Source organism: Vanessa atalanta, chromosome 6, assembly GCF_905147765.1.
Source record: "Vanessa atalanta chromosome 6, ilVanAtal1.2, whole genome shotgun sequence".
Lineage (NCBI taxonomy): Eukaryota > Metazoa > Arthropoda > Insecta > Lepidoptera > Nymphalidae > Vanessa > Vanessa atalanta.
In genome coordinates, this window is record NC_061876.1 from 13,696,805 (window position 1) to 13,768,438 (window position 71,634).

At 42.9% G+C, this 71,634-nt stretch overlaps 5 protein-coding genes across 8 annotated transcripts; 2 read left to right on the forward strand and 3 right to left on the reverse strand.

Moving 5' to 3' along the window:
• Positions 1 to 28,428: 28,428 nt before the first annotated feature.
• Positions 28,429 to 31,902, reverse strand: LOC125064730 (probable G-protein coupled receptor Mth-like 1). The gene is made up of 4 exons (XM_047671918.1): positions 30,613 to 31,902; positions 30,427 to 30,505; positions 29,159 to 29,482; positions 28,429 to 29,067 (listed from the first exon to the last, which is right to left on the reverse strand). The coding sequence occupies exons 1-4, from the start codon at positions 31,610 to 31,612 to the stop codon at positions 28,710 to 28,712; spliced, it is 1,761 nt and encodes a 586-aa protein (XP_047527874.1). The 5' UTR covers positions 31,613 to 31,902; the 3' UTR covers positions 28,429 to 28,709.
• A 1,406-nt stretch (positions 31,903 to 33,308) lies between these two features.
• Positions 33,309 to 36,101, reverse strand: LOC125064731 (protein-tyrosine sulfotransferase). Of its 4 annotated transcripts, XM_047671920.1 has the most exons (6): positions 35,792 to 36,101; positions 35,517 to 35,587; positions 35,289 to 35,343; positions 34,493 to 35,048; positions 34,158 to 34,411; positions 33,309 to 33,610 (listed from the first exon to the last, which is right to left on the reverse strand). In XM_047671920.1, exons 4-6 carry the CDS (start codon positions 35,021 to 35,023, stop codon positions 33,331 to 33,333), a joined length of 1,065 nt encoding a protein of 354 aa, XP_047527876.1. In that variant the 5' UTR covers positions 35,024 to 35,048; positions 35,289 to 35,343; positions 35,517 to 35,587; positions 35,792 to 36,101; the 3' UTR covers positions 33,309 to 33,330. The 4 variants fall into 4 exon arrangements, with proteins under 4 accessions (XP_047527876.1, XP_047527877.1, XP_047527878.1 ...); XM_047671921.1 differs by lacking the exon at positions 35,517 to 35,587; XM_047671922.1 differs by lacking the exon at positions 35,289 to 35,343.
• A 1,076-nt stretch (positions 36,102 to 37,177) lies between these two features.
• LOC125064729 (helicase domino) lies at positions 37,178 to 47,310 on the forward strand. Its single transcript, XM_047671917.1, has 12 exons — positions 37,178 to 37,766; positions 39,679 to 39,881; positions 39,953 to 40,433; positions 40,617 to 40,757; positions 41,693 to 42,981; positions 43,111 to 43,294; positions 43,542 to 43,678; positions 43,780 to 44,469; positions 44,889 to 45,112; positions 45,202 to 45,683; positions 45,788 to 46,072; positions 46,440 to 47,310. The coding sequence occupies exons 1-12, from the start codon at positions 37,707 to 37,709 to the stop codon at positions 46,962 to 46,964; spliced, it is 4,701 nt and encodes a 1,566-aa protein (XP_047527873.1). The 5' UTR covers positions 37,178 to 37,706; the 3' UTR covers positions 46,965 to 47,310.
• Positions 47,311 to 53,301: 5,991 nt separating this feature from the next.
• Positions 53,302 to 55,594, reverse strand: LOC125064870. Its single transcript, XM_047672164.1, has 8 exons — positions 55,514 to 55,594; positions 55,308 to 55,441; positions 55,140 to 55,226; positions 54,780 to 54,856; positions 54,580 to 54,697; positions 54,406 to 54,478; positions 54,131 to 54,332; positions 53,302 to 53,618 (listed from the first exon to the last, which is right to left on the reverse strand). Exons 5-8 carry the CDS (start codon positions 54,631 to 54,633, stop codon positions 53,351 to 53,353), a joined length of 597 nt encoding a protein of 198 aa, XP_047528120.1. The 5' UTR covers positions 54,634 to 54,697; positions 54,780 to 54,856; positions 55,140 to 55,226; positions 55,308 to 55,441; positions 55,514 to 55,594; the 3' UTR covers positions 53,302 to 53,350.
• Positions 55,595 to 61,068: 5,474 nt separating this feature from the next.
• LOC125064719 (translation initiation factor IF-2-like) lies at positions 61,069 to 63,172 on the forward strand. The gene is made up of 2 exons (XM_047671902.1): positions 61,069 to 62,559; positions 63,164 to 63,172. The coding sequence occupies exons 1-2, from the start codon at positions 61,069 to 61,071 to the stop codon at positions 63,170 to 63,172; spliced, it is 1,500 nt and encodes a 499-aa protein (XP_047527858.1).
• The last annotated feature ends 8,462 nt before the right edge of the window (positions 63,173 to 71,634 follow it).

Sequence of the window (71,634 nt, forward strand, 5' to 3'; positions counted from 1 at the left end):
TCGTCGCTTTCCTTTTAACGGAGCCCACCGCCGTCTCACAAGGATGTCGTTTTTACGTGACCGCAGCATCATTAGGCCGCTGTTGATTAATTATACTGTATCATTGCTGATACAAGTTCGCTTTCATTACAATTATGAAGTGAAGCTTGACAATTAATCACAGTCATTGTTACACACTCGAGTTCCCATACAGACTGATGGCAGAATGGGAGATTGGGGGATATAAAAGTAATACTTACCCATACTCACTCACTGCTATAATCTCAAAGCGAAGCATCAATAACATTTGTAACATTACATAAATAAATCTGGCGTGTATTTAATATATCTAAATACATATATACTTTTGCGTTTAAAAGTGAAAGAATATATTCTTTTATAAATATATTCTTTTACTATTAAATGCAAAAGTATTTTCTTCTGCCTGGCATGTATTAATCCCGGCTATTACCAGAGTCTATCTTCCGGCTAAACCTACTCCACTTGGCTCGGTGTTTAGAGTATTCTAAACGCAAAAGTATTATTTTAAAATAGTCTTACGAACAAGAGCCATAAATAAACATTACCAGTTAAACCTGCACCTCGTTCCGCTGGATCATATGAGCAACCGGAACGGCGTTCCTAAAATTGTGTTAGTTCTAGAGAACAGCCAGACGCTAAACTAGTTTTATTCTAATTAGTTAGAACGAGCTCCGAGCCTCTGCGCTATAAATACGCTCGCTGCTAAGCAAGGTTGCACCGTGAAACTCTCAACTGGATGTTGTTAACGCTTGCAGAACTCGAAACTGTAGTATTAGTACGAGGTAAGTGTATTTCAACTCGAAACTCAATCATTGTACAACTCAATTATACAATCAATGTCTTGCTGTTAGCAGGTAGCATCAAGATATTATTGTTTGTTGATTATTAATTTATTTTTGAAATCTAAGCATTAATAAATACAAGTTTCCTTTTTTACAAACATATAACTCAACTTCTGATAGAAGAAGACATCAGGCATGAAGTTTTTTATTTTAACAGTTCTTTCCAGCGACTCGCGCGTCGTCGGGCGATACGGATTGCAGATTTGCAGAGGCAGGAGTGAAGCGGACTAATAGCAAACTGCAACCTCAAACGACTTATCTCCGGGCAATTTGCTCCGTTTCACCCTGCGCGCTTATGTTGTCCTGGTACTTTCACTCGCGTTTGACTTAAGTGTATCATTTTACACAATTTACATCCGTGTTTACCAATCACTTTTATTTCCAAGAAAAATATATTTATGTAAAAATATATTTGATCAAAAAATTGTGTAAACTTTCTTATCGGCTAATAAATTACCGACGTCTTGTCGTTAAGAAATCATTATTTTATAAACTTGTTTAATTAGCGACTCGAAGTGAGCTATCGACGAACTGTTTTCACAGAAAATATGAGCCTGACTTTAATTCAACGTTTAGGAGGTATTTAAATAAATTAGCGAAAGTGAGAGTTCTACCGATACATTTTAAATGAATGTCAAAAATTCATTTAAACTTTTACGACAACACACATCACCACAACACATTAATGTAACGAATTGACGATATACTTTGTGGTCATTTACGAATTGACGAGACCTGCGCGCAGCACCACGCAGAGATATGACTTGCACCAGTGGGATGAATATAATGCGAACAAAAGTTTTAGTTTATATGATAAGAATGATAAGAAATCAACCCCATTTTGGGGTTGATTTCTTATCATTCTTATCAGAGCGTAAATTTTAAATTATTAATTAAAATCTCTTACTTCAAAAACATAGGACTTTCATACAAACTTCCAAGCCCCGTTTTACCCCTCTAGGGGTTTAATTTCGTTAAATCCGTCCTTAGCGGATGTCTACACCTTATAGGGAACCTACCTTTCAAGTTTGTAGGTGTTACCGTTTCAGAGATTTCGTGATTAATGTGGGTGGTATTTCGCTTCTATATATATACCTATTAATATTATATAAATAGCATATATTCAAGTGTTTCGCCTTTTTAAAAAATCTAACAACGCATTATGTAATTTATTTCGATTATATTAAAAATCACTTAAATTGAATCATATTAAAATAATTATCGAATAAATAGAGTCTGAGTTGCTGTTGTATCAAAATAGACGTAGAATTAATTGGTCATTGTTGGCCATTGTTAGTCTTCAAGCAACGCTGTGACATCATATGTAGACATTTAGGGTAAAATGATCTATTAGCGAGTGACGTCAGCGGTCTTTGTTTCAAATGGACAAACATTTGATATATTGGGGAAGGAATCGGCTCGAAAAAGGTTAATCAGGAATACCTACGCCTGGATATTTTATAGGGAAGATTATATGTATACTATACGCTGGAATATCTTAATTCCAATCTTTCGAATCTTTCAAGTAATAAACTATTGTGATGTGATTGTATTTTATCCTTTAGAAAATACAGCAGAACTAATTCCTTAGCGATTTGTCGCAGAAACTGTTAATTTAAAATATTTACGACTAATTAAAAATTTGTTTAATTCGGCTTAACAATAAACTTTGTCGTTGTATCCGTCCGGTGCCGGGAGCGAAGCAATTTACTATTCATGTTTTGAAAAGCGTTCTGTCTGATCTTTATGCATTATTGCGAGTGTTGCGAAGAGTAATTTTGTGTTTGGAACGTTGCATCTAATAAGAGGTGATTCGTTGTTCATTTTCAAAAATTTTTGTAGGGAGGTGTCAAAATAATACAAGCCTGATTAAGGTTTTTTAAATATCGGTGCGGTAAATTTAATAATATATTTTTTTTAATCTGCGGTTTTAAAGCTACTGCACCCTTCACTGACCCTAACCAAGTATTTATTCGTTTCAGCCCGTAAGCACTGGATTTCAAACAAATATAAGAAAGACAAATTTCCATGTAATTATTTAAAGTGTTCGCTAAAATTTTAAATTATTAAAGAAACATCACACGTACTACTACTATCTCAGCTCTCTGGACTCCGTGCGACGCGCGTGATCAATTGAACAAATGCGCTAACGCCGCACGCAACATTCCAGTTTATTGGAACTTCGAAATAAACCTCGAGATACTCTTGTTTACGACGGTAATATACCTACACTACTTTAATTTAATTAGTCGCACGAATTAAAGAATTTATACAAATTTCTTTAATAATAATAATTAGTACCTACAGCAAGTTCAATAGAATTCCTTGGAAGTTGTCACAACGCTATCGCCGTTGTTTGAACCAATGTAAAGTATATAGAAGCTAATGACTCTGAACATAATGCAGCGATAACGAGTATGATAATTATGTCATTGTTTGCGCGCGTCTATTTATATCAGCGAGACAATCGTTATCGCGCCATTAAGCCGCTTCCAAACTTGGCCGGCGACCGGCGACCGGCCGCTGCGAGCGCAGAGCACTAATGTTAACAGTATCCCTAAAATCTTCTCGTAACCGAATTGTACTTTCTCTCTTATTTAAAAACTTTAACACTTCTTCAAATCGACTATAATATTATTCTCACAAAACGTTTCACGCTGCCGATATATTCATTACTTAGCATAAAACAAAGTCACTTACCGCTGTCCCTGTGTATGTTCGATTGTTTAAAATTACACAACGGATTTTGATGTGATTTTTTTAATAGATAGATTGATTCAAAAGGAATTTTTATGTGTATAATACATGCATAATATGTTAGAGAAACACTGACTATTCTAGAGGTTTCTAAAGTGATGTCGTAAAAATAAACACATTTTTTTGTACAATACAGTGCCAGCGTTTGCAATGTAAGCCACATTGCAAAAAAATTTTTTTTATTTACGAGTAATAATGCTTTATTTTCGAAACGATTTTCAGCAATACAGCATTAATCCTTATCCAATTAAGTACCTCAAATACATTGTGCATTTAATGTATATCAATATGGCCCTTTACAGCATGAAATTTAAATTAATATTTTCGAAGATATAACAGATTCAAAACGCAGGGACATAGCGGATTGTATTGTCTAACGACAAAAAGCTGTGAACGTTGTAAGACATCCTGTAGTATATTTAGTATCAGCATTGCACCCGTGCGAAAACGGGGCGGGTCACCAGTATGTAATAAAAAATATTGAATATCTATTAATTAACATTTTGTCACAAATTATTAATCCAAATATGTTTTAATGTTATTAAACAGATCACCTTCCTCGGAAAGTTATAAAATGTGTAACAATGCTACATCGTTTTCATCTGTGTGCGCGCGTTCAAAACGTTTAACGAATTATAACAAAGTTTTATATATATTTGTAAAAATCTTCAATCAGTGTCAGTTATTATTCAATAATGTGTTTAAACATTTTATAACTGCAGTGTGGCAACACCATTATAAAGAAAGGTTGTGGAACAAAAAATGTACAATATCTTGTATATTGTAAAATATAATTATTTAAAGACGCAAGGATATTCGTTGCGTGTATATTCATTAATGCCACATCCGACCACATGACATCTGGCGATGGCTCCTCTTCCCTTGCAAGATATACTAGTATGCATCTTAATTTATTGTACATGTGTTGTACCGTTATAGATAACACGCCAATAAGTTAAACCGATGACTCCATACCATAAGTGGTCGAAGTACACCTAACTTCGTAGACTAGGTATATCTATAATGTTATGAAAATTCGCAAGAATATTGATCGCTTTGATACTCACTAATAACCATTGCATGAACACGAGGAGTAAGGGTAAGCTTATAACGACAAGTTCTTGGGGTAATATATTTTTATAACAAAACTCCACCGATATTTTTAACTTTGCCGATTCATAAAGTACAGTTCTGGTTCAAATCAAAGCCTTTTTTAAATAGTGAAGCAATACACTTACCTATGGATTGTCAAATTAATAACTACCACCTGTTGTTGTCAGGTCACATCTACTCGCGTACCTAGTTGTGAGATGTTTGCTCATCGTTTTGTTTTAATTTATAAGTTTGATACTGTCATAGATTTTTGAACGAAAAAAAATACAAGAAAAACTGGTGGTACTATTTATCCTGTACTTAGAGAGCCTCGCCGTGGCAGAAATCGACTACTAATAATACAAACATACTCATAATATACAGTAACACAGTACAGCTATGACACTGAAGTACTTGTGAAGAAAAAAAAAAGGGTCTGAGACAGTGTTAAAGTATTGTATCGTAACACTATACTTCGAGTAACTTACACTTCATTTTGTAATATGTTGATAAAAAACATAAGCGTTGATCTGTTATTCAATTAGACGTATCAAAAATGCTTCCGCTCAAAATACCTACTTGTAAAATTTTTCTTGAGAATCCTGAGTTACTTATAATCCGAACTATATACAATATTAGTTCTAGGACATAATTACGTGAAAAATTTCAAGAAATAGATGTATCGACGGCTGCTCGTCAATTTACCATTTAAAAAAAAATAAATGTTTATTACGACCAAATTAATAAATAATTCCTATTATTCATTAAAAGCATAATTTTTAGAAAAAAACGCCTAAATTTGTCCTCGAATTCCACCATAGGACTGATTGAACAGCAATTGTGAATCTGTTTATTTAAAAAGAGCAACTATGCGAGTTTTTTGCCGTATCTTTTCGCTGGAGGCTGCTTTCTGTAACGGTGGTAGTGTTTAAATATTGACGATTCAAATACGGCTTCATTGTGATGTTTACTTGAATAAAATACATTTGATTTGATTTGAATCACGCCGCTTGGCGTTAATAATAAAAGCGGGGACGTGCAACACATTTAAAATTGCAAATAAAGTTTTTATTATTGAACATTAACAAGAAGTAAACAGCGCAGCGCCTTCCTCGTTTCCATTTAAATCTGAGACAGGGGTTAAGGACTTATGTATTTCTGGAACGCAGTCCGGCGCGTCCGTCACTTCCGCATAACGCGAGCCTAAATAAGGACGAGCATCGCATAACCTCCCCGCGATACTCACCTGAGGCCGAGCACCTGCCTCGCAAATACGTAGCGGGAAAAAATTGTACATAGACTTCCATATTTGCATTGGAACGGCGGTGCAATCACGGACGATTAGCTGCCGATATAGGGATCGGTTCCTTTTTGTTTCCCCGCAATTTCTATTCATCCGATTTTGTACAGAACTCAGGGTTCATTCATCTTCTCAGCTCTTAAATGTGAGATATAATGGTATTTACTTTACTCAGAATATACTCGGATGATAAATGAGTCGAATGACTCGCGAAGCGCAGCGCGACCGACGAAGCGGTGGCGTTTAGACAGACGACCTACCTAACGTTTTATAAACCTACATTCGTGCATCCCTTTATATTTCAATAAAAATTCATATTTTTATCTTGGATTAAAAAAAGAGCAATAAATAAGTAAGTCTTAGAGCTCAGAATAACGATCATGTATATGGAATTAAATGACAAGCCGAATGAGACCTTAAACAAAACAAATAACAACGTAAGGCAACTACAGAATATGTATCCAATTACAAGTGACAACACTGACTTGTTAGCAAGGGAGATAAACACGAATTGGTCTGTAAGTGTCGAAGAGCACATGGCGCCAAGCCGCTCTGCGCCTGCGTCGCTGCTCGTGTGCGTGACGCGCGTGATAGCGGCGCACATGCGCTCTTGTCGAACCCTATACTTGAGAGAATCGCTTTGTTGACTGCACACTGCACGGTGACATTTCACTTACGGACGTAACACGGTTAAGTAGAGATAAAGGAACGTTCGCAAATTTTCTATGACAAATATAATAACACATCAGTATATTATAATGATACGTCGATTAGGTAAAATGTTTCACTTCTGGGCCCGTTTCCTGCCAACTGGAAGGTTCTACTGTTTTGGTTTGTACGTAAATAGATTGAGTGAGCTAATAATTTAGTCTCGTCTTACGTCAACAGTTTCGCTATCTAGCGCGATCGTCGACCCCGTCTTAGATATAGTCGGGCAGTTCTAGGACGTCCATCTGTGCGACCTGACTTCCGCTCGTAGATCTGCGACTTCAAAAGGCGCAAGGAAACGAGTTTACTTTCAGAGGCATGATTGTTAATTTTATGATTTAGATATTAAAGTTGACAAACACCAAACTCCTATTTTATTTCAACATTTTTATTTATTTGCAACACTTAATATACTTTCCATTCTATAAGTCTACATCAAGCTCGGGGACATTCCCTAAGGGAAACGGCTAACCCTAAGTGAGTATTGAGAAGGGTGTGTTAGCATGAACTCCCCGCATATGGTCACCCCTTCACACCACACTACTCCTGTTCAAGTACTTGCTTGCACTTCATACAGCCACTGCGTTCCAAGCGGCACAAAGACTTAATACGCTAGAATAGCTATTTAATTTTGTCCTTAGCAAAACAAAAACGAATTATTACTATCAAATAAATGATAAACGAATTGCAATATGTATTGAATATATATAGAACATTAAATTCACTTTCTTCTGATGAAATCCGCGCAAACTAACATTCTCGATGTCCCTTCGTACTAATTATTATTAAATAAATAAAGAGTATATGATAACGTTATTTAAGTATAAATACGAAGTACGGTTTGATCGCAACACACATTCAATACATTCCAAGTAGTGAACTAAAGTAATGGATAGCGATTTCGCCCCTAGCGTATGGAGGCCGGTTGCTGTCAATCATTGGCGCCATCCATCACCCATCACTACAAAGCAGCAGCGGGCCAGCGCAACGTTTTAAGTATAGCGTGAGAAGAATCCCAACACTGCTACATAAGGGGCTCGTCGCGCTGACAACACCCAAACCCATTCGTAAACCATGATAACACAAACAATAAAACAAAATAAATGTCAGGAAATAATATATTTTCATACTAGAGATACTTTAAATCTTTTCAATAATCTTACCAGCTTAAAATATGACTTCGAAATGTAAGCTACTTGTAATAACTACATTATAATTCTCCTGGAAAATAGATATTCGAGTATATATTGTTATCTTCGCGCGTTTGTGATGTGAGTGTGAGCGTGTGTGTGTGTGTGTGTGTGTGTGTGTGTGTTTGTGTGTATACAGTAGTATTACTTTATGATTGATTATGATTTCTTACTTAACATTTAGTTTTCAGTTATGAACTTGTTATTGATATCGTAAGAAATTGAAATAATGAAATGAAGAGCGAGGCGCGAGGACCAGCGTATAGGATACGTCATTCAACAGCGATTTGTTCGTAATCGCATGAATGAAAGTCCAGCGCCCACTCGTGTCAGCTAATTACCGGCGAGATGTCGGCCATTCGCTTTCGACGCCGCGGCGACGTCACGAACTGTCTGAAAGCTTACTTTGCAATAGAATCACGAGTGAAAGCTTAATGGGCAAAGCTTTAAAAGGTTTTAAATTGTATTATTCATTAAGGTATTTAGTAAGTTCGATTTTACTGAGGTTGGCTCATTCTCATACATTTTATCAACAATACTTATACTTTATCTATAAAATATGTATACGTCCATGATAACCGTAAATAATAAAAATGGTAAAAAAAATTTGCACCTGCATTAAATAGATACTTAGTTACTTACTACTTATGTACTTACAAATATCGTTCGTTGACTAAACTTTATAATCGAAGAGCAGAGTAATTCACTTTCACTCTGAGCGTACGTGCGTTGGAGAGTCTTGCATAAGTCATAAGTGACTCGGCGGGAACGAACCTCCTCTCTGAGAAACTAAACTACAATATACAATTTTATTACATCATAATATAAATTAATGAAATCCAACAGAGCAAGACCAACCATCACGTGTAAGAAATATTGCCATTCCTCACATACCAATACGTCACCAACCATGGGAACTAAGATGTTATGTCCCTTGTGCGACACCTGCTCACTCTAGGTTGGTACCCACCCACCCACTCATCAGATATTCTACCGCCAAACTGCAACACTCGGTATTGTTCTGTGCCGGTTTGGGTGAGTGCGTCTCTACGGATGGTTACTATTTTTACAACGCCATTGTGTAGGGGTACCACACATACCAATTACCATCAGTTGGCCCATTTGTCAGTACGCCTACCTATATTGTAAAATGTAAAACTATACCCTCCACAAAGTATAAGTATATTACCTTACGCAAAACCACAGCGAGACTACAATAATTTTAAAGTCTAAAATATAGGGCACGTATATATTTTATGACGATCCTTCGTGTGTTCTAGAAAACATGCGCATCGCATTTGCTTAGCAACGACTTATAAGACGATTATTCAACAAAAAAACACAACTCAACTTTGAGTAGACACTGTGGAGACAAACATCCCACTGCATGCATTTGACCTGATGATGCAAGCTTGAAGCCGCGGGTTCACCTACTCCTTCATGCAAGAACAAAAAAAGGGTCCTGAATGTGCGAAACATTGACTACGATCTACGATTTCCGACGAATATCTTTACTGAAGTTATACATAATTTAATTCGACGATGGTATTTTTTTAAACTTTATGCTACAGAAGAGATACGTAATACATATGTACATCTACGAAAATAATTCAAAACCGTACATCACTAAAGTGTTGGCAGAGCCTTCAAAGCAGAATAGCGTCGGAGCTCTCATCCATTCCGTGATTAATTGCAACAATCAAGCGAATCAGAATCAATTGCGGTCGACTGCCAGTCAAGGTGCAGCTTAGTAAAGTGCTTTCTGACCTCACTTCGTTAGCGTCGCTTAGCGATCGCTTAGCGCTGCCACGGAGAGCGCGCTATTGATTCTTTTAAACCGATATCGTTGTACAGCCATTCGAAAAGTTCTCTTTCATTCGCTTTGTCCGAGCAGTAATTGTCTTAAATTTTGTATATAATTACGGTGAATGAGATGATTCACCGATAAATACTAACTGACGTTGTCTTATTTTTTGTAAAAGAATACGAAAAAAATAAAATATAATATATATATATAGCAGGTACGGGTAGGTAGGTAGGTAGGTACCCACCCACCCACTCATCAGATATTCTACCGCCAAACTGCAACACTCGGTATTGTTCTGTGCCGGTTTGTAGGGTGAGTGCGCCTCTACGGATGGTTTTTACAACGCCATTGTGTACGGGTACCACACATACCACTTACCATAAGGTGGCCCATTTGCCAGTCCGCCTACCTATTTTGTAAAATATATATATATATATGTGTGTATGTACGCGAAGAAATCATGCAATAGTATATTTTTATTGCCACATATATTTTTAATAAAACAGACAACTGACTAAATTAATTATAAAAATATATAATTAAAAGACGATCGCGGGGCGAGCCCCCTCGCTTGTGACAGCCGACAACCTAAAAAGTTGGAAGTGAAGTTATATCCGGTACAACACGGACCCCTCGCGTCTGCCGACGAGTCAAGGAGCCAAACATCTGCCCAAAGAGAACATTTCGACTGTGTCATTCTTAATGAGCTGTACAATATAACCAAAGTACCTGTATATAAAGAAATAACATTTGATTATATCCAGGTAAAACGATTACTTTCGTGATTTAAGAACACATTTCACGACATTATTGTTCAAGCTGCTTCCATGGGTATTCAATAAAATAGCTGTCTTGGTCATCCAAGACGTTAGTTAGAGTTCTCACATCACGAGGCATGTATTTTATTAATGTTTGGGATTGGTAGCATACTTAGGTAAGGAGATGCACTTGGTTACGTTGTAATGCGTGTAACCGACCAGTGTAACTAAACCACGCCACGACTCATATTCAAATAAGATGTTGGTCTTTTTGTTTCCTTTACTTTCAATCAGTGAAAACCTTTGGGAAAGTACCCGGGCCCAAAGAGGGCGGACCGAGTAATGATTAATTCTTACTGACTAAATCCAGATATATCTGCGATAGCCGTGTTCCGCACGCACGATGCCGAATGGAGTCAGCCATTTCCTGTTCCCGCTCCGCCGTCTCCAGGATGATGTTCTCACAGAAGGAGGCTAGGGCCTTCCATACAGACTTCGCTTGGAGCGTCATCGACATTATTCTCAAGCATTGCATGTGGTTACCATCTGTCGGTAAGTGATCACCACCGTCCATTGACATTGCCACTGTAAGAAATATTAACCATTCTTTAAAACCCCAATGCGCCGTCAACCTTGGGAACTAAGATGTTATATATTGAGCCTGTAGTTACTCTGGCTCACTCACCCTTAAAACCGAAACATAACTATACTCAGAATTGCAGTTAGGTGAGAGAATATCTGATGAGTGGGTGGAACGTACCCAGACGGCCTTACTGTACCTCGCGAAGACAACTGCGCCTCATCGCTAGAGCTCTCTAGTGTTTCCGCCGCTTTAACGCTAAGATGTTATTCTAGACGAATGGTTCTTATGAACTGTGGTACTGTACTGGTATTGTGCTGTCGTTTAAATCATGTTCTTCATAAATATTATCTAATTTAACATTTAGTGTTCTGATTCAGAGGTAACATATTTAATATATTCATAGGACATTTTTATAGCATTTGCAATGGTGAAATATTTTATTGTATAGGATAGTAATGAATGCTGATCAATCGTTATATAGGTATACCGAGAATAGTCATGCGATAATTTTTCGCCTTTTATTCGCAGGCTGCGAGGTGTCTACTTTGTTACTTGGTCTGGCAACAATGACACTATGAAAATATTCCAATTTAGCATTTTATACATAACTGTTGATTGACTTGAGGTTTTATACGGTTATTTTAAAAAATATATATTTTAATCTATAAAGGAAACCAGTTTACGATCAAGAATATGACAAGAATTAATTAATTTCGGAGCCAACAAGACATTATTGCCATTTCTTTTGTCATTTCGTAAACCTGTCAAGTGACGTCACGTCTGATCGCTAGCCTTGAACAAAGGAACCTTTACAAGGTGCTCATTAAAAACTCTTTATAAGGCAATTCCCAGCGCAGCTTATCTAGACGAGCTATTATTATTTTAACTCTTTTTATGATCGATACTAATACGTCTCATCGAACATAAAATATTTATGGTATGTTGCAATTATATCCTGAGAAGGCGAGTTATTTGAGAGGTATTAAGGCTCGCAACGCGGTCAAGCGCACAGCCTCGCCCCTGTTCCAATGAGAGCCGCGCCGATACACTATGACCTGATTATCTACCGTTTAACATTCTTCAAATACTATTGACGCCGTCCTACACGAGTAATATAGCAATAGAAAGTCGTAAAAGTATTTTACTCTTTTTGAAGAAAATTGTTTAGTAAACAAAGGAATTAATTAAATTAAGCAAAAGCGACCAATCAAAGCGCATATATTTTTCGCTTACTACTCCGTGCGTTTTCTTCCGCTTTAAACGTTGCTGCTCGGTCCGTGTGTTTCAGCTTATTTTTTATTATTACAAACCTTCTTTCACAATAATTGTGCTTTTTAACGCTAAAATATTTTCAAGTCGGGTTGGTTGATCGTGACATTAGCTCCTTTAAATGAACAAACATACAAACTCTTTAGTTTTATAATTTTAGTATAGTCAGTCGGGCAATTAATATATAATTCATCGTATATGTTACTTTTGTATGCAAAATTCGATTACAACTCCGGCAATAATGTCGGGAACCGTAAACTGAGATTAAAGCTAAGGAATTAGGAGTGAGAAAGACAATGTCCAAAGGGTCAGCATCTGCGACTTTCACTTCGCTAGGCGACCGCTATATGACCGCTGGGCTACTAACGCTTCAACTCATCGGTCATCGAGTGATCAGATCACATAATATATTATAAACATTCGGCTATGAACACGGTTCATCGAACTTCCTATATTGGTTCGGAACTCTGAAATATTTGCTGACCATTCGTTGTCTATAGATTAAAACCAGATATATTATATTTTTGAAGCATTTTTTCTCAAAACAGTAGGGGTATCGTGAGTAATATGAACCATATATATATTTTTCGGCTTTGGAACGCTGCGCAAAGACACACGTGCGCCTCGTGCAGCCGCCGACCGCGCAGCGTTGTGCAGACATACGCAGGCCACGTGCAGCACACGTATGCTGCCTCTGCGCAAATCTGCTATATTAAAATACTCTTTATTGTGGAAGTAAAGCTAGTTAAGTATTTTATTACTTCGGAATCTTGGTTATTATTATTTGTTATTAAGATATCAAAACTAAAATATGACAAATGTATGTATTTAAATCTTGGTACAAATCGCGATCAATCGTTAAATATCTCGAGTTGGTAACAATGTTTATTATAATAATGTTTGGTTTTCGTTTTTTCAATTTTGCCCAGATTTCGAATAAACACGAAATAATAATATTAATTACACTCAATTTGCAATAACGCTTCCAAATATTTGACATCGAGGTCACACACCGACTGCAACGAATTAACAACACCGAGCTGTACTCCGCTAAAGCGAATCGACCTGGAGACCCATTCCCAATTCATCTCACTCGCGTGATGAATCTCGTTAGTTCCCAGTAATTGTCGGCGACCATCTGAGGCGCGGCGTGTAGGTTGTACAATCAGACGACATCTTTGGATCGACCGAACGCTGTTTTTCAATTTATCGGCCATAGACCGTGAATAGCACGAATAATTAAACAGTCGTTTGTGTGTATATTATTACGGTATGTTCTTACTAAGCTAAAGTGAATATGAGCCTGACTTTATAATTCCGAAAACAACACTATGAGCTGCCGTCTGTGAGCGGACCGTCACGACACGAGGAAATGCAGTCCTCCGGTGTTTATAAGAGGTACGGTAACCGAAGCCGCGAACAGTTATGTCTACTAAAACATTATGATATCACGCAGGCCGTGACGACTATTTCGTTGCCAACTCGTTTGGAGCACGACACCGCGACGTAACAGTTACAGCTAACTACTAGTATATTTCACGGTAGTATGAACCCATTAAATTGTTTCTTTTTATTTATTTAAAGTGTCCAGTTTCAAATTGAAAGTGGTACATTAGTAAGTTCTTAAATGTATTCACTAACAAAGCCCATCATAGGTTCCTTACATTTGAATTCCTAAAGACACTTCTACATCCGATTTTTCTAACAATTTATCTTGTTGTGTTATATATTAATAATATGTCATAGCATGGAAGCATACAGTCGAATCTGTTGGTCATAGAATCCTACTGATTAGGAAGCTGAACGTCGAACAATTGTGTCGAGATTGTGTGAACTGTGCAACTCCTGAATTATTCAGTGACCGACCGTCTCGGAACCACCCGCGCCGGTGTCACGACGTGCAACGCCATGACAGCTATGCGAGTTTGACAAATTCTATTGTTTAATTAATAATTACAGCATATATGGCTTGAATATGGATTTATTTATGTACAGTCGTTTGTTTCATGTGAATAAAGACGCATTATCAAAGCAATTTACACACACCAACAATATATATAACACGTAGAAAATACATATAAAACATAAGAGGTGTCTTTACTCGTAAGGGCGGGTCAACAGCGGACGACGTCTTAACTCTGTCGTGATTGACAAATAAGCCCTGCGAGCTCGCGCCACCGACTCCAAATCGCTTGCGATCCCTTATTTATTATTTAAAGTCATGCACTAACATTCCGAAGTAAAGGTCCCAGATCATTACGTATTCATGAGGGTATTCAGCGGCGACGGCGTTCTGGTTTCACATTGTCCACGGCGAGCTATCCTACGTAATCATGTTTATAGTATTTAAATAATACAAAGGGCATTTTCATTATAATATGTAATTGTGTTCGCCGAGCGGTCGTCTATCGGAATGCTACTAATGGCGGCCATGTTCACGTTATAGAGGTACATGCAAAATTGGAACAAGCGAAATCATTCATTGATTTATATATGGGTGTATATTTGTATATAATATATACCTATGCATAGCGTTTTGATCTTTTGTGTGATTATATTCGAATCACAAATTAGTTTATTTCAATAATATCCACACAATACCAATACTAAATTATTAATAACCTTTTTTTTTTTTTTTATGGTATAGGGGGCAAACGAGCAGGAGGCTCACCTGATGGAAAGCGACTACCACCGCCCATGGACATCTGCAACACCAGGGGGGTTACAGGTGCGTTGCCGGCCTTTAAGAAATAAGTACGCTCTTTTCTTGAAGGTTCCCATGTCGTATCGGTTCGGAAAAACCGCCGGCGAAAGCTGGTTCCACAGAGTGGTTGTGCGAGGCAGAAAATGCCTTAAAAATCGCGCTGTTGTGGATTTACGGACATCTAAGTGGTGTGGGTGAAATTTAGAATTTTGTCGAGATGTCCGAAGATGGAATTCAGCTGCCGGGATTAATCCAAACAATTCCTCGGAACACTCCCCGTGGAAAATTCGGTAGAAGATTCAGAGTGATCCAACATCTCTACGCAACGCCAAAGGATCGAGCAGATCAGAAAGGGCTTGATCGTCGATAATTCGAGCTGCTCTACGTTGGATACGGTCAAATGGAAGGAGCTGGTACTGGGGAGCACCCGCCCAGAGGTGAGAGCAGTACTCCATGTGAGGCCGAATTTGCGCCTTGTATAGTCTTAGGCGATGGGCTGACGTGAAATACTGTCTTGCCTTGCTGAGCACACCAAGCTTTTTTGATGCCAATTTGGCTTTGCCTTCCAGTTGACCGCGGAACTGAACGAGGCTCGAAACATCAACGCCAAGTATTCCGATACTAGCTGTGGTGGCTAACGGAATGTTCTCGAATCGTGGAGATACGACGAATGGTGTTTTTTTTTTACCTCTAATAACTAACACACGTTTGCCTTTTTTCTACTACTTACATATGTACGAGTACGTAGTTTGCGCCAACGGCGATGTCGCCGAGGCCGATGGAATTATAAATCGCAAGCTTCGGTTACAGTCAGTGCAATTCACTCGTACTAGAATAAAAGTAGCATGGTATCGCCTATTACGGTCCAATCAAACACTTGAGTGCTTTTTTGTTGAATATATTTTTATTACTGTATTATATTGAACCACTTTTTGCTTTATTGTACCTACTTTTCTTCTAGGGGAGACTCTATAACAATATTGCTTATAATATTTATTTACACTGTTTATAAAATATATCATTAGCGACGATAACGGTACGTAATCGCTGTGACGGGATTCGATGTTTTGTGATAAAAAATATTGGTTCGGCTCGTCTGCAGGCGTACCATTGCACATTAATGTATGTTATTATGTGCACAAAAAATTTAATTGTTGTTGTATATGTGGTAAATATTGGATTCGTTTATTTAGATAGATATATACATCACATTAGACACCTCTAAAATTATCAGTGTTTCTCTACTATATTGTGCACGTATATCATATCTATCTATTTAAAAAAACCGCATCAAAATCGTAATTAGAAAGATGTAAGCATACACCCCTGTGTGTGGAGAGACAGCGGTAAGTGACATACTTTTATACTATGTAATCATTTTCTTTTTAGTATTGGTATAATATACCTATATATCAATATATAAACACTGACTCCGTGATAAAATGAGCCCTCCAATAATTAAAAAAAATATTCTATCAAACTAAATTATAATCAATCAATAAAAAACGCTTAAGAATCAAACGATAAGGTTTGGTAAGTGAGTGGAGTTTGGTGTTGTCGCGTGTGTGAGAGAGAGGTGATATTTTTGTTGGGTACACAACTACCGTGGATGCTAATTGTAGTATTTTTAACTGACACAAACCCGTTCCGTTGCCGCCAAAATATTATAATAACGACTCTATCGATACAGGTTCTTTTGTTCTACTTATAGAACATTCAACTCAATATTCGCTTTACGTTGTTACACAATGACGCCCGGCCGGAGTAATGTTGCTTACGTACAGATAACGCGGACGTGCCGACTGAGCTATCTTATTTGCGCAGGCATTTCAATAATGCACTACTGTGGCCGAGGCAGGAGGCGAGCCGAGGCGCACTCCCGACTCCTTGCAGAAGTTATGCGTGAATGTGAGACACTATTGGGTGAACATTGCTTGGCCAGAGGAGGCCAGGGCCCGCCGTTACCCAATATCAATAGAATTTACGACTATTAGATTAATATTTTATTTATCATTAGATCATATTATTTATCATATTATATATTGTATTCCACGTAAAATATGAATACATATTAACAAGGTTATTAAAATTATCTTCGTATACAATCACAATATATTGAAGGACATAAGATTCCAAATAAATTTATAAAAGTATATTAACTGCAAGATCGACGGAATTTACAAATTATATTTCGTTGTGTATGAAATTAAATAGGTTATATATTAATCGTTGCCGTAGTTCTAGCTCTAGCTTCGGATATTTCCAACATTTAGCGTGCCCTCGTAAATACAATATTCAGAACTTATAAATCCGACTTCCTACGTCACCTATCTGTCAGCTTATATCCTCGTATAGACAATCGACAAATAGTTGAGGTTACGGCGAGCATATAGAATTATATTAAACAAATCCTGCATTATCTGGTCCCGAGTACACCGAGCGAAGACAAACAGACGCAACGAGACCGATAACAGAAACAGTAGTAAGGTATGTTCTTTGTTTTATACCCGGACTAATATTGAATGAAGATTTACTCAAAAGTATCATAACAACGAAACGACGTTCGATGACTCAATAAACAATCGGTTTATCCAATATTGTGTAATATCCTTCTCAGTTAGCAATATCGTATCCAAACAAGAAGTGAGCATATCTTCTTCTCAGCAATAATAAAGCTGGTAGGAGTGAAAGTGACACACTACTTTTTGAAGTTCGTCTAGAATGACCGTCTCGATGATTCAGCTGACCGCTCCCGCTGTCTGCTTTGCAACATCCAACTGCCTCTGTTCTAAATACCAAAGACTTTTATTTCACTTAGAGATTATAAATGTCATCACCCCCCTGATGTTATTATAAACGATTTTGTAGATTATTGGAGTTTATAGGATATACTGTAGACACAATGTTCAATTCCTGCACATGTTGATATTTTTATACATATTATATTATAACCTATAACTAGCTGGGAGCAGCAATGCAGCATTTCACGCACTTGATTGGAATTGAACACCCATTCATTAAACATTCTACCGCCAAACAGCAATATTTAGTATTTTTATTTTAAGGGTAAGTGAACCAGTGTAACTATATGCGCAAGGGATAAAACATCTGATTTTCCGAGATTGGTGGTGCTTTCATGGTTGTTATTTCTTACGAGTACGGTGCCCATGGGAACACTTAACAACCTGATATTTCTAGTCAGTCTTATATGAAATACAAAAAACGTATAATCATTTCTACGCAGTGTTTCAAATAATTAATAGACATTTTATATATACCCATGAATTCTGCAATTCGGTAACTTAGAAATTATTATTCTTCAATAACATCGTGTTGATCCTTTTGTTGCAGTCCAGCCAGTGAATCGCTCAGTACAGTGGTAGCCCGTAATGACCTCCAGCTGAATATATTTGGAGCGTGAAGTTCTCAACACGCTCTGCGGCGCGTGGACGTCCCGAATGACGCGTCGAGATGAGTTGCGAGTACTTACTTGTAGATGAGACGAAGTCGGAGACGAGGCCGCGGTACCGTTGCGCAGCGACATCGTTCAGCTCCATAATCATTATCAGGGTCGCGAGTTCACTTCATTTCATTTTCTTACATTAAGCACTATGTAGCCTAGAAACACACTAAATTCGACATGGTAATTACAATAAATGACCTCAACCTGGGATCCACGATGTTCATGTGCAATATTTTACTTCTCGCTCTCTCAGGAAGTATTTCTTGTCTATTGTTACACTGTGTTACGTTTTGTAACTGTAAAATGAGCAAGCAAAAATTCGTGGACAAGAATGAGCTAACAAGATTTTTCTCGTCAAAATATTATCTAAATGTAGGACGGCAGTCAGTTAGGCTGGGTGCCGACGCATGAAAAGCGAAAATTATCTCAATTCGAAGTTAATTTCTTAATTTCATTCACAGTTACAACTACAAACTGAAATGCCCCCAGCATAAGAAATAATGCCCATTGCGACTGAGGGACTTTTATTTTGTGATATGAGCTTCACATTACACTCACATTGGAAACTTACCAAATCCTTTTATTCTAAAATTAGGAACACCGTTATCAGTCTGTCGTCAGCTTCAAGGGCAAGTTTAAAAATGAAGTCATACAAATCTTACAGCGCCATTTGTAACGACGCGATCCGCATTAACTATTCCGAAGATAATAATTAGTGCAGTAGGCAGTGCTAAAGATACGTATCATCGGTACGGTGGAAACTCTGACGCAAAGAGAGTCGCGTGTGTGGCGTGTGTGGCGTGTGTCGGACGCATACGGACACTTGCTACTAATGTGCGCGGCAGTGCTAATACTTACCAATTTTATTATTAATATATAAATTATTTTGAATATGCTGAGCTGCTTCAATGACCGAGATGCGAGTATTTGGAGACGAAAGCTCTAACACTTATACACATATTTTATAAAAACGTCCTCTAATATGACGTTCCCGTTTTATAAACGCAACATTAAGGTCTCCCTCGTAGTTAATTATTATTTTTATGACTCAATTAATTCTATTTTATCGGCAAAATTCCCAGCTAGCTGCGTTACCCTTGTTTAAATAGGATCAATGAGTCATATTATAAAAAAGGTTCACCCTTGGCCTAAATATTACGTTAAAAGGAATACAACTTGAGGGCTTAAGATAACGAGCGAGCTTCATTACGATTGTCAAACGGTATACGTTAAAGGCCATAGTAATATGTATTATTATAGTGAGCCGTGTTTTGACCGATACTTCTTAAGCTACCCATGAAGTTGGAACTCACGACATAACCAGACAATATAAATATATATATATAGACTATCAGAGAGGAATATTAAACATTGCATTAAATTTGATTAAATAAATTAGATGCCAAAGACGATAATAATGCTTTATAACTATTTTAGTTTATTTATGAATATAATTAAATACTAGTTCAATGATATTAAGAGACAATTTCATCAATTGTTGGTCAATACAGAATGACATTTTGATCTTTCGTTAGTTATGTAACAAGTATAGATTAACCGATTGCAGTGTAAAAATAAATAATAATAACATAATTTACGTTCAATGATATAATCTTACCAAGGAATATTTCATTCTAACTTCATTGGCTGACATTACTGATTACCGGTAATTAGATGGTAATTCGGGACAGGATGCCATTTCGCTCACCACGTGACAGGTGACACGCTCAGAACCGGCTCTCATGCGTACGTTCTCATTTCACTATCACTCGCGCACTGCGCAGCGCGAGCGGCGGCGACGTCTTCGACGCGATACACAAACATTCATTGACGACTCCTCGATATCATGGGAACGTTCGTGCTCCTCGGGACAGGCTGAAAGTCGGCTATTATCTACAATTCTTAGCGCCTTTGTTTCACTATCACTCGACTTCCGAGAATTCAAAAGCTCCTACACATGTTGTATTTATTCATAAAATACTTTAAGCGACGGAATTCCAACAATAACATTCAGTGTCAGATTAGTGACAAAAGAGATTAAACAGCGTCGTGAGATTTGGTGTTCGCTTACCCCGAAGCAGAATTATCGAAACTGGTGTTTGTGGTTTTAACTTTTAACACTTAATCGAAGGTAATACAAACTGAATAAAAAAATCTTAAAATGGGAGTAGATAATATTATAGATGTATGTGATTACCGAATCAGCCGAACTAGTCGAATCAGTAATAGTATCACCTTGAGTCTCGAGTGGCCATTCTACCGCGAAATTACGGTTTAACTACACTAACGGCTTCGAATATGAGATGCAATTCTGAAACGATAGATGCCAAGTTATCCGATTAAATAGAATTAGTTGCCGATACTGTCCTGCATTTTAGTTAATATAGATTTTTTCGACCTTGAGTAGTGATAATTACTATGAAAAAGGTTGTAAAGAGGTAACAGAGCGATAAAGCCCCTCCGTAACCCGAGCCAGCTGTGGGGGCCGGGAAGAATGCGCGGTGTCCGGTTACACCGGCGTGGTGAACGGTCGGCGGCGGCGGCGGCGGTGCGTGACCGATTGGCATTACAACGACCACGGTATAATCACTGACAATATAACAAGTATTTACCAAATTAAAACCCTGTAGTCTTATATGTCAACTGCGAAGCCTGCCTTCTGACACGATGATACTTTGTTGACGAACGGATTAAATATACTTAGATGACAGTTTCGACCGAAACATATCTTCTCGTTACGAACCTTCGAAACAAGATACCCTATAATAATTATAAAGATTTTTTGAGCACATAGAACAATATTACAAATGATGAAACACAGGAACACTCCATTAATTGGATGCGACAGCAATAAAACACGATTGGAAAGACTAAAACGCGACAATTACATTATGAAATGTTTCAGACTTTATTGGGCTTAGAAGTGTTTTCCGTGCATTCCCTTTGTTTGGATAAATTAATCTTTTTTATTGATGGGGTTCTAAACCGCAAGACACGAGACCAACGAAGCAGTTCTATAAATAAATATTCAAAACAAAATAAATAAACGTATATTCACTAACGAAGAGAGAGTGCAACTAGCACGGATATAACAAAACTAACGACTTTTCAAATGACACTCCGTGGACACACACAGCCAGACGATGACCTCCAGGTCATTTCAAATAAAATAAGTGATGATTTAATTTAATGTAAACATCAAAAGAAATCATCCATTTTAGTCTGTTTCAGCGCTCGTGCTCGGTAATTCTTGCGCTCCAGTGATAGACTTTTGATCTGTTTCAAGCTCCTACATTGTATAAACACTTGGTATGCCTGGTCTATATCGCTACAGAAATGATTCAAGTTTAACATTATACAGTTGATAAGAGTTATGACACATACTATGCTAATATCGATTATGAGTTTGTACTAAAATATTTGTACTCGATTTCAGTTAAATTGATCCATCATAGATTAGTTCGTAATGTTGGTGCGTGAACATTAAATTATAATTTATAATGTATAGTATCGTTATATACATATGTATATACAGCGGAATGAATAAGACACGGGACGTTTGTACGAATAGATAATATGACATTCAAACTACCATACAACTGTCATAAGCATGTAGGTCAGGTCATTAAGTTTGACGATAGCTACATTTTAATAAATTATCTTTAAACGTAATTATTAAATAATTAGTGACGGTAACTGTCGGTAAGTGCGTCTCAGAACATCGATCACATCGATTTATCGAGCCAGGATGGCACAGTGGTATCTTAATCGTGTGCTGTTGTTTTTATAGTTAATTTATCTTGTGTGCGACACAGAATCCGGAATTTATATTATATGTAAGAGGAGAGTATGTAATATGTAATATGTATATATTTATATATGTAAGCGTCTCTTTCTATGTCATAGACACAATAGAATCTGAACTTATTGTGTATAAATTATTAATTATGCAATTGACAAAATATTTGAAAGCGAAATTTGCGTAACAGCGAGCGAGCACATTAAGCGAGTTCATTGACCGGCCACTCACACACGTATAACAATTATATACACTCACATTTTATTCTGTTTACGAACATCCAACATTCCAAAATGTTTTTTTTTTCAAGAGACAGAAATTAACAGAAAGTAAAAGTGAGAATATTGACTGCCAACGAAGCGGATAAGTATTATTATTGTGTAATTTATGTGATTGCTGTACGGTACTTAGCGGCTCGAGGTACAAACGGGCAGTAGTACTTCAGAGTATAGACATTACTGATGGCTCTCAGTCTAAGGCACGGAAGTTGAACATGATGTATTTAAGAAAGATTTTATAGTAAATAATTTGAAGAAGTCTATCATATTAATATTGTTAGATCTGATTCGCAACGGCAAGCATATGATGGTCGAGTAAAGACATCAGAAAACTGAACGCGATGTCCCAAATAGTCCTAAGCGTAATAATCAAAACCATTCAAGTTAAACTGTAATTATTTAGTGTTTGTCGACTTCGATGAATCACTAGGAACAAAAGACAAGTCGATTGCAACATCTGCGCCTTCGAACTGTTAGCTAATAACGAGGCTGCCAGATTAGGCCGCAGTTGTTACGGCCGTAGACACAATTAGCCTCAGCGATTCTAAGAAGTCCGTTTAGAATTAGTCGTGAGACGGAAACATGAGCTGCGACGGCGCAGGCGCACGTACAGTCCCGCACAAAGCAATCGGGTCACCGGCCCGCTGCACTCCGCGGGAACCACCAGTACGACATTTGAGAATAATAACTGTAGCTTTATAATAGCAAAGGAGATCAAGAATGAACTTCGACATGGTCACGATTAACGACAAGTGTATATATATATTATTTTAAATACTTACTTATTGAATTATACAAAAGAAAGCTTGGTAATCATTTTATTTATTTTAATAACTGTACGTTTCAACATTGACTCATTCAATAAATCACTCGAATTCATAATATATTATGTTGCAATAACCTACTCACAAGATATTTATACGCCTTAAATATGCCTACGGAAAAATTACACCGTGTTGCTTATGTTGTGGGGAAACCACAACTTTCTATCGAGACAGCTACGAGTATGTACGGACAAAACTTACTCGGCTGACGGCACCGGCCGTCGGCCGTGTGGAGTATGAATGTACCCGCGCGGACTGGACAGGCCCGCATTGTACTCGACCGCACCAATGAAAGAGCCATTCACACTCGCCGCCTATTCTCCTCTCGACTGCTCAATGCGCTTAATACGTTTACTAGGAATCCTTTCTCAAAGCAACATCCGTCTCATTGTGCTATCACTTAAGGAAATAAAAACTAGATGACATATATTGATATAATACCCAGTTGTATCTCATAACAACAAACGTCTATACGTATAATACTTATAATTATAAAACGATTACAGCAGTATCACATCGCAAGTGATAAATATTCCACGTCCAGCCATTTCCATTCAGTGCTCATGTTTAAGTTATCGACGTTGAAATATCGGGAGTGAACTGGGCCAGCACTATCCTGAGCGCATTAGGGGCACATTTGTCTTATCGCGGCATTAGGTGATTGCGCAGGCGCCGCGACTGCTTCGTCCGCGCCTGCGCCTGCGCCGGCGAAACGCGATTATCGACACTTAGGATGAGACATCACTTGCTCACAAAACAGATGACCTATTTCGACGAAACGCTAACCACAAACAATTCAATACACTAAGCCCGCTCAGAAAATTTAGCTAATAATAACTTCTGACTAGTTTATTCTAATCCACTCGGTGACTAAATTACGATCGAATGAAATACAAATGATTGGTAACGGAAGCGAAGCCGTATAGCATGGAAGATATACATTATTTTAAACTCATTTGTATCGTAGAATACTAATTGATTGTACAATATTCAAATTTAGTTATTCTTTTTTACGTTGACGTAATGCCGGCGATATATTAAAAATAAGAACAACACGTAACAAAACACTCTTCAAGTTTATTAAGACAAATTACGTTGTAAATGTGAATGTCGAAAATGTATACTCAGTCCACGCAAGATAACACTAAAAAAAGAAAAATATCACTTAAAATGAGATAATATCTTAGATTCAAGGTAAAAAAGTAATGGAAGCAACAAAAAAGGTGCTTAAGTATGTAAATATATTTTCGTGAGACGAAAAATTTCGTAATTGATAGTAACGCAGTCCAACATAAATTTCATCGATGTTCGAGTGGCAGCCATGATTACGATGTAACTCGACACATGAATACGCTTAGCGGCACACAATGGACCCGACCGTTCCGTCTTTATATTGATTGTAAACAATTTGTTTCGTACGAGAATGAGCGACGCGTCAGGGCCGCCAGCCGAATGACGCTATGTTATTGATTCGACTCAAAAACAATTGTATAATGACGTGACTAGTGCACTACTAATGACACAACAGAACCTAAGTTATAGGTATAATTCTGCCAAAACAAACCTCCGTAAGCTTAAAAAATGTAGTGATGAGAATATTACATTAGCGATAGCAGTGGGTCGAGGTCTACTGCGTGTCCGGCTCCGCGTCACGAGATGCGCGCAGGGAATACTAACTGAAGCTACGTCCTCTTTAGCACACCGCAGTTGTATCATTTACGACATTTTCTTCGATAAATCGTTGCATAACACCTTCCACACGATTGCCAGTCTCAATTTGATGTGAAATGTTTTCTTAAAATTGTTTGAAAATAAAAATGATCCTGAGTGCTTGCTTATAGAAGGTTAAATTGCTAGTGTTGTATATACTGGTAGCCGATGTTCTTTACTGAAATGACATTTGCAACAATTATGCACTACCTCTAGCGTGCTGACATTCCAAAGGCAGTAGTGTGCGTGGTCGGGGCGGTCGAGCCGAGTCGAGACGGGTTAGTGTCACGCACACGCGCACGCCGCTGCCGCTGTACCGACGCGACCTCGCCGGCTGTTAACCAGGTCCATGCACCGTGCGCTTGCAACAAAACGAGAACAAACTGCGCTAGGAAACACCTGCTCATCGGATGTTTTTAACTTTTATACCATTAGGAAATCCATAATTTTGAAACATAATTTTTAGTTCGCACGTTATAAATCAATTTCAAATGTAAAATTATGTTTAAATTTAAAAAGAAGTAAGTATTGAACTGTGAGTATTATGCAACAAGGAATAAAACTGATGTAAATCTCAATACGTAATTCGTATTGGTATGTCGCATTCCGGCGGAGCGCAGCACACGCTCGCCGCTCGCGATACGCGCGGTGAAAGCGCCCGCAGCCCGCGCCGCCTGCGCCGACGAGCCCGGTCGAGTACTCACGCCACTTTCCACCGACCTCGCCTCGCTTCACTTCAATGTCACACACTTAGAAACATAACTTACCACTTACACACTAAACCAATTTAAGTTATTACGGTACGAGTATAATGAACAGTTACAACTACACACATCACGATGTTGGTAACCTTACTTCCGCAAGTGTATCTTAGAGAGGTATTTTATGTTATTCATTCTAATAAAATGAAATCTAAATCAAGCCAATTATTTCCGTAATTGTATATTTGTTATTGTTTACTGTACGGCGCGGCGTTACAGTTTTTGGATACATATTTGCGAAACACTGACGCAATGAGTGATCGGTCCCGGCTCGTAATGGATACAATAAACATATATTGTTACTAAACATGATGAGTTTAAATAAGATTGAAATCGCAATCGGCGGCCGGTGCGCGGCGCAGTTGCAATTATTGCCAATTGACCGGCGCGCGCGCATGTTTGCGTGACGTATACGTACACGCCGCGCACGATCACAGATACAGATTTCATTCGTGTGCACAAACCGCACAAGTCCCTGGATAGGTATTTGCATGTCTTTGTTACAATCGCGAGGATACAAGTTGTATAATATTCTTAAATATTGTACTCTTGAAAAATACTTAAGCTGAATCTCTTGATAATTTTAAGCGCTTTAGTAATTAGTTTATATTTTCTTAGTGCTCTTCTGTCAGTTTGGTATGACACACGTGCTACAAGTGTGACAATTTAATAACTTTACCAAAACATCAACTAGAAGACGCTCAGTGATATTACACCACGGATATCTTTCGTCCACTCCATTACCGTCCGATTTAGCGTCTACTAAAATAGCTCAATCGAATTTAATGACAGCGTATGTAACTACAGGCACATAACATCTTAGTTCCCGAGGTTGGTGGCGCATTGATGATGTAAGGAATGTTTAATATTTCTTACAGCGCCAATGTCTATGAGCGGTAGTGACCACTTACCATCAGGTGACCTATTTGTTCGTCCGCCTACCGATATCATAAAAAAAAGATTCTGTGGTAGACCATATGACCTTCAAAAAAATTACTTCTACTTGGACACAGAAATAGGTAAAAAAAGCCCAAAAACCTACTGGTATAACATTAACATTATGGGAAATAGTGATGTACGTTACAATATGATTGCTTACAGTTTTAAATATGTATATCGAGCTAGTCGTAAATACCCTCGATGTTACGTCATCGCGATTACAAAACGAACGACCTAATTAGTAACGTATGATATGACAAATGCCGTCCGCCGCCGGCATCTGTGCGACTACAACAGCAGAGCCTCTCTCACCGCGGAGCGCGTACCTACTGTGCCCCGTGCACAGTCAGCCCGACAGCCGCCGATATGAGACATGACTGACTGAGACAAATACTGAAAAGCATTCCTATAATTCACGTTTTACAATAATATAATTGAAGGTAACAAGAAGGACGCAACCCTTGATACGTAGCAAGTGACTACAAGCGTGGCCAAAGTACCGACGTGCCGCGAGCGTGTCAAGGCAATGTTATGAGGGCTTATCAGTTGGATCCTTTTGTGGTCGATAGTTTGAATGGCATGCGCAGCACGTACGATTGCGTCCTAAGGTCAATTACGAAAGCGACTCGTCCCGGCTGTCACCCAAATGAGTGTACGCAAGTCACATGAATTCGTCACTTCTATATCCGACTCTCTACAAATATTTCATTGACTGAGGCACGAATATACGATAAATAAAGAATTATTCATACTATTAGAATATGTTATTATCTATTTGTATTTGTTACGCATTTAACAATTCTACTGTAATATCTACTGGAAAACCTCATCCATGTATAATTATGGACATTAGCCAATACATGTAAGATTGCATAACGCGGAGAAAGCTTCGCCGCTCCGCACAAAAGATATAAACGCGCGCTCGTCCCGACCGAACGTCCTGCCGAGACCCAACACTCCACAAACAGGCAACTCGTAAGTGGGATAATATTTGATGTATATAATGATAGTAACCTGATCCGACTCCGTACGGATAAAATAAAGAGCTTTTTTATTTAAGCAACCAAGGAAATATATAAAGATTTTCAAACCGGTCTATTCTCACACAGACTGCGTTGATACAATGTAGAAAGTATTTATTATGGTTCAAATTATGTTAAACAATATTTATTTAGATAAAGCGTTCATCGTGTAAATGAATATAGGTATTATAATTTAGAGTTAATAAAACTAAACGAAAAATTACGTAAAGTTTTTCCATTTATTTATGAAGAATGTACTCTGAGAGTTTATATTACAGAACAGCGGTTGCAGACTTTTCTGTACATGACATTTTAGAGACCTAAAATCCGAACAGATAGAGAAAATTGTCGACAAATTTCTCTTCGGATTCATTGGCAATTCCGCGTGTAAGCTACACCTCAGTACCGCAGGGCACCTTTTTCCTTTCCTTTTCCCCAGACTATCTACATATATTCAAACGTCATAATTCATAATTCAACGATAAAAGGATACAACGATAGAGCGGAACAAACAAACAAACAAACACTGTCACGTTTATAATATGAGTAAGGACGTGTGACACGGACCCGAAGTAGTGGAGGTTAGAAATTAAAGATTGCATCAATTTTATAATCATTTTTATTTCAACAGCCAATCGAACGGGCAAGACGTTCACGGATGACGATTCGTCAATAGAGTTCATCATATAAATAACACATATACATATACAAACACGTGTACACTGACGTACGAGGCGCGGGCCGACTAAAATACGTATATACAAAGCCTCAATTCGCTCGATGGCGACGCGTACCGCAGTACATCATACATTCGTAATCGTTAACTACTAGAGTACAAAAATAATACTGTAGAATAAATATTCGCGATCGCGGCGAGTGCGGTCAGCACACGGTCTCCATGGGCAGGCGCGGCGGCGCGGGGGCGGCGGCGGCCGCGGCGGGTGCCGGCGCCGCCGTCGTGTGCGTCAGCGACTCTCCGCACGACGGCAGGTGCGACGACGAGTGCGCCGCGCCCCCCGGAGCGCGCGCACACCACGCCGCCGCCGCTCGTTTCAGCGCCGCCCACGCGTGCGGCTGGCAGCCCACCACCAAGAAGATGAATACACCTTGCAGCGCGTTCAGCAAGTCGGTCGCGTACCACACGTACTCCGGCCCTCCGGCCGCCCATGACACGACGTCCGCTCCCCACGTCACGCCCATCACCACCACCAGCTTTGCGCAAACGCGTCCGAGAGCCGCCCTATAGACAGATAAAATTTACATTAAGTAACAGCGATTCGATGTATATACGTAGTCCATACTCCATCCTCTAGTCAGCGGTCGTCCTTTACCTTTCTGAGGTGGACTTGACTTCGTCGCGTCGCCAGAGTCCGCAAGTGAGTTGCCTAGTGGTGGAGATGAAGAGCGCGAGGTTGACGAGCAGCAATACTCCGACGGGGCCGAAGAAGTATACGAGGATCTCCATGTCGCCGTAGAACCAACATCGCTGCACGGCGAAGCGCGGTCGCAGCAGGCCAGGCGCGGCGGAGGGCGGCAAACGGTCGAGCAGTGCCGCCGCTCCGGCGACGACCAGCGGCCCGCCCCACGCGTACACCATGTACACGCGCAGCCGACACGCCTCCTGTCCGCGCTCCAGTGAGGTCGGCCGGAAATCTCTGAGTACCCGCAACACATCGCGTTACTACTCGCTTTTTAGATACTTACTTACGGGCATACTCATTATATTTATACCATTAATCGAAGTCAAAATAATGTAGTCATAAGAAGCCATTCGCTTTTATCAATTATGAAATATTGTACATATCATTTACAAAGTACATAATGAACTTAAATTATTTCTTATCCTGCTTTTCACACACAAATACTTTTACAACAATGTAATACAATACTGTAAAAACAATGTACCTATAAAACTTGCGACATGAAGCGATTATACTAGAGACGGAACAGATAATGCGTCGAATCTCATTAATCAAAATTAATTAATTGATCACAAACCGAGTGAACGAATCGTAAATTAGAAAGAAAGTAAATAAGACGAATGCAATCAAATGCAATTTTGATACAATTTTAAACTGTTACAGTATAACTATGATGAGTGTGAGTCGTCGAACGCTAGTTTCAATTTTCATATATATTATGTACGAGTAGGTACATACATTTAAGTACTGACTTAGTCCTGTTGCCTGTGTGACACAGTAACGATAACAGCCATCATTACTATTAATGATAACTCGTAATTTCTTAATCTTTCCTTATTCACTGTATTTTTAATAATAAAGTAATTAAAATATGATTAAGACTTCCTAAATAGTTTTAAATATGTAGAAGTATATTTAAGAACCCCGTGTACTACTTCTATTGATTTGAGTTCCCTTTGAACAATTGTCTTCCTAGATTAAAATCAATAAACATACATTCAAACATTTTAAATAAGATTTATATTGCACATTTTATTTATTGCATCTTTTTTTCGATTGTAAGTGTTCCGTGAGTGTACGTTTATTGATTAGTACAATAGTCACACATGAACACAGCTGTTAACTAATGTAAGATAATGTTTGCTATTTCTTGCTGTAAACTTTGTCAAAGTACTCACCTAAATGTCCACCAGATGTTAAAACACATAGTGTTGAGCCAGAAAAACGCCGACAGAAAGAGGAAATGCATACACACAGCTGCACCGCACCGCATTAAACCGCACATGCACAGAATGATTATACCACATTATTGTAAGGAACTGACAGGACTATCGAACTCATTGATAGGAGAACAATATTCTCACCAAGCGCGCGACAAAGAGTGGGCGGCACTCTATCGCCGGCAAGCTGTGTAGCGGCGAGCAGCACATCGCCTAACATCAGCGCTGCGACGTAGTGCGTCTGACATCTCCAGTGCAGCGCGTGATGAGCCGCCGGCAAAGCGAAGCCGGCCGCTAGAGTAGCTGCCAAGAATATAGCTCCCACAGCGAGCCCGGTGCCGTACAGAGCGTGTCGAGCCGTCTGAGCCGGCCGAGAGGAGCGGGCTGCAGCCTCGCATGCCAGCACTCGCGTGCCGCTTTCGCCAGCGACCGCCTCGGCACACCACTCACCCGGCTCCAATCGCGAGTTTTCACCATGAAGTTCCAACGCTCCGTCTTCAAACAGTTTCGAGCCTCTTAGCGCACCTGCCACGGCATACCTTGACCCTTCCGCACATACCGGCCAACCGGCACCCACTGCACTACCGTTGGCTAGTTCATGTAATTCATGCAAAGCTTCTAACGCACGAACTTCGTCCTCCACGCAACGCGCACCATCGAAAGCGCGCCCCTCGGCACAACACTTGGAAGGACCGCGACCTCCGGCATCCTCGGCACAAACGAGAGCAGCAACTGCATCCGCACAATATCGTTCAGGTGGGAGCGCAAGAGCCGCTCCGCGCATCAACAGAGATCCATTGTTTGCAAGAAGTGCATACGGTGCAGCATGTTCAGGCAAAACACGAAGTTCTTGACAAGCAGGTACGCGAGAAAATGCTAATCGCCAATGCACTGGCAAGCGGCCACGCTCCAGAAAAGAGCCTCGAGCCGGTGCATACACGAGCGGTGCCCAGGGAGGAGTGTCCGATGTCGGACGACAGGCGGTGGACACATCTTTTGCGATTAACAAGTCAGCTCGCAGCGATTCAGCTGGCAGCGCCTGGTCGACTGGGCAGCAGCGCGGCACATCGAGGGCCGCAGGACGCGCTCCACCGGCCGACGTCAACCACGAGCAGAGAAGTGCGAATGCTACTGTCACTAACATTGCAAATTTCTCACCGACTGTGAACACACTCCGAACACTGCATGACGAATCCTCGTAAAATACAATATATTTTAAAGTTACTTCCTTTTAATAGGACGTATTTTTCGCGCAATATATAACTTCACTGGTAGGCCGTAAAATTGAAACATATTCGCCCGTCGAGAGCGAATAAGCACGTGTGAACAGGACTGCTACGCAGAGAGCGCGACCTCTCGCTCCGGGAGCTAGTGCGGCACTGAGCGTGAGCGACCGCCGGAGACTTCGGAGAGGCGGAGACTCGTTGCGAAGTGCGGGCCCACTCATGAAGTTGTAAGCCCACCGTAAAGGAAAGCCTCGTCGACTTTCTGAAGTACTGAGTAGGAGTACACGCTAACGCTAAACAAACAAAGATCACGTCGGATACATGCATACAACAAACGGAAACTAAGCTCCGAGACGAACATTCATACCTACATCTAAGTTCTTATAATATACATACTCATTTCAAAAACAGAAATAAAAAGTATTTTATTCGAAGTGATGATAATGTATACACACATTTTTAATTTACTTTTGATATTTTGCCGTATTTATCTTTAAAAATTTTTAGAAAATTCTTTCAAGGACTACAAAATTAGATGTCTATTTACTATTTACTTGAGTAGTGTGACTTTTGACAAGGTTTTAAGAGGAATTTGTAAATTGTTATCCAAGTATTCTTTATTGACCGTACTATCATTTATAAACTTTTCTAAAATATTCTGTTGTTATCAAGTGTTGTAAAACATTGCCCGGATTTTTAGTGTATCAAATATTACGATGCATTCGAAAACAACCTAAGTCAGCTTTAAAGCTGAACTAAACAATATGAACTAGCTTAGCGTCCATTGAAATAGTAATGAAAATAATAAAATATATCTTATTTAAAATATATCTTAATTATCACAATTCTTTTTCATTTAAATTACTTTGAAAATTGTCTATCATTACAGTTATCTTAGTTTGGTCAACAAAACAATAAGTCAGTAGCGACACCTATCGTACGTAATGTGTAATATAATTATCTGAATGCTCTTTTATTTACATTATACAGTACATGCACATTTCGTAAGATGGCGCTTTTATTAACTAAGCATGTGCTTGAGGTAGTTTACTTTAATGCTCCTAGATGACCGCGAAAAGATCTTTTGAAGAAGAGATCTTTTGCATATATAAATAGGTCGCATCCAACTGGTCAAATTACCCTTTTTAATTTAAATAAATATTTTTGAAGACATTACAGATTTAAAACGTAAGGACATAGCAGTTTCTATTGTCTAATGTCTGAAAAACTGTGAACGTTGTAAGACATTCTGTAGTATATTTAGTATCAGCATTGCACCCGTGCGAAGCCGGGGCAGGTCGCTAGTTGTTGATAAACAACCGTTATAGTCATAGTATAATAAAGCTCATTTGTTTTCATTTAAGTTCCACTATCATGTCGTTAATAAATTATCGGTTAATAACCGATGTCATTTGTGTTATCTAAATCGCAACGCAAATAACGTACAAACGTTTACACGAAAGCGCTATAATGGCTGTAATTTACCAAAATAGGTATTTATCAGGAAATCGCCGTTTGACCCAAGAGCCGCTATTACTTTGTTGCGTCATTTTAAATACTTCAATAGCTAGTATTATTTTTCGAACTACGCTAAAGGGTGAATCAAAGAATATATGGAGATAATTATATTTTTATATTAGGGCGGATGAGGCGCTCGAGGAGATTCATCGTTCGGGACTTGGACGGGCGACTGGTCTGGCGACTGGCCTGGCGACTGGCCTGGCGACCGGTCGGGCGACACGTCAGGCGAGGCGGCGTAGCGCGGCGGGTTGGCCCACGGGTCGTAGCCCAGCACCGACAGCATGGGCGCCAGCTCCGCCATGTCGGCACGCACGTCAGCCGGAATCTGGCCCACCCACTTGTCCAGCGCGTCGAGGTTCACCGGACGCACCACCTGGTCCGACGATCTCTCCACACTGCAGGCGAATATACAATATGATTACGTATATCAATGTAACGCAATAACATAAGCAAACAAATTATACATAAATCTATTATATAAATATTATTTGTAATTAGAAACGGTACACTTGGTACACCTTTTAATATATATATTTATATATCGTCCGAGCTCTTGTTTAAACATACGAAATTTTAACCGGTAGTTGGTACCCAGAAGACAGGCTTGCCTAGTAGGGAGCCACTAGATGTTTTGTGACTATGTTAATTTTTCATGTCCATAAATTAATTTTTTTTTTTAAACTGGAGATAGTGGCAGTAATATTCAAGTGTTTTTATTGTAGGTTTAGTGCTGCTACAAATGATTATATAGTTAAAATAAATAATAATATATAAAATAATGTATCTAAATTGAGGGATATTAGGATGATAAAGTATGAGCTTTAGCTTTTTCTAATTTATATTGCAGAGGACTTGAAAAAACAAATTGTTATTTTCTAACAATTTTCAGTCTTTCTAGGTCTGTTATATACAATATTATCTGTTATATAAAAAATTATATACTTGGACAGTGCGACTCCGTTAGGCTGATTGATGTATCGCTCGTGATGCAGCACGGCGTCGTCCCAGGGCAGGTCGAGGAAGCTCAGCACGCGGCGCATAGTGGTTTCGGGCGCCAGCACTAGCGCCTCGTAGCGCACCAGGAGGCAGCGTGTGGGGCCCAGTGTCTTACACTGCTGGTACATCAACTCCACCGCGTGGTTCCACTTGCTCAGACATTGCCGGTAGCTCGTTAGGTCGAACCCCGTTATCGTTACCTGTGCAGAGTTATTTATACAATCTGACATGTCATTACTGAATTATAACATGTACATTCATAAGAATAAATTCTTCATTACCTTTCGAGTAATTATAGAATGGACAGTGGCACGGCCGTCGCGCACCATAAACAAAAACTTAGCATTAGGAAAAAGTTCGAGCACATAGGTGCCCATCTTAAGAACTAGAGGATCCTTGTTACACAGACGCGGCGCGGGCTCGCCGTGACGCACTATCACTTCCAAACAGAAAGCTGCGATCGCGTTATCGAGCACCGCCTTCGACACCCCCGCCTGTTCGAGCCGAACACTCTCCTTCTGAGAACGCATCCAGTGCTGGCGCATCTGCAATATTCTTGGCACGACTCGCGTTTCCTGCCCACAACGGACATCAGGATGAGCGTCGAGCATAGCTCGCATCAAGGTGGTGCCCGATCGGGGTACCCCACCAATGAATATAAGTGGGAGTTCGCGGCCCTCGACCGGGGCGCCGACACCGCGCGTCGAGTGGCTCGTGACAGGTCCATGCCGGTCGGAGCCTCGCCACGCCCACAGCAGGAGTGCAGCCACGACCAGCGCCACCGCCAGCCGCACGCGTCCTCCGCGCCCCATGCGCTCCACCCACCACACTCTTATACTGAAAGAACAAAATATAAATGTATTTGTCTGTGCTTTACTTGATGACTTACTATGTGCTATACTGTTTTCCAGGATATGTTAATCTCTGGCCTATATTCAAGCACAGTAATACATTGATCCATTGCATTGTTAGCAAACTGTACAAATCTTATACTATAGCAAAGTGTTATAATTAAACTCCAACGCATAAAAATCTGTCATATAAGACCATGATTTAGGTTAATAAAGTCACATTTACCTGAGATAGGGAGCTGACCCAAGAGATTTGTTTTCAAAGCTTATGAAAAGTTTATCTATTGAAAAAACAATATAATTCAATTTAATTTTAATCATATTTTACATCTTAATGTTGCATTATCCATTTCTTTATTACATTCCACTCATATCTTACAATACTATTTAAATATTAAGTATAAAAAAAAATGTTACATGTTATTAATAGGTGTTTAATTTCAAATTAACTTACAGGTATTAAACTGGTTCCGTTAACGATTTAAGTCAAACTTTCAACAAATGGACCTAGTATACATGAAATACCTAAAATGAAATGACAATAAAACCTATGAAAATAAATAAGATATAAAAGTATGGCAAATACTATATTAAGTTGTTGTAAGAAAAGCCGGGCATCGAAAAATATTAATATTATTTGATAAGCTTCGAATACGGTACCAATATTTCTACTATTTTTCGAAATTCATAATCTTAATGTTCTATTAAATTTAGTTATGACATACTTACCTACATTAAAATGCGCTGTATGTTTTAAGTACTATTTGTTTTTCTTGCCAACACATCGCTTTGGCTAAAATTTTAGTACCTATATGGGAACTATTTAAGAACTTCAAAATCTATCAAATTTCGTATATTTTAAATATAAAATATAATACGTTTGCTTTAAAGTGACACTAGAATTTTTTTTATGTGTAATAATTTTAGTCTGTTTGGAGACAATACAGCTCGAGTAGCTTTTAAAATTTACTTCTACTATTTTAACTTCAATTATTATTCCTGTCTTATTCAAACGTCAATAATATTTTGTCATATATTTTCAATTGTCAAAGAGTCTAGAATTCAGACTACAGGTACAAAAACATACGCTTAAATAGTCACAACAAGCACAGAACATAATTTAAAAAATACTCTGTGGTTAACTGTCAGAAGAAAAAAACTTGCCATACCCAAGATTTGAATAAATCTCGTATATCAAAGTATTTCAACTGTTGTTTTACGGTTCTCAATTGTTCGATTAAAAAAACTGTACCTACTTTATCCTTTATATCAATATAAAAATGTTAATATTTCAAATATGATAAAATCAAAATCAAAATATCCTTTATTCAAGTAGGCCTTTACAAGCACTTTTGAATCGTCATCTAACAAACTATATTAAGTAAAGCTACCACCGGTTCGGAATGTAGATTCTACCGAGAAGAACCGGCAAGAAAATCAGTAGTTATTCTTTTTCAACATCTAAAAATACAGTGACATACAGTCATAGTCACAGTAATAATTTTTATGATTTAAGAACAATACCATTACCTCCATTTTATTTTTGCACTATTTTATATGACTTATATATAGTAATTACCATCCATAACCAAATAATGAAATTTAATTTTAACTTTAAATAAATAAGAAGAAAATAAAAGAAATTCCTCAACGGAAAACAAATATTAATCAGATGCTAAAAACACTTTAAGCAATAAGCAGTATTAGTAGTATTATCATTTGGTGAAATAAAAAAAATCAGTTTTTATCAAAGGTCTTGAAAGACTAATTCCGAAAAAAAGATTGACTCAGAAAGAAAACAAATGTTTTACGGTGCGATTGCGATAGGTAGATAAAACTTATATTGAGCAAAATTATTTTTTCAATTTATCTACTAATTCATATGAATGATTAATAATTTACTTACGTGATGTCAAAGATTTCGATTTTAATGAATTTATTGTATTCTATAAAAGTTGTTGCATAAGATATAAAATAGAGTAGTTATTTACATTTATCAAAAATAATAGTTCGAAACTAGAGCTAACTAGTAACTTAGTAGCTGCCGATTAGCAGTCGCCAGTTGCCAGTCCAGTCGGCAGCCGGCACTGACTATTATATTTTATAATCTAGATTTTGAGTAGTGGTAACTTTATTTCTGAATAAGACAAAACAATTTATTGAAAAAATTGAAATAAAGTGATATTTCAGTGTGATTTTTGTAAATATTATCTTTATGTGATTAAAGCGTTTGCAGAAATACATAATATGTAATAATTTCATTGTGATACTTAAAGCTTAAGGAAATACGTGCCGATTAAATATCTCATCTTTGCAAACATCAATCGTTTCTTCAATATGGCTGCCGCCGGACTACGTTTGTCACAGAGAACTGTTTATAGCGGCTTATACAGGGTTTACAGAAATTTTGTTAATGTAATTTATTGGGATATGTCAAATGTTTTAACTTATTTAAGCCGTTGTTAAAGTAATTATCATAACCCCTCTAAGAAGACTGAATATCAATATATATTAATATATATTATATCAAAACAAGGAATTGGCGTCCGAAAGTTAGTGCAGTGCTGTGAAAAAAATTGTGTTGATTTTTTATTTAAGTTAAGTAATTGTATTTGGATTCGTGTTTGGCCCGCGATGTCGCAGTATGAGCGGACGAAATGAGCCCGCCGTACCTATCGGAGCAACATCAACATTACCACTCATGGTAAATATAGCAAACGTTACATTTTGGATATTAATTTTATAAGTACTGTTAACTTTACGCCCGTAAGTTATACTAAAAGTTTATATATAAATAAAAAGTAAAAAATGATCATTAAATAAATTATATCTACTCGGTATATATGAAGCATTTTATAATAAGGTATATTACATAAATAAACATTAGTAGTAGCTTGACTCAATGTATTTTTGTTCCCCATATCAATGACGAAATGTAACTTGATATTTTTGTTTATGTTCTTTTCTTATATCAATTATATCTATATGACATAGTGTCATTTAAAGAAAAAAGTGCTGTTATAATTTATTGTAATTTTTATAAAAGCTTAGAAGGTTAAGCTATTAGGATTAAGCTATTAATATTTTCGGAGTGCAAAAAGACAACTGTACAAGTAAGTTAAAATTAGTATTCTTTGCAATAAAAACTAAAATTGTTCATAAACTTTTATAAGTTAGCCTGATCTATGCAAGAAAGTTTTTATGTAAAAAAAACGATTAATAAAAGTTTGGTATTAGTCTAGGTATTGGGTGCTTTCCTCCCATATTCGCAGATACTATACTTAATTGTGGAACTAAAAGAAATGGCACACCTTAGTTCTGCAGAATTTAATATTTACAACTGTTTAAAAATAAATAAAATGTAGGTATCAATATTATTGCCTGTGTTGACTTTGTATGGGAAATTAGTTTGATTTTGTTAAGTAAATATTTTGTAATTGATCTGAATTTAAACCAACCATTTAAAGGAGTGCATTGATAGACACATGTATATAAATTACATTTATTAAGAGCAGCCTTTTCCTTATAATAATTTATTCTCCTTTTATTTCAAAATAGTTTTTAGATTGACGATCCTAATCTTGTAATATAATAATAATATTTTATGCAGAATTGAATTTATCCTAAAGTTAATTTTGTAGGATTCTACAAATATATTTGATGAATTATAATAAAAATTTCAAAGCAAGCAAGCTTTGCCCATTCATTGCACATGTATTTTCAACCTTGTATTGATTTAAATTAGCAATATTATTATATTGACTATCTCATTGATCTAGTGGCTAGGTATTAGTCTGAAAATTCTGTGGTTCTGTATTTAAACCTAGGCCAGATAAAAATTTACCGAGTTTATATGATAAAAAATTCTCAGAAACAACCTAGATTCTGGATCAATGAAGTGTGTACACTCTCAAAGTACATACATCAATTAGTTTTGCGGCTCCCATCAGATTATGAGAGTAAGATCGAGAAGAGTAACAATGTCTGAACACACACTTATGCTTTATAGTATGTTCTTCAGCTTGGTTTCGCTTGAGATTGGCTTCTGTGGGCATAATTTGTCTGGACCACATCATCATTTTAAAAATTATGACAGGGTGATGCATGGATTTATTCTATTCTATCTTTATGTATCATTATCTTTATTAAATATGTAATTTAAGAGTAAATTTTTGCTTTAAAAGCAAATTAATTTAAATTATTTGCATACTAAGATAAGTGAAAAAGACACATTGTTTAACCTACTCTTCAAGACGGAATACATATAGTAAGTTAGCCAGTGAAGTTACAGGTACAAGGGACAAAAGCTTGACTCCATAGTTGTTTCACATACTTAATAGTATAAGGATTAGTTTATATCTCTTGCCAGTCCATGATTTGTGGGCTGAAGATGAGTCATTATCTTATGTCAATCATGGCAGATGGTTTGCCTGTTTGCCCTTTATTATCAAAAAGTAAAAAAAAATGATTCTCTGTTATCAGAGTTACCTAACATTTGACTGCAACAAGTATAAGCTGCTAATAAATTTTTGTTGTAATATTCTTAACTAAGAGAAAAAGTACATTTACCTAAAGAATAAATTTAGAGTTAGTGAAATAAAAGACATAATTTTTAGGGCGTGGAACGCGGTAATAGTTGCGGCGGAGGTGGGGGCGGGGGTGGTGTCGGAGATGAGACGATCAACGGCGTGGCGGCGCCTGAGCGTGCTGATGAACCGCCGCGCAAGAGAACCAAACTACTCGCTACCGATGACGTTTCTACGCTCCGGAAGCGAGTACTCGAGTATAAACTACTCAGGCTGAAGAACCTGCGCGATAGGTAAGTTGTACTCTTCGTTTGTTGGTCGCGTCGAGGACGCGTCGCCGCTCTAGCGTCGCGCTCGGTTACAGGTTCACGGAGCAACTGAGCGAGCTGTACTTCCTTCAGGCGGGCGGTAACATGATGGATTATGCGGCGTGGCGAAAGAGACCCCCTGCTCCGCAGCTAGTAGCCTTCCTAGAAGCACGGCGACCTCCACCCGCTGCTCCACCGCCCCCAGAGCCACCCCCCGTACCCGTTACACTGCCGCCTACCGTCGCCGTCATCTCGTCTTGCTCTCCACAAACGCCAGCTGTTCCCGTAGTCATAGCTCCTGTCACTTCCACTACTCCGGCCGCAGACGAAATGGTCGAAAAGGCCAAACAAGAAGCTTATGTTGCGGCTCGTGTAGCGGAGCTAGCTCGCGCGGGTCTTTGGACGGAGCGGCGCCTTCCACGTGTCCTTGAGCCTCCTCGTCCGAAGACACACTGGGACTACCTACTCGAAGAAATGGCATGGCTCGCACAGGACTTTGCACACGAACGCAAGTGGAAAAAACAAGCTGCCAAAAAGGTGACTTTATTACTTTTTTTAAATAAATAGTTAAAATTATTGCAAACCATAACTCAATTTTTTGAATCCATACCGCAAAAAGTGAGCTTAAAATATTTATATTTATAATCAACACTTTGGATGTGTCAAGTATATCATTTGAACCTATTCATATTCTTTTCAACATGTTATTTTTTATTTTAGTGTGCTCGTGCTGTACAAAAATATTTTCAAGATAAAGCTGCAGCTGCTCAGAAAGCAGAGAAAGCCCAAGAATTACAATTAAAAAAAATTGCTGCTTTTGCAGCCAAAGAAATAAGAATGTTTTGGACGAATGTTGAAAAGGTAAACAATTTTATTTTATTAATTTTATCATATCTGTATAGGGCACATTGTGGAATATTTATTTGTATTTGGCAATCTATCAGAATTATGAAAATGTATTATAGTTTTATCCAAATACACACATAGAGCCGAGATGGCCCAGTGGCTATAATGCATGCATCTTAACCAACAATTTAGAAATTCATGTGCTGAATATTCATGTGCTGAATTTGTGTTTATAATTCATCTCGTGCTCGGCGGTGAAGGATTACATCGTGAGGAAACCTGTATTTGTCTTATTTCAATGAAATTCTGCCACATGTGTATTCCACCAACCCGCATTGAAACAGTGTGGTGGAATATGCTCCAAACCTTCTCCTCAAAGGGAGAGGAGGCCTTAACCCAGCAGTGGGAAATTTACAGGCTGCTAATGTAATGTAAAAAATGCACACACTTAACTTCTAATAAAAACCGATATAGTGAATTCATCATGTAATGTAATCTCTTGCTTGTCACTATATTGTATGGTTGTGAAGAGCAAGTAGTTAACCAAAGGGTTTGATTTAAAAATTGAACTTTTAGCTTGGGTTACCGAAATTGTTATTTTGTTTGAAAGCTTCTGATGTAGATTCAAGTGAATATATTAATTTACCAAATCACTAGGTTTCTTTTTTAATTTTCTTTTTTTTTTTATTCTAAGTATACTAAGTCAAAAACAATATAAATGAATAATATTTTAAATCTTATCATTTCAACACAACCTAACAAGGTTTCATAATATGAATTTATGTATGTAGAAATTCACCCAGCATTCTGCTTGATAATTTGTTATGACTAGTTAAACTCTGATATGATGTAAATTTTAAGACAATAATTATATTTTACTGTCAGTCGTAATAATGAAATAGACTAGTTTCTTTTGCGATCTGCGGGCTAATCGTAAATGTTCTGTGCAGTTGGTGGAATGGAAGCGCGTGCGACGTGTCGAGCGAGCGCGCAAGGAAGCTCTCGATGAGCAGTTGAGCTACATCGTGGACCGCACCGAGCGCTACTCGCGCCAGCTCGCCGCCAACCTGGGCGCGCCCGCCGCGCCCGCCGCGCCCGCGCTCAGCCACGCGCCCGACACGCCGCCCTCCGACGACGAGTTCCAGCCGCGCGGGGACTCCGACGACGACGAGGAGACCATCGCCGCCGCCGAGCGGGAGGCTGCGGACGACGCCGCCGACCATCGGGACGAAATCGAGGCTCTCCGGCGAGAGTCGCATCTCGATCTCGGGGACCTTTTGCCGCCCGGCTACTTACCCGCACACTCGCCTCCGCCCTCTGACTACGGCCCCGACGATGATTCCGCCGACGACGAAGATACCATCGCCGAACAGGAGCAGAACGAGCGACCCGAGGACGCCGCTGCCGAAATTGCAGCGCTTAAGGACGAGGCCGATCTCGATATAAACGAACTAGTTCGGCGCTATGCGGGTGCAGCCCCGCCGGTGACGGAAACTAGCGAACACTCTTCGGACACGGAGGTAGATTCGGATGACGACGATAATTCCGAATCTGCTAGTGTGGGGTCCTCTGCGTCGGAGCAGCTCGAAGCTTTAATGGAGACGAAAGAGGCGAGCACGATGGAGGGATTGCAAGAAGGTGACGGCGCGGTCGGGGCGGAAGGGGCGGACGGCGAGCAGCGCGTGGAGGCGGCCGCGTCGTTGGCGGCGACGCTGCAGCCGACGGGGAACACACTGTCGGAAACTGTGGTGGGCACGCCGGTCCCGAGACTTCTGCGACATTCACTGCGCGAATATCAACACGTGGGTTTGCATTGGTTAGCCACCATGCATACGCGGCGTCTCAATGGAATTTTGGCCGACGAGATGGGCCTCGGCAAGACCATCCAAACGATCGCGCTGCTAGCGCATCTCGCGCTCGAACACCACGACTGGGGGCCGCATCTCGTCGTCGCGCCTACGTCAGTTGTACTAAATTGGGAGATAGAATTCAAAAAGTGGTGTCCGTCTTTTAAGATTCTCACATATTATGGCACGATAAAGGAACGAAAACTAAAACGAGTCGGTTGGACAAAAGCGAACTCTTTTCATGTGTGCATAACGTCTTACAAGCTTGTGGTGCAGGACCATCAAAGTTTTCGTAGAAAAAAATGGAAATATCTCATTCTCGACGAAGCTCAAAATATAAAAAACTTCAAATCTCAGAGGTGGCAGATGTTACTGAATTTTCAAACAGAAAGGTAAAAAATTTAGGTAACTCTCTTGATCATATTTTATATTCTCGATCTCGATTAGGTCGAACTTTCTCTTTACAAACTTACCCATATATAAAATAGAACAACACGGTAGCGATACGCGATTATGTGCAGGCGACTGTTGCTGACGGGCACACCGCTGCAGAACAGCCTGCTGGAGCTGTGGTCGCTGATGCACTTCCTGATGCCGGACGTGTTCGCGTCGCACACGGAGTTCCGCGAGTGGTTCGCGCCCGTGGCCGGCATCGCCGACGGCTCGCACCGCTACAGCGACGCGCTCGTGCGCCGTCTGCATGAGGCACGTCGCATCCATCTATCTCGCTTTACGCTAATATTTTCGTAAATTTTTACTATTTTTTTTAACGCGTGTACCCATAATCAAAGAATATTTGCCCCTCGGAATGTACCCTTAATTCCATTGACTGATTATTTTAAATACATTTAATACATAACATAAAACTGGCACTTGCCCTCGACAATAAAAACATAAAGGTGTAAATATAGACGTTCCGTTTATTTTTATTGAGTAAAATTATTGTACGCAGGTACTTCGGCCATTCCTGTTGCGGCGACTCAAGGCGGATGTGGAGCGACAGATGCCGCGGAAGTATGAGCACGTCTTGCTTTGTCGCCTGTCCAAGCGGCAACGCTTCCTCTACGACGACTTTATGTCACGTGCTAAGTAAGAAAGATTGTTAAGTTTTTAAGCAAGTAAATTCTAATATATTTTAGAAATAAGCAGAATAGCTGCAAACTTTTTGATTAACAAATAATTTTGTATAGAACAAAGGAGTGCCTCGCGTCTGGAAATCTGCTGAGCGTGATCAACGTGCTTATGCAGCTTCGAAAGGTGTGCAACCACCCCGACCTCTTTGAGCCTCGGCCCGTGGCTTCGCCGCTGCAGTTGACCGCACTGCGGTACCGCATACCGGCGCTCACTCTTATCACTGATATCGTGGATCGAGTGCAATTCTCCGCTCGCCTCGGCGGAGACCTCGCTTCGCTCGAGGTTGAGGGCGCGGGTGCTTTTGCCGCACATCGTGCGAGACATCTCGCCCCGCCGCGCAGACTCGTAGAGGAACTGCCCGACACGCCACGAGTGGTGCCACCTCGCCCGCCTCCCGCGGCATTACGGTTGCACCTTCGACTGGTTCCGAGAACGCCGCCGACTCTGCGCGTGCCCCCCGCCGCGCCACTCGTAGCTTCGGGTCCCGTCCACGCGTCTACGGCTCGCGCGACTGTCAACGCTGCCCCGCCGCCCGCTACAGCGCAAACTGCGCGAGGCGCGAGCGCACGTCTCGAGATGCACCGCCGCTCTTGTCTGCGTCGCCTCGCTACTGTCAATGAGCGTCGCTGCTGGCGTCTACCACTGTTCGGAGCGGACTTGCGAGAGGCCGTGTGCGCGGGACCGCCGGCTGTTCCTCCCCGGAATCTGAACGTTCTTTTAGATGAAATGCATGACATTATCGATAGGTAAGTAATATATGAAAAGTTATTTATTATCATTCGTGTTTCTGATCTCTTATCTAATATTAACACTTTGACTCCAATAAAAGTGAAGTGAAGGTCTCAATCTTTTTTATATATTTATGTAAATTGAATACATATTATATTATTTACATATTATATTAAAATTTTATGTTAATTTATGTCCCTATGTTAAGCTACATTTCAACAAATAAAAATAAAATGAAGTCTACTCTGCAGCCTACAGAAACGTAATTAAAAAAAAAAAACTTTGCATTGCATTTTTGCATTAGCAGCCTGTAATTTCCCACTGCTGGGCTTAAGGCCTCCTCTCCCTTTGAGAAGTCAAAAAAAAATATTACTTTTTAAATGTATTACTACGATTACAGTGGATTGTATATGTTCATTAATTGGATAATTTGTAGATTTGGAATATGCTGGGCGTCGTGCCGCGCGTCCGCGGTGCAGGTGGCGAGCGGCGCGGGCGCGGTGTGCGGCGCGGCGGGCGCGCGCGACTGGCGCCGCCGCGTCGCCGCCGTGGAGTCGGCTGCGCTGGCGCCCGCGCGGGCCGTGCTGGCGCTGCTGCACGCCCCCGCCTCCCGACACGCCGTCGCCTTCCCGCACCCGCGCCTCCTGCAATACGACTGCGGTACTTACGTACTTCTTAACTTTCCTCTTTAAATTTATTAATATATATATTATCTCCTTTGGCAACATTTTAACGAATTCGTTTTGTAGGTAAACTCCAGACGTTGGACGGTCTGCTGCGGCGATTGAGGGCGGGTGGCCACCGTGTCTTGATATTTACACAGATGACGCGAGTGCTGGACGTCCTGGAAGGTTTTCTATCGATGCACGGCCACACTTACCTAAGACTCGACGGTGCGACGAAGGTCGACCAGCGACAACCTCTGGTCGATCGATTCAACGGCGATCCTAGAATTTTCGCTTTCATTCTTTCGACCAGGAGCGGTGGCGTCGGGCTTAACCTGACGGGTGCCGATTCTGTAGTTTTTTATGATTCGGACTGGAACCCAACGATGGACGCACAGGCACAAGATCGCTGTCATCGTATTGGTCAAACTAGAGACGTTCACGTGTATAGACTCGTGACTGCCGCTACCGTCGAGGAAAATATCTTACGCAAAGCGGAACAGAAGCGAACTCTCGGTCACTTGGCTATCGAAGATGGGCATTTCACTACGTCCTATTTGCGTGCCGTAAGTAGCTCGTTGTATGCAATTTACGTTATATACTTGTACAAATAAAATATATATATATATATATATACATAATATAAAAATATTCGTATGTGCATTTTAAGGCAAATATCAAGGAATTATTCGGTGCTGAGGCGGAAGCCGTGAGCGACGGTGGAGACGGTGACGCGGCAGAGGGCGGCGAGCTCGAGTCGGCGTTGGCGGCGGCCGAGGACGAGGCCGACGCGGCCGCGGCGCAGGCGGCGCGCGCCGAGGCGCAGGGCGACCTGGCGGAGTTCGACGAGACCTTGCCTCTCGACGACGAGGCGCGCGACCGCTCGCACGCCGCGTCGCCGCGCGGCTCGCACGAGGACCCCGATGCGGGAGAGTTTGCTGTACTGATGAAACAGGTGAGTGATCATGTCGTGTCATTGTGTAAACAGGTCGCGGCTAAACTCTCGTGCTCATAACTCGGTTTTTCATCTTCATTTAAAAATTGTTAAATAAATTTATTAACAAAATTATATGACTGATACATACCTACTATCAAATATTGACTTTTCGTGAAGGCGCCGGCAACTTTGGGAATTTAGATGTATGTCCACTGTGCTGTAGTTGCATTTGGTGACTCACCCTTCAAACTGAAAAGTAACAATACAGTATGTCAAGAGTGAGTAGTTCCTTCTCAGACGGGGTTACATTGAGCTCTTCCACCTATTAAATTCACGTATTTCATGTGTCTTCCGTCGATTTTAATGTATAGTTTGTTTTTTTTAGCTCACACCAGTGGAGAAGTATGCTATGCGACTTGTCGAAACTAGCGAGGCGGCTACGGAGGCAGAACGAGCCGCACTCGGTGAGATGCGACGTCAGTTACGAGAATGGGAGCAGGCACGTCGTGCGCTTCGAGACGAGCCCGCTAGCATGGAACCCGAAGCAGAGCCGGATCCCGAATTGACTTACAGTCGCGAGGACTCGCGCGCCAAGGTGCGTGCCCGCCGTCGACGTCGAGCGCGCCTCGCCACGAAGTCACCGCCAGCGCCGCCGCCGCCGCCGTCTCCGCCGCCCTCCCCGCCTGCGCCCCCGACCGACGAGCAGGCCCCGCCCGCCCCGGAAGCCAGCTCGGCTCCCGTGTCCGCGGCGGGTGCCCCGCGCACTCGGTCGCGCGGCACGGTGCACATTAACCTATGGACTTTGGACGAGGCGGGCGCGGAGGGTGGCGGTGGACGGCGACGGGCGCTCCGTAACGGCACCCTCGATTCGTGGCTCGCGGGCGCCCCCGATAGACAGAACAATAAATGATTTGACACTATGTACACTTGCGTTTTTATATTTCTGACGTTCGACGTTTTGGTGCCGCTCGATACTCGTCCGTAAATGCTTGACCTCGCTCTCGGCTCGGTGTTCTCGCGAGAAGCCACCAAAACGGCGACACCGCCCGCGAACGTCAGGGATATAAGGCGTGCAAGCATTTACGGGCGAGACCGAGCGGCGCGCCCCCGCCCCGCAGCCGCCCGGTGCCGCCCGGTGCCGCCCGGTGCCGCCCGGTACCGCCCTTCATTTCGGAATGCATTGCGTTTTAAATTATTATAAAATTTTAAAGAGATGTTCATAATTCTGGAAAAAAGAATTTGCAAAAGATTGCCAGTTCATTTTATAAATATAGGAAATAAATTAAAAAAAATTGATAAATTAAATTGAATCATACAAATTGGATATTAGATTTGTAGATTCTAAATGTAGATTATGAATATATTCACCTAGATTAAATACAGAGTTTTGGTCAAATAATTATGAGCGACGTTTTTATGTATAGGGCAATTTTTTTATTATCATTTCGATAGTCTTATCATAGTGACCGTTTCGACCGTTCTGAGTTGTCGCCGTACCGCAACGCAACATTTTATAATGTTGTCTATTCAATTAGTTCCAATATGGCACTGGAATCGTGAAAGTTTCTTCAAACTTCATCAACTACTTAATTACGTAAAGTAATAAATAACGTCAAAATAAAACTTAATAAGCTTAGATTCAGCTAAGTATAAATAATGTGAGAATGAGACTTGTGGATACAATGAATCTTAAAAAAAAAATCATATCTTTTCAAAATTAAGTGACCCTATACCACCTATATCTCGCATCTACATCTTGGTGCGTGGCGCGATACGCAGGTCACAATAACTGTACATGTGCCAGGAACATCGAATCTTGATTGTTAATACTTACTTGATTGGTGTTTACAGTTAATCTTTCCTAATTATTTGATCACAACTGTATACATGTATGTGAAATCTTCGTCAGATTCAAATGGATAATCGATATTAAATAACGTTCTTATTATCACTGAATTAAAAAAAAACTAAAAAGAAACATTAATAAAAGATAAAAGGGCACTGCCCACATAAAATACATTTATTTAATAGCAGTGTGTTCTTTAAGAATAATAATTTATTTATTTGGATTAATTTTGAATATGGTGCATTAAAAGTAGTAAACACGTAACATATAACGTACAATTAGCTAATATTTCAATTTGTCATTTTTATTTATGGGGGTGAGTGTATTATTTATATAATATTTTTAGTTGTTAATATAATCTAAGCTTGGTTTTTTTTAAATAATTTCGTTTACAGATGTGGGTGAGTGGAAACGGCGTCATAGAGCGAATGCCGGTGAGTAAGGAATCTGAAATTATACATCAACACATTACTCTCGCTAGTAACGGTTTTCGCTTAATTCCATCTCCTTTACAGATTTGGTGCCCGCCCACACCGCCTTCCAGCGACGGCGACGTGTACTGCGAGAGCTGGGCGCGTCCGCTGTACCGTCGCGGCGCCGCCTCCGACGCCTTGCTCCCGCCCGTGCGCTGGCGTGAAACACGTGCCCCACGTTCCCCTCGGCGCGCGCGTCCCGCCCCCCGCGCCGCTCACGCGCCCCCTTCGCTGTTCGAACGCGCCGGCCCGCGGCCCAGGCCCCGCGTGAGACCCCCGCCCACCCCCGCACGCGAACACGCTGCTCCGCCGCCCGACTGGGCTCCCTGTGAGGACGCTGCGCTGCGTCGCGCTCTACGCTTGCAACGTCTGCCACCCGAGCCGCCCGCCGCTCACGCTCCCAACTGGGATTGGCTGTCGGACCTCGTGAATGAGACGGCGCGCGCCTACCGTTCACCGCGTGCCTGTCGCGACCGTCACGACGCGCTCGCCGATCCCGAGCGCGCGCGTCGTAAGCATCGCAAGCCGCCACCCGCGCGACGCCGACCCGACGATGATTCTCCACGTCCGCCGCTTCAACGGCTCGATGCGATGCGCGATGCAGCCGAACGACGTCGTGCCGCACCTAAGCGGCGCCTCGACGACGCCGCCCACCACAACCCCAAACATGCAGCGCTGCTCGCCGATCACGGGGTCGATTACGACGTGCCACCGACTCCAATGGAGGTGGCCATGAGACGCGCTGAGCGTATAGCGAAAGAAAAAATGAAAGCCGGCGCCAGTGGCTCGGCTTCCGCTAATGCGACACAATCGACACCGACCGTTACACCGGCGCCCACTGCGCAGCCGCAACGCATCGTGGTGGCCGCGCACAGTGCACAGGCAGCGCTGGCTAGTGCCGCTGCCGTCGGTAAAGCGGAAGCGGTGAGACGTGCGCGTGTTTCTGGAGAATCGCCACGTGTCGTTGCGCCACCTGCTGCTCAGCTGCTTTACCGGCAACAGTCTCTCGCTGCACGACATCATCTAAAGATATTGCATCACCCTTCACCACCCCAATCGCAGGTATTTTATTACACGCTTATTCATTATCTTTATTACAAATGATATGCTTCAACGAATTTCACTATATCTATAACGTTTCACTCATGATGGCTTTGCAGAGCGGGTCGACGAGCGCGAGTGTGGTGACGGAGGGGGGCGCGGGCGCGGGCGGCGCGGCGCTGCGCACTCTGCAGCTGCAACAGCTGGCGCTGCGCCGCGGGTCGGCTCGCGCTCCGCCGCCGCACGTGGTGCTGGCGCACCTGGCGCCGCCCGCCCACCACGCGCCCGCCGCGCCCGCTGCCGCGCTGGCGCCGCACCCGCCGCAGAGCGCGCAGCCGCCGCAGCACCAGCACCCATCCGATACGCAACAATAAAATATTTAAATAAATGTTGTTTTTTTTTTTTAATTTAATTAATAGTTAATTTCTTAGTTAATTCATTCTGCTTTAATAGCAAAAGAAAAAAATTATAAACCTTTCATATTGTCATATATACTTTGATTTGTAGCTCACTCGGTTACTTTTGTTCATTGAGTTATTAACCGAGCCCCGAGGGTAGCAAGGCACAGGATGGGCAGCGGATGCGATCCGATCCGATCCGCCCCTAAGATGGCGACACTTGTTTAATGTGTAAAAATCTCATGCATTTGAAATTTCTGAATCGTGCAAATGTTTTGTACACCGAAATATATCTTCGGTTTTATTACCAATATTTTTTTTTATCGTTTTACCTACTTCCATTGCAACAGGCCATAAGTAATGAAGTGAGACTACGCCGCTAGTAGTCGCGAGTCGCCGCCGTGAGTCAGTTCTACACGTGTAACCTACTTAATCGAAGAGATCAGCATTTGATCAATTTCATATTAGAATAAAATAATTATTTTTAGCATCCAATATCTGCAACTAGAAAATGATCATTCTCTTAAAATTAGGCTATATATAGAGACTAAGGTAGCGGTAATCACCATTTTAGACCACCAAATGGTCCAAATTTACGCGTGAACATCTTAATTTGACCGAAGAGCAATGGGCCGCCATATTGTTTACCGAAGTGTTATACATGTTTAAATGGTGCAGACGGTTGCAAAATAGTATCGCCGACGTGGGGAGAGATATGCTTAAAGTTGCATTGAGGTTTGAGGAGCGTGTTCCTTTTGGAGGTTGGTGTGTGGTGTGGGGTGGCATTTTGATGATCGCGCGAACGGAACTTGTATTCATTGCCACGGTTCGTCAAAATAGGCAAAAATTTTAATGTAATGCAAGATAATACTCGACCTCATGCCGCTGCACAAGTTCCATAATATTGCGAAAAAGTTGAGATACGTACCATGAATTAACTAACTCGCTGCCCGGATCTTAATTCCATTGAGCATGTTGTGGACAGTTTTAAAAAAGCTGTATATGTAAAAAATCTTGTGCTTACAGCAGTGGCAGGACTTAGAACAGCGATTTTACAAGAATGGAAGAATATTCCGAAGACCGTTTAATAACATTAATGAAATGTATGCTGAGCACCTTATTAAAAGGAAAAAAACCACCTGTGCATCACCTTATTTTTTTATTGTAAAAATCCCAACCAAAACCAAATCTCGTTACATTTATCGTTTTTGACCAAAAAAATTGAATGAATTTTTCCAGTATACAAATATACACCTAAGGATATGGATACTAGGCTGTTATGAAGTTAGCGAACCGAATAATAGGTTTCAATTTAATATTCTTTTTCTTTATTTTCAAAGATATCTTGAACATTGATGCCGTTTATGAGAAATACCTTCAGTGTATACCTCTGTTCCAACCATAAGAGGAGAAAAGCCAAATAAACAACATTTGAGAGCAAATTGAAATGATATCTTTGTTCGAGAGCATTATTAATCTATAATATTCACAATGGATGTGCGAAAAAATTGCGTTTTAAACGTCCACGAAATTGTTATTGTAATTTTGTAAGTAAAATTTAAGTCAATAAATTATAAAATAAAGATAAAAGCAAAAACAAAAATAAAAGGGAAAGAAAATATGATGATAGACAAAGAAGAACGTAAAAATTATGAGGAACCTTTACACGTTACTTGGATTTAAGTCCATTTTCAACCAAATAAATATTTTATAGTGATTCAATTCAAATTATTAAATAAATAAATATAAATTGATTTGAAAGTCGAAATTCGAAGATGCCCATTGATGAAGATGAACACTGGTGTTGTAAGAAATATTAACCATTCCTTACATTGCCAATAAAAATCCCCTGTGCACTTGTTACGTTTGCTCTCACCCTTCAAACCGGAACGCAACCATACTAAGTATTGTTGTTTGGCGTTGGAACCTACCCAGTCCAGTCAAATTGTAGTATTTATTCCTTGAAGCTTCACGTTCAACTCACTTAAATTTTGACATGTCTGTAAAAACATCAACTTTAAAACGACATAACTGCCAACAAATAATTTTGCAGAAACAGTGATTTCTTCCAAGCGATCCACAAAACATTGAATTACGTTCTCGTGACACATTCAGTGGATATTATTATACATCATTATATGTACACAGAGTTCACCTCATCCAACAAAACATCGAATTTTCGCTTGTTAAAATCCTACGGTTGACGGACTAGGTTGACTATTTTTGTGACAAGTCTTGCTGGTGAATGATGAGGAGTTCAAGAATCGAATATCTTACGTCTGTTCGAAATGAACTTATGAAACCATACTTTGGTTTCATAAGGCAAGTTCACTTGCCACCATTCTTGGAACACCATCAGTTGTTACAGAATCAATTTATTTTTCAGCAAGTCAATTTTTAACAGCCTCTAAAAAGCCCAATTGGTCTAATATATATGTCGGCGCAAACGCTTTAAATTGATTATTTAATCAAATTATTTCTAATTAATTTGTAAATAAGTTGTTGTTTATTGTTTAAAAATCAGAAATGAATTAATAATTGTGAAAACTAAACATAAAAATGAATTTTAAATGTTATTTCATTGATTGAACACCTGTGTTCAACAGGTGTTGTTATTATGATGTTTGCTATAAAAAGCAGTGCGACGGTTGCTCGGGGTTCATTCTCATTCGAGCCGTCGGACTGTTCAGACGAACGTTGTGTCCTGATCGATTGTTGAATAAACCTATTATTTTGCTGAAATAGTTTTATTATTTCATTGCAAAATGAGCCATCAAGATCATGTTGGTGAAAGTGACGTCAGCAATGCTGACGTCACGCTTTTTAAAAATAACCCTGGAGGCACTTCTCCGTCATATATAAATTATCTTTCTTTCTATGATAAAGGTATTTTTTTTTAATATTTAATTTACAACATCCACGAGCTCACAGTTGCCCGTGCCTTTTTTTACATTTTACTTTTTTTTTAATTTTGGCATCTCTATATATTTTATATTTTTGCTGAACATCAGCAGATCTTCGCTGGACTTCGAGCTTGTCGTCTTCTTGGAAGACGTGGTCACTGGCAGCTTTTTTTTCAGTTTAAAATATTATATAAATAATATGTGATATAATATATAAAAATAATGTATATAGTGTTTTTTTTTTTAAATCCTATTTACTGCAATCCAGCGGTCCCTGCTCAGTGCTCGATCAGAGAGAGTACTTCTTCGAACGCTAACATTGGTGACCACGATCTTTTTAGTATCGCTTGGCGTATGTTATCCACCCGCCAAGCGTTACTTAAAAGGTTTCTGTCTGTTTTCGATAGACAATGATCGCATCGAATTATCATTTTGACATGTACTCGTATGTACTAACGAAGCCGACTGTACCCGAACACTTCGTAACGTAGAATCACTCGCGTTCGGCACCAATGGCACGTCAGCTATTAATGGCACCGCCATCCCTGTATTAGAAGGACTTATACTTGTCAATAAAACAAACAAATCTTTTTTTATCATTTGATATATGTGGCGAAAAAGATTCAATAAGCAGTTCACACTTGGTGAGTACATGTACATCGACGTTCTATATGGATGAGGCGCAGTGAAGATACCAGGCGTGTGAATGGCTCAAGAACGTCGCCAAGTGCGAGTGTGACAGGACGCATGACTTCGCGAAGCGCGCTAGCCGTTTGTGTTGCGAATACTAAAGGCGGCTGCACTATCGCGTTAAAAGCTAATGCTAAAGTCGGTTTCAGCAACTGATCCGACGCGGCCTGTAGAGCACCCGTCATTACGCTGCGCACTCCCAATAATATGCACCTAAAAGATGAATGAATGAATGAAAGAAAAATGTCTTTCAAATGATGAAAGTTTTGTGAAATTGCTTAAGCTTTCAGTCACATTCTAGCAACAGAGTGGACAAAATATTTGTACTTTGTAATCCAATTGTAATGTATGTACTCGTAGGTAGGACGTGGAAAGCCCTATTCAAATAGGAGAAATAATAACCTCCTAACAGTTTCCTTAATAATGAATTTCCATTCCTTATTGCCCCTAGTCGATGGCCTAAGCAGTTGCCTATCTTACATATATACCTCTAAAGCTGGAATGGTCAATTGGGCAGATTCACTCGAATTATTGCAATTCTGCCCAATCAACCATTCTAGCTTCATAGACATCTTCACTACCTAATGGATAATCTATGTATGTATAAGATTATGGAAATTTATCTTGTTAATGAAACAAAAAAATATATCAATAAAAGTTTTCCAAATTATTGAAAAGTAATGCAGCCAGATAGTATTAATAAGTTAGTAGTTGGAATGTTAAACCTTTCAATCTGCAATACTATCGCAACCGGTACGGCAATCAGAACGCGCGGCACGGCCAGTAGCTCAGACAGCAAGGCAGTGGCGGGTCGCCGGAGGTATCGAGCCGCACGCTCCACGTGCGTTATTCCTGTGGCGTCCCGCGCACACAGATATTCATTGGTCTTTTCAAAGTGGTATACCTCAATGCGGTCGGGTCCTTGATCTGAAGTATACTATGTATAAAAATAGTTACAAAATAATTTATTAAAATGCGTTTAAAAATAGTCTGCTCTTACCACTGTCAAATAATTCTAGACCTTGTCTTTTTGTATCGCACATTTTTTTCCACAAGGATTTCCTTGATTTTTTCTAAAATGAAGTTTTTATGTTATCATTATATTATGAGTATGTAAACAATAATATTGGTAGTATAATAAATCAAAGAGGTTATCAAGTAGGCATAATTTTACCTCGTTTTTGTTTTTGTCCTGTAGGACTGTATTAGCATACTTTCCGTCTGCCATGTCACCAGGAAACGGCGTACCGACTTGTTTGCCCGTATCGAGTAGTGATCGGGCTTTGTCCCAACTTTGTTTAAATAATAGAATACTATTTAGAACCGACTTCTATTAAATACGAAATTGCCAATAACTAAGTGCCAATGACTAACGATTGCTGATGTAGTGCAGCAAAGGCCGGGCAAGCTAACAAAACTGTAGCCGGGATGGTGTTGTTTTCGCCACCTGGCTATTGAGAACAAAATAAATAATCGCTGAGAAATATTACGAGTAATGAGTTTTCTTAGTGGCAAACTAAAAACGACACACTGATATATACGTTTTTGTAGAATTTACAGAAATTGCGACAATGTTAGGTGCAATCATCGTGAATTCAGTTGTAAGTAATCATTTGTAAAACGTTAAAAAAGTATCCTCGAAATATTTATGTCAATTTCGGTTTATATATTAGGTCATCATGTATGTTTATAAATGTACTTCAGTTTAGATATTTAATGTAATTTAGAAGAAACCGTCGTTTGGCACGGAAATACAGCGGTGGGGCTGGAGGCAGCAGGCAGGCGCGTTCCTACCCTCCCCCTCTGTTTCTGCACTACCACCTGTCAAAACGACCACATTATTGTGTTTTATACAATGTTATATATAATCGATATAAAAATAATTAATACATATACTTTTACGTAAGAAGCAGATTGATCGCATATAGATGGTGGTGAAGACGGTAGAGTCGGCGCGTCGCCAGCAGCCAATGCACCACTTGCATGGCTTTGGCTGCATTCAGTAAGCGCACGACTCGAGCTCAACGGTTCTGCTTCTGTAGATAATACAGGTACCACTAATATTCGACTCAAACATGATTCCATGCATATATCAAAGATACTCGTACCTAAGCGAATATTGGCGATCTCGTTTTCTCTTGCTTCAACTCCTCTATTTACTGTTAAGTGACCACGAGGCGAAATGTATGGTTTTGTAATATTTGTCATTTTCATCGTAAGAGTCGAATGACATCTGTGATTTATGAAAGTACATATAAAGTACAGAAACATAAACCGACATTGACGTAAATGAAAAAAAGAGCAATAAAATTTAATGAAAAATAATTTGTGATTGATTGCAAAGAGGTTTCACTTTTACAGCATCTATTATTATTAGTATTTTATTATTAAAGAGTTATTCGGCTTAGACTAACTAATCAAATACAATGAGATTTAGAGAGATAATGTTACTACTTTTAACGATTTGATAAAAAACCGAATACAGCCTATATGTATGTAGGCGCATTTGAAAAATATTTTATTAGACGCGTGTTGCCTGAAATGACACGCATTTAGTATAATATGACCTTACTCTATTAGAAAGTTATGTACAATATGAGATAGCCATTTCGTTTGATTTTTACCTCACTTTCTACCCAAATATTGCCCTTTTCAAACATCCTACCTTTTCTACCTGGCCCGGAGGGAAACGCTTGTAATAGTCGCTTCTAATAATAGATTAGTTGTTTTAAAAGGTTATTGTTTACAAAAACGATAATATTATGTTTAAGATAGGTTACCAACCAGGCTAACAGGCCAGACCTCTACAGGTATTCACTATATATTTTTTCATTATGAAATATATAATGTGTCAAACATAAGCAGTCTAATCTCAGCGTTTTTTTTGGATAAACGAATTGTAAATCTTCAGTGTAATTATTTTATTCGTTAATAGGCTATTTGACTGGTTTTTTTTTAAATCCATTTTATATTATTTAGTAGAGGTTAAGGAACCCAGTAAAAGTTATTATTTTTAATTGTAGTAGGTACATATTTGCTGAAAAATATTAAATTATAAATGCCATATTTAAATAGCGCGCGAAAACGCTACTTTGACAATATAGCTCTGCAATGGGGTCGGTGACGTCACTTGCCTGTATTGTAATCTGAGGCACATATAATCCACATACGCAAACTAGGTTAAAGAGCAAGTGAAGTCATCATAAGCCCGACCTATCAGGAGCGTTTTGTGTCACTTGACAAAAGTTTAAAAAAGTGCATTTTATTTATGGATTTTTAAATAAATTAATTATTATTTTCAACTTTCATGTCGGGATATCGGATTAGAAACGATTAACTGTGTCTACTTCCTTGTTTAAAATGTTAAAAAATAATAATAATACAGTCCTTTGGTATTGTCTGGAGTTTGCCCGAAAGAAAAAAAAATGATATTATCCAATTAGCTGTCTATTAATAAGTTGATAGAATTAGGATCTTTGTAGGTTTGTGATCCGGTAGCTGATCAACATTTCCCAGGTATTTGTAACCTCTACAGTCTACACCTAACAGAGAAGAGATTAATTCTGAATTATATATATATATATGTCGGAGAAGCAGGATGCCGAACAGTTGGGTTCGGGGATTGATCCGACATTTGTAAGACTGTGGGCGTGCAATGGAGATATTCATAAAATAAAACGTATTTAATATCGTCTAATCACTGTATTAATTGATTCAATAATCGTACACCACAATAATATCAAAGGATTACAATAATTCATCTCGATTAAGAGCAAATGGGTTTGCAAGAAACCATCGCATTCGAGAAGCTTGTCAAAACATAACGACTCGCGTTGCCATGACACTTACAACTCCATTCGGGGTGACCCGCTCTTAAAAGTAAATCAGCCATTAAACATTATTGCCAACTACTCGATTCATTAATTATCCAAATCAACAACCAAAGTAACCACGCTCCGATATATATATATATTTAGAACCTTATATATATATATATATATATATATATATATATATTCCTTATATATATATATATATATATATATATATATATATATATATATATAAGGAACCCATTTATTTCTTTCCTTAAAGAGAACTGGAATTGTCCTTTCCACTCTTAACTGAACTAAAATACTAATTAATAAAAAAAGAGTTTATCACTAAGTTTTAAATAAATATTTAAATTATAATTTAAATTAATTGACACTTCTTATGTCATTAAAAAAAAATATGATATGGTTTTTTACTGAGACAGCCTCCTTCGACTCAACTGCCAACACTTGAATGTCATCAAAAAGCTTAGATATATATATATATATATATATATATATAGGCGCTCAGCCGTGCTGCCATCTAGTTTCAATGTATGTAACAAATCAAAACTATATCCATGGGCGTTCGCCGTGCTGCCATCTGCTGTAACAAATCGAATAAAAGTTGTAATCTGTAAAGCGACATCTATCAGCTAATTTGGGACTTAGTAATACAGGAAATATTATTATCTACTCTTAGCAATAAAGTAAGTAAAATGTAGAATAATAAATTGTACTTCATATCAATCTTAGATAATACTAAGTTATATTTCTTATTTTGGAATGTAGAATGTATCAAGCAAATCATTAACATTTGTTTTCTACCTATGGCGTTGAGCCTATGATTTCCGGACAGATTTATTATAATAAATAAGGAATTAAATAAACTAAGATTTTTTTTTTTTTTAGTTCTTATTAGTTCTTATTAGTTATTATTTTTATAACAAAATAAATATGGTCTTGTGATATATTGAATTAAAAAAAAGGATGTCATAGTTCAGTTAGTAGACAAGTAAGTTGAGGCGGGCATTCCTAGGACAATTGTAGAACTATCCACCATTGATCGTAGTAAATTAATGCAAAAAGTGTTTTTCTACATTTTCACATGAATCCCGGAGAGAATTCTGAGTGAATCAGTATCCATGACATGACAATTCAATTCAATAAAATGATTTTATTCATGTGATGCGAAACCTAGGAGACGTACTATACGGTAGGTAGGTAGGTAGGTAGGTAGGTAGGTAGGTAGGTAGGTAGGTAGGTAGGTAGGTAGGTAGGTAGGTAGGTAGGTAGGTAGGTAGGTAGGTAGGTAGGTAGGTAGGTAGGTAGGAAGGTAGGTAGGTAGGTAGGTAGGTAGGTAGGTAGGTTAGGTTTTTTTTTTTTTTTTTTAAAAACTTTGCTCCCTCTATTTTTTTCGCCAAAAGTTACGTTAGGACAAACGGGGAAAATCCCTCATGGACGCCTGGGAATGGATGGCCCAGGCAGTGCCGGACTCTTACCGGCTAAAACCCCGTTTGTCATCAAAGGTCAATTCTATTCGTATTTGTTCCTCCCGTTTTCCCCTGATGTTTTTTCAGGGCCTTTATTTACTTATTTTATATACAATTAAAACTTATACCTACATTAGGTAGGTTAGGTTAGGTTAGGTTAGGTTAGGTTAGGTTAGGTTAGGTTAGGTTAGGTTAGGTTAGGTTAGGTTAGGTTAGGTTAGGTTAGGTTAGGTTGGAAGTACATTTTTCAAAATTTTTTCTCCATTTCTTGTCGTAAAAATCTGAAAAAAATACCTCACTCAGTTCTCACTATTAAAATTATAATTCCACTTTTAACTTACTTATATCTCCCGTTTTTGTCTGTTTTTAAGCTATTTTTAAGTTTTTCGTTTATATCTTTTTTATTATTGTTTCGATCTTTTTTCCGTGTTCGGCGCGATTGTGGGGCCCTCTGCTCTGCATCCGTTGACATTTCAATCTCCCGGATCGGCCTATCCGTTCGAGAGTTATCGGTCGAAAACCGAAAAATTTCTCACTTTTTTTCATTATATTTTTCTGTTTTTTATTTTTAATTCGTTCATTTGTAATCTTATCTTGTTTTGCTCTTTGGCGCATTTGTAGGGCCCTCTGCCCTGCATCCATCGAGACATCTCACTCCCGGATCGGCGTCTCCGTTCCGGAGCTATTAATTTTTACAAACAGAATCTGTATCGATTATTCGCTATAAGAATCGGATCGCTCTTGAAAGTCTTCTTAAGCGATCCGAAACTCTAAATATTCGAAGTACATTTTTCAAAATTTTTTCTCCATTTCTTGTCGTAAAAATCTGAAAAAAATACCTCACTCAGTTCTCACTTTTAAAATTATAATTCCACTTTTAACTTACTTATATCTCCCGTTTTTGTCTGTTTTTAAGCTATTTTTAAGTTTTTCGTTTATATCTTTTTTATTATTGTTTCGATCTTTTTTCCGTGTTCGGCGCGATTGTGGGGCCCTCTGCTCTGCATCCGTTGACATCTCAATCTCCCGGATCGGCCTATCCGTTCGAGAGTTATCGGTCGAAAACCGAAAAATTTTTCACCTTTTTTCATTATATTTTTCTGTTTTTTATTTTTAATTCGTTCATTTGTAATCTTATCTTGTTTTGCTCTTTGGCGCATTTGTAGGGCCCTCTGCCCTGCATCCATCGAGACATCTCACTCCCGGATCGGCGTCTCCGTTCCGGAGCTATTAATTTTTACAAACAGAATCTGTATCGATTATTCGCTATAAGAATCGGATCGCTCTTGAAAGTCTTCTTAAGCGATCCGAAACTCTAAATATTCGAAGTACATTTTTCAAAATTTTTTCTCCATTTCTTGTCGTAAAAATCTGAAAAAAATACCTCACTCAGTTCTCACTATTAAAATTATAATTCCACTTTTAACTTACTTATATCTCCCGTTTTTGTCTGTTTTTAAGCTATTTTTAAGTTTTTCGTTTATATCTTTTTTATTATTGTTTCGATCTTTTTTCCGTGTTCGGCGCGATTGTGGGGCCCTCTGCTCTGCATCCGTTGACATCTCAATCTCCCGGATCGGCCTATCCGTTCGAGAGTTATCGGTCGAAAACCGAAAAATTTTTCACCTTTTTTCATTATATTTTTCTGTTTTTTATTTTTAATTCGTTCATTTGTAATCTTATCTTGTTTTGCTCTTTGGCGCATTTGTAGGGCCCTCTGCCCTGCATCCATCGAGACATCTCACTCCCGGATCGGCGTCTCCGTTCCGGAGCTATTAATTTTTACAAACAGAATCTGTATCGATTATTCGCTATAAGAATCGGATCGCTCTTGAAAGTCTTCTTAAGCGATCCGAAACTCTAAATATTCGAAGTACATTTTTCAAAATTTTTTCTCCATTTCTTGTCGTAAAAATCTGAAAAAAATACCTCACTCAGTTCTCACTATTAAAATTATAATTCCACTTTTAACTTACTTATATCTCCCGTTTTTGTCTGTTTTTAAGCTATTTTTAAGTTTTTCGTTTATATCTTTTTTATTATTGTTTCGATCTTTTTTCCGTGTTCGGCGCGATTGTGGGGCCCTCTGCTCTGCATCCGTTGACATCTCAATCTCCCGGATCGGCCTATCCGTTCGAGAGTTATCGGTCGAAAACCGAAAAATTGTGCCCTCCCACCCGCCCTGTAATATATATATAGAACAGGAAGGGTAAAAATCAACCAAAAATTTTTTATCGGCTTATCCGATAGCCCGGGCTCTGAGGATCAATAATGATGCCTTAGAGCCACCCTGGCCCAAGTACTTCCTGCGGGACGCCGCTTTAATCTGCAGCCTCAAGCAATTTTATGGACTCCGATATGGAGACAGCGTCGGACGCCTCGGTCCGGTTCGTCGACCATGACGATTCCGACTCGGACTCCGACTCGGCGAGACTCACTGCCGACCGCCGCGGCAACTCAAAGAACGGGCTCAGCCAAGCTAGGGCTGAACTAAAAAAGAAAGAGGAGGAAGACAGGGAGCTCGCCTTCGAGCGTACCCTGCGCAGCCGAGCCTTTAAAAAGGCGCCGGCTGCGGCGCCGGTGGTCAACGAGCCGACCCCCGCAATAAACATCGCAGACCCAGCCGACTTAAGCGCCGAGGAGCTCCGCGCGGAGGCTGGCCGAAATGCGGCCCAGATACGAGAGGTCGCTCTTAAATCCTCCAACTTAAAAGGAGGATTTATTAAAAAGCTAAAAGACGCAGCGACCTCTCTGGAGGGTGTGGTCGAGGCCCTCGCCTCTCGGACGGAGGCCGAGGAGAGCAGGAGGCTCCGGGCGGACAACAACCGCCTGCACAGGGAGGTTGAAAACCTCAAGGCGGAGCTAAAGGCCCACCGCCGTGAGTACGCGGAGATGCGTACCACGGTGGCAGCGGCGACCGAGGCGGCCAACACCCCGCGAGGCGCTCCTTCGATGGAGGAGCTCAAGGACTTCATCGTCAGGTCGATCGGCGCGGCGATGAAGGACCAATTGGCGGGCCTGGAGGAGCGCCTCCCTGCGAGGATGCAGCGACCTCCCTCCGCGGCAGATAAACCGCAAGAGGTGACGCCGTCTCACGCGTCGGCGGCCCGTCAGCCGGCGATTCCGAATAAGGCCAGGAAAACGGCCCCACCAGTGGCACAATCGCCGACCGCAGGCCCTCCATGTGCGACGGTAAGCGCCCCGGTTGCACCGGCGACGTCCCAGACACCACCGAACAAGGAAACGTCCTGGTCCACGGTGGTGAAGAAGGGCAGGAAGGGGAGCAAGACCACCCCTTCCGCCGACGCTACGGCCGCAAAGGCGCCGCCGAAGACGCCTCAGGTGGCCAAGCCGAAGTTGGCCACTCCGCGCACGGCTGCCATCGTGCTCACGCTGCAGCCGGCGGCTGAGGAAAAGGGCGTCACTTACGCTCAGGTCCTTGAGAGGGCGGAGCAAGGAGTGAAGCTCCAAGACCTCGGCATTTGCGGCGGCCTGAAGGTGAGACGGACTGCGACAGGGGCCAGGGTACTCGAGATACCGAGGGCCCAAGCGGAGCAGGCAGGGAAGCTGGCTGAGAAGCTCCGCACCGTGCTCGACGGGGTCGCCAATGTCGCACAGCCAGTGAAGAAGGCCGACCTGAAGGTGACGGGGCTCGACGACTCCGTCACCTTGGAGAAACTGGCCGCGGCGATCGCGCGCGCCGGTGACTGCTCCTCCGAGGCGGTGAAGTGCGGAGTGATGCAGCGCGGACCCGGCTATATGGGGATGGTCCGCGTCACCTGCCCCCTCATGGCAGCGAAGAAGCTGGCCGCTGCCGGTCGCCTCCTCGTCGGGTGGAGCTCGGCCAAGGTGGCCGTCGTGGAGCAGCGCCCTATGCGCTGCTACAAGTGTATGGGCCTGGGCCATACACGGGCGCTCTGCCCGTCGAAGGCGGAAAGGGGAGGCCTGTGCTACCGCTGTGGCTCGGACGGCCACAAGTCGGCGGAATGCACGGCCAAGATGCGCTGCGCGGTCTGCGCGGAGGCCGGCAAGCCTTCTGGGCACCTGATGGGGGCCAGGGATTGCAACCCCCCCATCACGAAGGGTAAAGCGGTCCAAGGAACCAGGACCGCCCCGCGCGAGGAAAGCCGCCAGGCTACGGAGGAAGCTCAGAAGAATCAAGTATGCCAGCACACCTGAGCTTCCTACAATCGAACGTGAACCACTCCGCCGGAGCGCAGGACCTTCTGCTGCAGTCCATGGCGGAGTGGCAGGTAGACCTGGCGGTGGCCTGCGAGCCCTACTTCGTCCCTCCCCTACCTCACTGGCTGGGGGACTCGGACGACACCGTGGCGGTTCTCACGAGGAGCGGAACGGGCCCCCCCCTCTCACTCATCGAGAGGGGCTCGGGATACGTAGTGGTGGGGTGGGGGGAGTACGTCGTCGTCGGTACGTACTTCTCCCCTAACCGCAGCCTGGCTGAGTTCGAGACTTATCTCGGCTTACTCAGAGCTGCGGTGGCCAGGCAGTCGCCGAAACCGATACTGGTTCTCGGCGACTTAAACGCAAAGTCGCGTGCCTGGGGCAACCCCGCCACGAATCCGCGAGGGAGGGCCGTCCAGGTGTGGGCCCTGCTCTCCGACCTGTCCCTTCTCAACAGGGGGCAGGTTCACACCTGCGTGCGACATCAGGGGGGTTCCGTGGTGGACGTTTCGTTCGCCACCCCTGTCGTTGCACGCAGAGTGGTCGACTGGAGAGTGGAGGAGGAGGTGGAGACTCTATCGGATCACCGGTACATCCGATTCGAGATCTTCACCTCTCGCAGGCCGGCGGAACCCCAGAGGGTGCCGACTACGCTGCCGAGGTGGTCTCTCGGCCAGGTCGATCGAGAGCTGGTCAAGGAGGCCGCCATCGTGCAGCGGTGGGGTTCCGCGGGGAGGACGGAGGGCGCCAGCGCAGAGGAGCTGGCGGGCCGCATGCGCAGTTCGCTCAAGGAGGTCTGCGATGCGGCCATGCCTCGGACCCGGCGCAGGGTTCCGCGCCGGCACGTCTATTGGTGGTCGCCCGAAATCGCCGACCTTCGGGCGACGTGCTGCCGGGCGCGGAGGGCCTACGTCCGCTGTCGAAGGCGCAACGGCCTCGACACGGACCTGGAGGGACAGATGCTGGACGCTTATCGCCAGTTGAAAAAAGATCTGCAGCTGGCGATAAGCAAGGCCAAGGAGAAGGCCAGGGAGGAGCTTCTGGCGGGTCTCAATCGAGACCCGTGGGGGCGCCCGTACCGCGGCGTACGCGGAAAGTTCCGCACCCAAGGCGCCCCCGTCACTGAGACGCTGCCGCCGGAACTCCTCCTGCGCCTGGTCGGGGAACTCTTTCCCCATCCAGGCGAGCATGTCCCTCCGCAGATGGCCCCCCGCTCCGTGATCGAAGACGCAGTGGCTCCACCACTGATCACGGAGCGGGAGATGGAGATGGCCCTCGGCCGCTTGAGGGCCAAGAACACGGCGCCGGGTCCGGACGGGGTTCCAGGGCGTGTTCTGTGCGACGCCCTGGAATTCCTGGGTGCAAGGCTTCGGGAGCTGTTCGACGAGTGCCTGTGCAGCGGGCAGTTTCCGAAGCCTTGGAAGGAAGGAAAGTTGGTCCTGTTGCCGAAGGAAGGTCGGCCGATGGATTCCCCTTCGGCATACAGGCCAATAGTGCTGCTGAACGAGACGGGCAAACTCTTCGAGAAGGTCCTCGCAGCCCGTCTCGTTCAGCACCTCGAGGAGGTCGGTCCGGGTCTCTCAGAGGCTCAGTACGGGTTCAGGGCGGGCCGGTCGACGGTCGACGCCCTGGACGCCCTGAAGACTCGGACGACGGAAGCGGTGGCCCGGGGGCAAGTCGTCCTGGCGGTGTCGCTCGACGTGGCGAACGCCTTCAACAGTCTCCCTTTCGAGACGATACGGGAGGCACTCCGATACCATGGGGTGCCGACCTATCTCAGGAGGCTGCTGGAGGCGTACCTCCAGGACAGGGAGGTCCTCTGGGCGGGGGTCGATGGGAGGCTGGTCCGGCGTCGGGTAGGCTGCGGTGTTCCACAGGGGTCGGTTCTCGGCCCAATCCTGTGGAACGTCGGTTTCGACTGGCTCCTGCGAGCTCCCGTCCTTCCCGGGATGGGGGTGTTGTGCTACGCTGACGACACCCTCGTCACGGCGACTGGGCGGGACTTTCGGGAGGCGGCACGCCTCGCCGAGGTCGGAACGGCTCTCACCGTGGACCGTATGGGAATGCTGGGCTTGAGGGTCTCCATATCCAAAACGGAGGCCCTCCTGTTCCACGGTCCACGGCAAGGACCCCCACGAGGGGCGAATATCACCGTCCGGGGGACGGTGATCAAGGTGCAGGCCCAGATGAAGTATCTGGGCCTCATCCTGGACGGTCGATGGAGCTTCGGGCAGCATTTTGTCCATCTCGGCCCGAGGCTCATCAACGCCGCCGCCGCTCTCGGCCGCCTCCTTCCGAATGTGGGGGGGCCGGGATCGCTATGCCGGCGTCTATATTCCGGTGTAGTGAGGTCGATGGCGCTGTACGGTGCCCCGATCTGGGTCGACGCCCTCACCGCTGACAACCGGGCCCTGCTGCGTAAGCCGCAGAGGGTCATAGCGGTGAGAGGCATCAGAGGGTACCGTACGGTGTCGTGGGCTGCGGCGACACTTCTCGCGGGCGATCCGCCCTGGGAGCTCCAGGCGGAGGTGCTCGCGGAAGTGTACCGGTTCCGGGTCGAGGCGAGGAACCGCGGCGACCGTCCAGGGTCGGCGGAGGTCGGGCGGATCAGGGCTCTAGCCCAGCGAGCCCTGATCGCCCGATGGCAGGAGGATCTGGGGTCACCCACGGCGGGCCTGGCGACAGTGGAGGCGATCCGGCCCCACTTGAGTCGCTGGGTCGAGAGGAAGAAGGGCACACTCACCTTCAGGATGACGCAGGTACTTACCGGGCACGGATGCTTCGGTAAGTACCTGCACGGGATAGCGCGGCGGGAGGTGTCACCCTCCTGCCACGAGTGTGGTGCGCCAGTCGACACGGCGCACCACACCCTGAGTGAGTGTGCTGCGTGGGGGCCCCAGAGGCACACCCTTGCGGCGACTATGGGCGGAGACCTCTCGCTGCCGAGCATCGTCAACGAAATGCTCGGTAGTGAGACGTGTTGGTCGGAGATGCGCTCCTTCTGCGAAAGCGTGATGTCGCAGAAGGAAGCCGCGGAGCGGGAGCGGGAAGAGGATGCCGCTGCAGACCCGCTCCGCCGAAGACGACCGGGGAGGAGGAAGAAGCGCTACGCGCACCTTCTCCCCCCGCCTCAATAGGCGTCGCAGGGACTAGGGGGGGTCTCAGTACCCCGAGAACCCCCTCTAGGTGTTGGAGGCCCGCATAGGCGGGCCGACCGTCAGGGCGTCACGGTAGCATGCGCAAGCGATCCCGTGGCGCCCGCCGAAAGACGGAGAGGGTACCGCTGGTTTTTTAGTGGGTAAACCCGGCGTACCTGGGCGCACTCGGCGTCCAGGGCTCCGGGGAGTCCCACACACCCCCCCACCTTCCATCACGTGGGGGAAGCGCGTAACGCGTTTTTCCAGCGAGAAAAAAAAAAAAAAAAAAAAAAAAAAAAAAAAAGGTTAGGTTAGGTTAGGTTAGGTTAGGTTAGGTTAGGTTAGGTTAGGTTAGGTTAGGTTAGGTTAGGTTAGGTTAGGTTAGGTTAGGTTAGGTTAGGTTAGGTTAGGTTAGGTTAGGTTAGGTTAGGTTAGGTTAGGTTAGGTTAGGTTAGGTTAGGTTAGGTTAGGTTGGGGTACATGTCAGTCACCTCCTCGTGGTGTACCCTGGGCAACGGGGCCGGCTTGAGCTTGCTCGTCGGCCACGGCTAAGACTGGCGGGAGGGATGCCGCGGGGCTGCTCCTGGTACGTCCCTGATCGGCGTCAGGGCGGACCATGTGAGTGGCCTCGTTGGCTAGGAGGGAGTGGGAGGGCTCGCTACTCGAGCCTCCCAGGTGTTTTACACCGGCGGTTTGCGGCGGAGCCTACCATCTTATCCGCCGCAGGGCGTTAGCTTCGTTGACGCCCAGCCTCCAGTGGCGGACTCGGGGGAGTTCGCCACATTCCCGCGTGGAGGATGAGGAGGAAGGCGCGCACTAGGCGCGCTTTCCATGTATATTCAGCCGCCTTACGGCGGCTGCCGCTGGTGGGGTCGCGGTTGCATGCCCTTGGCGATCCCGTGGCCTCACCACTCGGCGGCATGGTGGAAACCCGAGGATGGTTTTAGTGGGTAGGACAGGGCATTAGCACTAGCGTGCCCTGGCACGGGGCATTAGTTCCCGGTTGAGTCCCACATACCCGTCCCGGTCCCCCGACCGGGCGGCATGCGTAAATGCATTTCCTCCTCGTTAAACAAAAAAAAAAAAAAAAGGTTAGGTTAGGTTAGGTTAGGTTAGGTTAGGTTAGGTTAGGTTAGGTTAGGTTAGGTTAGGTTAGGTTAGGTTAGGTTAGGTTGGGGTACATGTCAGTCGCCTCCTCGTGGCGTACCCTGGGCAACGGGGCCGGCTCGAGTTTACTCGCCGGCCACGGCTAAGACTGACGCGGCGGTTAGGCCACGGGTCGCCCCCGGTCCTTCTCTGATCACCAGAGTGGACTGTGTGCGCGGCCTCGTGGCAAATGAGGGTGTTGTATATCTGTAAATATATAGTCGTAGTTTTTATACATATTTCATGTTTATTTTGATTATTTCTTAATTAGGTAGGTGTATATAAATTTGTAAATTTCTTTTGTTGGTTTGAGGAAGAAAACCTCGATAAAAAATCACCCCGAATCCCAAGTGGCCTCGCAGCGCGATGGGATGCATGGCCGAAGGGTATTTCGGTCCCGACTGCGTTTCCTTTCCCACCCTTCCACATCCTTATTCCTTCCTCCTCCTATCCTTCCTTCTTCCTGCCGGCAGCCCCGGCAAAAAATCTTTAAAATGAGTGCTACTAAAAAAAATTATTCCTCAGGAGGGTGCCAATCCCTCCCCGATTCGCTTCACGGATCGGGCAGTCCCATATCGAAATATGAGGGGGACAAAGTCGCACGATCGATTTGTCACGACGACCATACCGCGAGCATAACGGACACCGATTATACCAAAAAAATACCTGTGGTACGACTGGAGAGGATGGGCGCGCTGTCGGATACCGACAGCGTGTCGAGTCGTATGACTGTTGATATGGCGGTGGAGGTGGGCGCCCCGATGGCGCGCGCTGAAACCAACGACCTTGGCTTGAATGAAGGACTAGCTGCCCGGCCTGTGCGACTCTCCGAGTCGGACTCGTCGGTCTGCAGCATGATGACGGTGGAGTCGGGAGATGACACACCCAAGGAGATGACACAGAAGAGGCAGAAGGGTGCGAAGCGGACTCACGCTGAGGAAAGCTGCTCTGGCTCTGAGAGCGACGCGAGCGTGCAGCTGGGTGATAATTCGGAATCCTCAGTGAGCAGGTGGCTAAAACCCGCCACTAAGAGGGGGCGAGGCCGTCCGCCCACCCATGGAAGATACGTGGGCATAGGGAAGTCGCAGGAAGAGCTCCGCGAAGCGAAGTCGAAGGCGAAGATGGATCGCTTCCAAACGGAGGACGCGTTGGCCGTTTACAACGAAACGGCCAAGTTGGCGCTGGAAGAGAGAGCGGCCCGCAGAGCGAACCGACAGACAGATGAGCATGCCGAGGACGCACCGAAGACGTCCGCCGCTTTGGACACGACAGTCCAGCAGGCGTTAGACGTGGTGCTCCAGGTTGCCGACAAGTCGGGCAACCTGAAGGGTACTTTCGTCAGGGCTCTGAAGACTGCCGCTGACACCATCAAAGGTGCGGTAGCGGAACTTAGAGCTCTGACCATGTCAGAGGAGGTGGCCCGCCTGGAAGCTGCTAACGCACAGCTTTCGGGCCAGTTGGCCGAACTGCGCAGAGAGGTGGCCGAGATGCGCCGAAAACCGCAGGATAACAACGAGGAAGGTCTCAAGCGCATCATGGAGGAGGCGCTGCGGTCCAGCCGAGAGCAGTTCGGCAACATGCTGAACGCCCGGATGGAGGGCATCGAGCGCCGCCTCCTTCCGGAGCCTCGGTTGCGGCCTCCGCTAGCTGCAGACCGCAAGGAGGCAGAAGCTGCAGCTAGCAGCAATACAGCAAGGGTGTCGGCACCAGTCGAGCCGCCCACTGCCAAAGTAGTAGAGAAGGCTGACAAAAAGCCAAAAAAGAAGACGAAACGCCCTAGCATGGCTGCCAAGGAGGCGGCAGCGGCTGCGGCCAAGAAGACCGCTCCTCCACCAGCGCCGAAGCCAGGCGGCTCCGGAGCATCTTGGGCGGCTGTTGTTCGTCAACAGCCGAATAAGCCGCCCAAGAAGCCTAAGGCGCCGGAAAAGAAGTCGAAAGAAAGGCGTCCCGGAAGGAAACTTCGCTCTCCTCGCACCGCGGTGATCACCATCACCCTGAAGCCCGGTGCCGAGGAGAAAGGGGTGAGGTATGAGGATGTTCTCGCCGAGGCCAAAAGCCGAATTAAGCTCGGCGAGGTAGGCCTCACCTCTGTGCGCTTCCGCACGACGGCAACGGGGGCACGGATGCTGGAGGTCCCGCCGGGTACCAACGACGCGGAGAAGGCGGCGGATGCCCTGGCGGTCAAGCTCCGCGAGGTCCTCAGCTCGGACGCGGTCCAGGTCCATAGACCGACTAAGTGTGTCGAGTTGAGAATCTTGGACCTGGACGACTCGGTGACTGCGGTGGAGGTGGTGTCTGCGGTCGCCGAAGAGGGGGGTTGTTCCGCTGGAGCAATAAAACCGGGTGTTATTGCCCGGCGCTCCGGCGGCTCCGGCTCCCTCTGGATGAGCTGCCCGGTGGCGGCGGCAAAAAGAGTGCTGGAGGTGGGCCGCGTCAAGGTGGGGTGGGTCTCGGCACGAGTGAGACTGCTCGAGCCGAGGCCGCTGCGCTGCTTCAGGTGCTTGGAGGGGGGCCACATGGGGGCCAAATGTGATAGGGGTGTCGACCGCAGCCGTCTGTGCTTCCGCTGCGGCCTTCCCGATCACAGGGCCAGGGAGTGTACCGCCGCTGAAGCCAATTGTATCGTGTGCTCAGCGGCCGGTAAGCCTGCGGCACATGCCGTCGGTAGCAAGGCGTGCCAGGGCAGCAAAACTCGTCTCGCCTCAAAGAAGGGAGGAGCGGTGGCGAAAGGGCCCGTCACCGCGTCCCAGAGGACTGTGGAGGAGCCTATGGAGACCGCCCAATAATGGCCCGGCGCTGTCTCCAGGCGAACATCAACCACTCTGCCAGGGCCCAGGACCTGCTAGTCCAAAGCATGGCAGAGTGGCAAATCGACGTGGCGGTGGTCTCGGAGCCCTATGTCGTTCATTTACGGGACGACTGGGTGTCCGACCACGAGGGAGTGGTGGCGATCGTCGCCCCTGCCGTCGCTGGTTCCCCTGCTATCGAAGGGGTAGCCAGGGGCAGAGGGTTCGTAGTCGCTGCAGTCGGGGGTGTGGCGATCGTGGGCGTTTACGCCTCGCCCAACCGGAGTCTCGCGGAGTTTGAACAGCTACTCGTTGAGGTCGGGGCTCTGGTCGGGCAGGCATCGCCCAACCCGGTGTTAGTCGCGGGGGACTTCAATGCCAAATCTACGGCTTGGGGTTCCCCTTCGACGGACGCCAGGGGCGAGGCGCTGGAGGAGTGGGCTGTGTCACTGGGCCTCGCGGTGATCAACAGTGGGTCGGAGAGCACGTGCGTGCGGCAGCAGGGCGAGTCGATCGTGGACGTAACGTTCGCGTCCATCGCCCTAGCCCGCCGTGTTCGAGACTGGAGGGTGGAGACGGCCGTGGAGACTCTATCGGATCATCGATACATCCGATACGATGTCTCCGCGGCACCGGTCGTCCGGCCCGCTGTTGTGCGGTCAGAAGGTCCGCGGTGGAGTCTGGGCCGTCTCGACAGCCAGTTGGCAAAAGAGGCGGCCATCGTGGAGGCCTGGTGCGCCGGTTCCGACCCGGTCGTCCAGGTCGACCGAGAGGCTGACCGACTCGGCGCCGCCCTGTTCCGCATTTGCGATGTGGCGATGCCGAGAGTCAAGCCTCAGACTCCACGTCGCCGCGTATACTGGTGGCGGCCGGAACTCCGTCAGCTACGGAGAGCCTGCGTTGCGGCCCGCCGCCAGTACGCCCGATGCAGACGGAGGAGAGTCCGCGACCATGATCTGGAGGCGGCCCTTTACACCGCCCACAGAGACGCCTGTGTTACGCTCCAAAAGGCCGGCGTGGACGGAGTGGCTCGAGACCCTCGACAGGGATCCGTGGGGGAGACCGTACCGGGTCGTGAGACAAAAACTCCGACCCTGGACACCCCCGCTCACCACCACTCTCCAGCCACACCTTCTGGAGAGCGTTGCGAGCGCGCTGTTCCCGGAGCGTCGAGAGTTCGTCCCTCCATCGATGGCCCCACTGCGCAGCGAACGAGACGAACGAGATCTGGCGCCCCCGGTCACCGAGGCGGAGTTGTCCGCTGCTGTCCTTAGGCTCCGTTCCAAGAGGACAGCTCCGGGGCCAGACGGTATTCCGGGGCGCGCCCTGGTGATCGCCTCAGAAGAAATAGGTGCGAACATCCGGCGCCTATTCTCAGCGTGTCTGGCTCAAGGCAGGTTCCCCGACCGGTGGAAAACGGGAAGGCTCGTACTCATCCGTAAGGAGGGTCGAGCCCCCGATCAGCCGTCGGCCTACCGACCTATCGTGCTGCTCGACGAGGTGAGCAAGCTCTTCGAGCGTGTGCTCGCCGTCCGCCTAGTCGACAGCATGGAGCCGGGCCTCAACGAGCGACAGTATGGCTTCCGCCGCGGCCGCTCGACGCTGGACGCGATCGCCAGGGTGAGGGACCTGGCAGAAGAGGAGGTGGCTCAGGGTGGGGTTTTGTTGGCTGT

Coding starts and splice junctions, on each gene's coding strand:
- LOC125064730 (XM_047671918.1), bottom strand. CDS start 31,612: ATGTTAGTGACAGTAGCATTCGCACTTCTCTGCTCGTGGTTGACGTCG. Junction 29,483..30,426: donor AACATCTGGTGGACATTTAG/GTGAGTACTTTG, acceptor GCGGGTACTCAG/AGATTTCCGGCCGACCTCAC. Junction 29,068..29,158: donor GTCAAGTCCACCTCAGAAAG/GTAAAGGACGAC, acceptor ATCTGTCTATAG/GGCGGCTCTCGGACGCGTTT.
- LOC125064731 (XM_047671921.1), bottom strand. CDS start 35,023: ATGGGGCGCGGAGGACGCGTGCGGCTGGCGGTGGCGCTGGTCGTGGCT. Junction 34,412..34,492: donor ATTCTATAATTACTCGAAAG/GTAATGAAGAAT, acceptor AACTCTGCACAG/GTAACGATAACGGGGTTCGA. Junction 33,611..34,157: donor AACGGAGTCGCACTGTCCAA/GTATATAATTTT, acceptor ATTCGCCTGCAG/TGTGGAGAGATCGTCGGACC.
- LOC125064729 (XM_047671917.1), top strand. CDS start 37,707: ATGAGCGGACGAAATGAGCCCGCCGTACCTATCGGAGCAACATCAACA. Junction 39,882..39,952: donor CTGAAGAACCTGCGCGATAG/GTAAGTTGTACT, acceptor GCTCGGTTACAG/GTTCACGGAGCAACTGAGCG. Junction 46,073..46,439: donor TTGCTGTACTGATGAAACAG/GTGAGTGATCAT, acceptor TGTTTTTTTTAG/CTCACACCAGTGGAGAAGTA.
- LOC125064870 (XM_047672164.1), bottom strand. CDS start 54,633: ATGGCAGACGGAAAGTATGCTAATACAGTCCTACAGGACAAAAACAAA. Junction 54,479..54,579: donor AGGACAAAAACAAAAACGAG/GTAAAATTATGC, acceptor ACTTCATTTTAG/AAAAAATCAAGGAAATCCTT. Junction 53,619..54,130: donor ATAGTATTGCAGATTGAAAG/GTTTAACATTCC, acceptor TTCATCTTTTAG/GTGCATATTATTGGGAGTGC.
- LOC125064719 (XM_047671902.1), top strand. CDS start 61,069: ATGGAGACAGCGTCGGACGCCTCGGTCCGGTTCGTCGACCATGACGAT.